This window comes from Arachis stenosperma, chromosome 4 (assembly GCF_014773155.1).
Source record: "Arachis stenosperma cultivar V10309 chromosome 4, arast.V10309.gnm1.PFL2, whole genome shotgun sequence".
Taxonomy (NCBI): Eukaryota; Viridiplantae; Streptophyta; class Magnoliopsida; order Fabales; family Fabaceae; genus Arachis; species Arachis stenosperma.
Genome location: NC_080380.1, coordinates 14,459,107 through 14,520,054, shown reverse-complemented (window position 1 = coordinate 14,520,054; position 60,948 = coordinate 14,459,107). Strand labels below are relative to the sequence as shown.

The following is a 60,948-nucleotide window of genomic DNA, read 5'->3' as shown; positions in this document are numbered from 1 at the left end:
GGTAGGTATTCATTGGATGTGAGGCTCCCGTGCCACACCTCATTGGTCGCTTCCGGAGGATTCGTATCTGTTGACTCTAGTAGAAGTGTAGGTGGACGCAGAGTTCTTAATAGTCAAAATCCTAACCGTGTTGACATGGGACCACTTCAAGAAGATGCTAACCCACTCGAGCAAGAGACTAATGCGTATCTAGTACATGACCCGGATGACGAGGACAATGATGACGAGGATAAAATAGAGGAGTTCATTGAGGATGAGGAATCCCGCAATGATGGTATTATGCTTCGTATTTTGCTTTACATGTTTGATTGGTTATTCATTTTGTGTTCATAACTAGTATCCATGTTGGTTTGACTACCTAATGTCATAATATTTAATTGTTTTTATTATTTTGTATACAGGCCGGGCACAAACTCTGTATGACAAAGGCAAAGGTTACAATCTGAGGATTGATCCACCACGTCGTAGCGCTAATCGCTACAAGCCATCTGTGTTCAAAAAGGCCGCAAAAAAATGCAAGAACTTCGTGAATGATGTAAAGTGGGCAATGAGAAAGTAGTTGTAGTGTAATACTCTTATTTATGCTTTAAAAATGTGGACAATGTTTAGAGTTCTTTGCATGTGTTGGTCACTATGTATGCATGACTTGTACTATTTAGGCTTTAGGGTTATTATGTATTAATAATGATCTGGACTATGGTTTGTTTAGAGTACTTATGTATTAATAATTTGGACTATGGACTATGTTTTAGTAGATGGTTTGTTTAGAGAATTTATGTATTTATGAACTTATTGAAGGTTTTAAATATGTGGACTATGTATTAATTGATGTCATACTATTTAGGGTTTAGGGTTATTATGTATTAATAATGATCTGGACTATGGTTTGTTTAGAGTATTTATGTATTAATAATTTGGACTATGGACTATGTTTTAGTAGATGGTTTGTTTAGAGAATTTATGTATTTATGAACTTATTGAAGGGATTAAATATGTGGACTATGTATTAATTGATGTCATACTATAAAATGCTACAGATGGAGAGTAAGGCTGGGTTGCCGTAGTTTATAACGCTACACAGAACAGGTTACATATATCATACTTGCTTAAATCAAATGGACAACTCATGACAAACCATATATTGCCACATATATAATATCACCTCAGAATAAGAATCTACTAATGATCTCTGTTGGCATTTGCACCACCTTGCTGACGGCATCTGCTACGGCTGTGTCCCTCAGCTACACATAGCGTACATCGCCTAGGCCGACGTAACATTCGCGTGTCCATCTCATTCAAGAAGCGTGTCATTTTTGGGCGACCTTTCGTGACGCGTCTCAGGAACGGATTTGGGATGAACCGAGGTCCATTGTAAGCAGGCCATGTAGTGGGGTTACCTAGTGGCCTAAATCTTGCTCGGTACACCCGCCGAACTTGGTCCATCTTATACACATCATGAACATACACTTGCCAATCCAGTCGCTGGTTGGCACAACATGCAAACACATGTCGACAGGGGATCCGGTCCACCTGAAACTCACCACAGTCACATCGAAGGCCACGTAGGTCCACTGCAAACTCCAGTCCACTTGGCATCTCACGCACCTCAAAGACCTCATTCTGCCAGTCAAAGCAACTAACCTGAATGTTTCCTGATGCAAGTTGGTTTGCATGCAACTTCGAGGTCACGACATCAGAAAACACATGGCCAGCATTAATCCGGGTTTCTGCCTCCGCTCTTTTTCGGGTAAACAACTCGTTCAGCCTGTAGAATATTGCCTTCACAAGGGCAATCACAGGGAGATTGTGTGCCCCCTTCAATACTGAATTGATGCATTCCACTAGATTTGTCGTCATATGAACCCATCGATATCCACCATCAAAAGCCAACGCGTACTGTTCCCTGCGGATTCGGTTTAACCAGTCAGTGTAGGTCTCGCCCCGTTCTCGTAACCGTTGGTAACGCACCTTGTACTCCCGCACCGTCCTCGAATATCCTACAGGATAAAAAGAAATATTTGAAACAATAGAGGTAAACACACGAATTGAATGGAACTCTGATACTAAATTAATTAACTATTCTGAGCGTTACCTATGTTGACGACCAGTTTCTGCAAGTACGGCGCCTTGAATTTTCTCAGAAAATTCGACTCTATATGCCTGATGCAAAACATATGAAAGGCTCTCGGAGGTGACCAAGCCCCGTTACTCCTTTCTACAGCTGCATTTATGGATTCGTGACAGTCGGATATCAGTCCAACACCATCCCGAGTGACAACATGCTGACGAAAGTTACTCAGAAAAAAGTGCCACGCATCTGAAGTCTCTCCCTCCACAATTGCAAACGCAATTGGGACGATATTGTTGTTGCCATCCTGTGACACTGCCACTAGTAGACAACCCTTGTACTTTTCGTACAAGTGAGTCCCATCCACCTGGACAACTGGCTTACAATGTTTGAAAGCTCTAATGCAGGGGTAATAACTCCAAAAGACACGATGCAATACCCGAATATCAGTCACCAAGTCATCGCCTTGATATGCAGGCATAGTCTCAAAATGAACAACAGCTGACGGCTCCTTGTGACACATGGCCTCAAATCATATAGGCAACGCTTCGTACGATGCCTCCCAGCCTCCAAATATTTTTTCAACTGCCTTTTGCTTAGCCAACCATGCTTTCCGATAACTAACAATGTAGTTGAACTTCGATTGTACCTCTGCTATAATCGATTTTACCTTTATAGCGGGGTCAGCCTCAACCAACGGCTTAATTGTTTCTGCAATTGTGGTCGAATCCAGTTTCGAATGATCCTGAGAAATTGTGGCTCTGGTACATGTGTGACTGCCATTATACCTCCTAATAACCCAACAGTACTTCTGGTTGATCATGCTAACCCGGATAAGCCAATCACACCCTGACCCATACTGTGTACACTTCGCATAAAATGTCAACGGCTCAGACTCATACACTCGGTAATCTACGTTTCTTCGTATAGTATACTCTTTTATCGCTTTAATAACAGCTTCCCTGGAACTAAATTCTATCCCAACGGCAAATTCACCATCTACGACAAAAGGAATTTTTGCCACTAGGACAGCCATACAACCAATTTTAAAAACACAAATATTTAAACATTCGAAAATAAAGGTAACACAAATTTTTACTGCATCAATTATAATAAAACCCTACAAACTATTTATATTTAACTAATTTACACCCGAAAATTTATTTGTATTCAACTAATCTACTAACAGATACTAATTTTAATTTAACTCATTTACTAATTATATTTACTTAATTTACTAATAAATTCCTATGTATATTGACTTAATTTTAATTTAACTAAATTTAACCAATTTAACAAATTTTAATTTAACTAACTTACTTATATTGACTTAATAACTTCCAACTTAACCAATTTTAATTAAACTAATTTACTAGTTATATTTACTTAATTTACTAATAAATTCCTATTTATATTGACTTAATTTTAATTTAACTAAATTTAACCAATTTAACAAATTTTAATTTAACTAATTTACTTATATTTACTTAATAAATTCCAATTTAACCAATTTTAATTAAACTAATTTACTAATAAATTCTAATTTATAATTACTTAATTTACTAAATTAACTCATAAATACTAACGGATATTTAACTAATTTACTACTTAACCAATAAATTCTAATTTATATTCAACTAAATCAATAACTCTCTTATAAATTTACTTTCATAAACTTAAATACACAAATAGGTAAACAAAAATAAATACTGATCGAGTATATTTTCAAACCTCAGTTAGCTACTTGGTCCAACTATCAAGATAAATTAATAAAAAATTCTAATCTTTCATATAAATACGGAGAATTACGTACCTGCATTGATATAATCCGGAAACTCCGAAACATGCATGGCTTCCAAATCCAAAACTCGCATGAATGATGGCTCCTCAAATGGCACATCGTTTGCCAGTGCAGTTGCCACATCAGACACATCTGGAGCCATAGCTCCGTCACCTTGAACGTCATCTCCATCTGGACCAACAACTTCGTAGTTGCTTTCGAACTCTTCTTCACTGTCACTGTTGTAATCCTCCCGTAGAATATCCCGGTCGGCCTCAGATTGCTCAAACTCAACATACAACTCGATGAACGAGAGTTGACTCCGATTTTCATACCACATGGAAAACATATCTTGTATGCTCGCTTCGTCCGTTACATATTTGGTTTGAAACTGGACGAATCCACCAAACACTTGTATATGATGTCTGTATAGAATACATGATATCCTTCTTGCCCTCTCAGAATGAATCTTTTCACAGATTACACCTTTGAGCTCTTCAAATGAGATTGTAAAAGGAATCACCAAATCTAACAGATTTTCACAAACAAATGTTACTCCTTCAGATGTTTATAACAAAATCTGACCAAAATAATACACCTTCAATAACACTCTGTCACTCATTTCTCTCAATCACATTAACAATCTCATAAACTTGAGTTTTAGATTTTTCGCTCCTTTACTAAACAGGTAACGAAACAGAGGAACTAAAAACCAGAAGGACCGTTGAAGAAGGAGAAGAAGAAGATGCGAGAGTGGTTGTTCTGTTCCACTTTTCACCAACTTTTATTTAAAGTCCCAACCAAATCGGACCATGCGATTACCTTTACTGAATTCAAAAAAATAATAAAAAAATGCATGTCGGACCCTCCGATTTCATAACACAACACAAAAAACAAAACAACACTTCTAACAACTCGGATGGTATGATTTTCATCATCCAGAATTTCAGCATCTCTTTCCCCTCAAATCGGACCTACCGATTTTCTATGCAAAATAGGACGCTCAAACAACTCGCACCATCCGAGTTGTTGGACCTGACATTAACAAAAAAGCTACCCCACATATCTGTATTGTGCTTTCATGACTCCATATCCAGATAACACACACACAAAGCCTCCATATCAATAAAAATGAGCCATTTTCTACACAGGTTTAGGATTAAAATTACAGTAGAGGATGAAACTGCACATGGTATTTTGTGTTGTTTGATCGTGAAGCTTCTTATCTCATTAAAAGGTCCTGTGCTGAAGTCCAAAAGGATGCGAGTGTAAGTTATTTTTTTCTTAAGTTTATTAGTTTGGTTTCATATCGGTTTTATCAATTGATATTGTCCATGATCTATTGTAATGTTAAATGTTTGACACAGGTTATATGTGGTGATACTTATCTTATTGGGTATCGTGAGTTAAATTGGGAAGAAGGTTATGTTAAAGATTGATACTAAACTTGTTGGGATTGACAAATATTTTGAAATTTTTCGGGTGAAACGAATTTGTAATGATGCTGCTATCATTGCAATGTTTGAGCTCTCCAATTATGATACTGATGATGAAATCAATCCTAAAAAGGTTCTGCTGTTCATGCCTATCGGTTTCTATCTTTGTCCTGTTATTTATTATGTATGATTTGTTGTTTATTACCTATTGTTTCGAATGTTTATGTTTTTTTATATTTTTATGGTGTTTTAAGCAGGAAGAAGAGCTGATAAAACCAGTGATTGTTGGTAAAGACTTTGCTCATGTTAAGAAAGAATCGCCTATTGTGTTTGAAAAGAAGTTACAAACTTATGGCGAGTGCTCAAATACTAAAAATGGAAGCCCATTATTGATAGACTCTATTGGCAAGAAAGAAGATGAAGTTATTGGGTTGGATGATATATGTGCTGATGTTGACACATTGAAGGCTAAATGAATGTTAAAAACCGAGAATGTGCCTGGTTCAAATAATGAATTTTCATCTGAAATCAAAATTTTACTTAATACACCGACTGATGAGAGTGAGGTAATGCTTAATTACATCTTACATAAGTTATGTTGATGTTGGGTATTAGTTTTTTTTTTTATAAAAGAGACAGATTAATTTCTTGTGGTATCTGTTCTTGTATTCTTTTTAATTAGTATTCTGAGCTGATAAAAATATGTTTCTGAGATAGGAGGTGTTGTCTGCTCTTGTTGATAGTTCTCCAGTTATTGCTCAAAAATATAAAATGGAAACTATTTTAAGGGATTGCAAAGCGAAGAAGAATCTGAATCCATAATTTGAGAAGATATTAGCTAAGGAAGGTGTTGCTGCTTTCAATGGTTCCAACAATGATGGTGTTTGACATACCTTGTATGTCAAGTGAGCTGCTAACTTTAGATTTAAGTGTGATATAAAGTATGTAGTGTTATGTAATGGTGGTTGAAATCTTGTGCTGAAAGTTGTTGTCATGTTGACTTGTTTTGAGATATATGTCTGTCTTTTTGAGATGTTTCCAAAGAATAGGATGGTCTATCTAAAATGTGGTGGGTTCTTTTGGTATGGTTGAATCTCCATCCACCTACTTGGCTTATTTTGGTTTGTAACTGAAGATTGGGGTTGTTTCTATCATTAGTTGGTTGTCATAATCTTTTTGCTCTTGTTTGTACTTGACATTGCTATAAATTGGACACATTGTCATGTAATTATACTGTTGATGGAGTCAGTTTTAGGATTTGACCTATGCCACTAGATATGATGTAAGATGTAAGATATCTATATGTAACTACATGAATAAAGTGCAACAGCTTCTTTGGTTAATATTTTTTTATCTTTTATACTCAATATCGTGGTTTAGTTTCAGTATATAGAATATTGTTTGCGATTTTATTTCCTTTGGTTAAATCAGGGATATTGACTTTTTTTTCACATGTATTCTATATTGAGATGATCATCAAGTTAATGATGATGTGATGTACTTAAAAAGGAGGCCGTGAATGCACAGTAAATTCAATTGAATATAGTGATTGGATATGACATGTAGGTGTGAATTTTATCTTTGTGTTACAAATGTAGTTGGTCGTTTGGGGCAATGGGATATAGTGATTGGACATGTTTAGCAAAGATAACAAAGCATCGATATAAGATGATCTTCCAGGATGATACTGAAGTTATCTTATTGCATGGTGTAAACTTTCCACCTATTCCATATGAGTTATACACTATTGAAGACCTTGTTTAGCTTACAGAAGATTCAGTATATTTGATAGGTCGATATTCTCTTCTTTTATGATTATGTATTATATATTATTAGATGTCATGGTCACTATGTTGGTTGAATATTATTACTAAAATTTTTCTTCTTTCTAACATTATGTTTGTCACTTCTTTTATTTGTGTGTTAGATGTTATTAGATTTTTTATCAGTGTTCATGAATCATCTGAGGTTAAAGATGATAATGGAAATATGGTAAAGGTCACGATTATACAACTATACTCAAATGGGTTAGAAAATGTGTTAAAAGTCTCGTTTATTATTTTATTTTATTATTAACCTTTAATTTATTGGTTCTTAGTAGAGTATATTTTTTCTTGATTACAAATTTCAATTTGTTCTATCTTTTTTGCAACTGCTATGTAGTTTGCAATTTATGTTGGAAATTTTTTTATCCCCAATGCGATCGGCTTTAATGGATATTGTTACACAGCCTCCTGTAGTTCTCCTTGAATCTTTTAAGATAAAATCTTCAGCAGGTTTATTAATTTCTACCAGTAGTTTCTAACAAATTGTATTATTGTTGTTATTATTTATGTTAGTTACTCTAATTAGATTTTTACTCACCATACTCAATTTGTATTGATCTATTTATTAATAACAAACTAAGTATTTCTATCTTTCTATTTAACTTAAAATCTAAATATAAAAAAGGAACAATTGCACTACAAAATGTTATCAATTGTATCAAAATCAATATAAATCCTAACAAGGCTGAAGTCGTTAGCTTTATGAGTTGGTTAGTATGTTTATGGAGCATAATTTTTTAAGATTATTATTTGGTCATATTGGCTAAAGTTAATAATAAATGATATTATTTTATTCATTGAAGTACAACATGAATGTGTCTATAGCTTTTTTCACAGGTTTAATATCTGTCGGAGATGACTTTGTTGTAGCTAATATTGATGATGATTTCTTCAACCTATCAAGACTATAACGATTCTTGAGATTAAGAAAAATGATGAAGTCATGGTTGTATTATTAACTCTTAAATTCCTTTTATTAGAAGAATGTCTCTATGTTTTTACTGTATTTGTTATTCTGGATTTTTTTACTACTGAATATACTAATTCAAATATTTGACTTTTTAATTCTAACTCTTTTTTATACTTTTGATGTAAGTGCTATTTTCTATAATTATGTTGATGTTGGAAGGGAGTTTCAACGTTGTTAAAAGTATTAAAGGTATTGGGAATGTTAATGACTGGTGATATTACTCTTGTGTTTGTGGGAATCCTTTGCAATTGTCAAATAATTGTTTAAGTTGTTGTCCGTGTAATTCCAAAGTTAGCAATCCAGTTAAAAAGTAAGTACACAAAAGTGTTATTTGTTTGTTTTTATTCATTTATTTTTAAAATAGAAATTGATTCATGACTCAGTTTTTTTAATTTTTTTATGTCATATGTGCTATAGAGATTCAGAGTTATTCTCAATGTTTAGGATCAAACAAGCAATTGTATGTTTATTTTGTATAATCATGCTACTGTGGTTTTGTTAAAAACAAAACTTTTTGATATTTTGGATAAATTTAAAGCTCAATACCAAATAATATTTATTAATGAAATTTGTGTTCAGTTTTAGAATAAAAAAATAGTGTTCTTTTACGTTTTATACAATATTATATAATATAGTTTGTTTAAAATTATTTTTCATATTTCAGGATTGTTATAGACCTTTGTATCCATCTTCATTTGATGAACTTGTTGGTAAGGAGGTGCTTTTCAAAATTAATAGAAAACTTGTTGGTTATACACCATATGTTGGTAGCATTAAAGTCATTAATTGTTCTGACAATTCTAAAGTTGTGGCTAAGTTCAAAGCTCATGCAATCTTCAGTGTTAGTAACTCAAATCTTATTAATTAATTAATGATTGTACAATTTCTAAATTACTTTTTGATTGTCTCATAAATATGAATTATATCTATTTTAACTTCTATATTAGGTTGTTGATTTATATTTTCTCATATGAAGTCACTTGTATTTTCTCAAATTTATGAAAATGTAATTCAAAATCCTCAAGCACATGATGAGTTTGCACACATTAGAATTAGAATGTCAATTGATGCTCAACTTATTGAATCCATTGAATTTGATTATGATCATCTAAATGTTTGTTATGATATTCAAAAGCTGGTAACTAATCTTTTTATGTGAGTATTGTTTATTAAAATTTTTATATTTAAATTCTAATAAATGTTAATCTTGCTAATTTATTATATGTTGGAGAATGTAGGATTTTAGTGTATTGATGGTTGGCACAATTACATCTATTTTTTATAATAAATAATGGTGATATTCAATTTGTCTTTGTAGTGGAAAGATAGAAGCAAACCAATCATATCCATTTTGCACATTTTGTTTAACACATTGTTCAGTTGGTCTTCTAAAGTAATGTTCTGTTAATTTTATTTATATATATACTATATATAACACCCTAACTTTTAGCACCTCGTGATCGTTCTAAAAGTCTGAGTGCTACTTACCTCTAAACCTTTTTATTATATACTATCTTTGTTTAATATTGAGCCTTCGCGAATACGAACCGAAACTTTAATTAAGAAAACGAAAAGAGACTTTATTTTACGCCACTAAATCACAAAAGTATATATATTCACATAGTATTAAATACATAAACTTATTTCAAGATTTCCAAAAACAAATCCTACCCCTCTAAAAACTCTAACTAACAAGGCGAGGGAAAAACAAATCCTAACAACTCAACTTATAAACATATTCCTCTGTGCTCCCGTAACTTGACAATGAGCCTTTGCACCTGTAGCTGAAAAGGGATGGAGATAGGGGGTAAGAACCGGGAAGTTCTTAGTAGGGTCGGGGTTAGAAGTTAAGTTCATTTTGCCATTATTAACTAACCGCAACTAACAACAAAACACTTATAAGCATGAATAATAAAAGAACTCAGAGGTCAATCAGTCACGCAGCACACACACACAATCACAGAGTTACACAGCACATAGATATGCGCAAACAAGCATGATGCATGTCTATTCCTATCGCAGGTAATGAGCTCATTTGTCGGTTTCAACCCGCACCCGACGCAATCCGACCCACAAGTCAGATAAGGCATTCCAGCGGCATAACCTCTACAAGTTTCCACTTCTTGCAGACGCTGATTCTCCAACTGAAGTATGCAGAACATGACCTTTGCAAGTACTTGCAGGCGCTGATTCTCCAGTTGAAGCATGTGCCACTTTCTCCTGGAAGCCGTTCCATACACACGGGCGTCCCCACACAATCATTCAAAAACAAAGCCCACGGCTTAACACTTTCACATCAGCACCATAACTATATACTTTCCGTCACCCTCTCGTGACCTTTCAATCATTCTCATAAGTACACGTGCCGATTTATCTTCTCTTTTTCTTTTAAAACTAAAACCACATCTTTATGCCATTCTCCAAAATCTTTAAAACAATTAATAATCCAACCGACTCCAGCAGCAAAAATATTTCTTTAATAATTCAAAATCAGTTAATATATTTCTTAAAGCTTTTGAAAATTCCATTTCTTATTCCCAAAATAATCAAAGCATCCCAGCTAGTTGTTCATACATAACTGAATCAAAATCTCAAGCAAACAACAAAAATTCAACAATAATTTAACATAAACTCATTCAAATTCATGCAATAATCAGCTAAATCAACATTCACTTATCAAACTCACATTTAATTATTATAAAGTTACCAAACCCTACCTCCATACGAAATCAAACTAACGGAACTTTCGGAAAAGTTTTTTGACCGAACTGCTGAAGAAGAAAACGTTAAGAATCGTCTGTGCCTTCTAAAACTCCAATTGACCGAACTCAAAGGAAAGAGGAGTTATGTCACCGTCAACTTTCACCGATCAAAAGTGACGCCAACGTGTAGAGATGAAGGATACGAACACTTTTATCGGATTAGATTTTTTGTTGGAGTTACGGATTAAAAGAAAATCAAGCTCGAAGGCTCGGAGGTGCCATGGAATCACGGCTTCTTACTTACGACATTCTCTCTTTCTTTCTTTTGTTTTGGTTTCGGTGGAATGAAGAAACCAAATGAAGCAAAATGATAATTAGTGGTGATGAATGAATTTAAAAGGAGAATACGTGTCATTGCTCATATGTAAGCAAAAGGAAACATGTGTAATGTTTGTATATATATATGTGTCATGCATAATAGCCACCCTTGGCTTCCTTTATCTTTCCTATGGTTTCCTTAATGGCTTCAGCCTTAAGTGAAACCGAATAATAATAATAATAATAATAATAATAATAATAATAATAATAATAATAATAATAATAATATTATAAATTATAATATTATTATTATTATTATTATTATTATTATTATTATTATTATTATTATTTCTTTTATATATATATATATATTTGAAATATCTTATTATAATAATAAAAATAATTTAAAATTTTTAATTGATTTTAACTCAAATAATCATAAAATTTAATTTAATCTTTTTAAAAAAATAATATTCTTTAAATAAAGTAATATATCATTATTTATTTTTTTTAAAATTCGGGGTATTATATTCCACCCACCTTATAAAAATTTTCGTCCTCGAAAATTGATATAAGATAGAAGAGATTCATACTATCTTTCCTTTTAAACTTGTCAAAGAAAACAGAAAGATTTAATATGTTCAGTTTTAAAACATAAGGAAAATAATTTCGCATAAAAAATGATTGAAAATGTGTAGTGTGGTGCAGAAGTTGTATGAGAGGTTTAATGCAAGTTAAACTTAGAATCTGAAGACTTGCAATTTTAACAAAAATATTCAAAATCCAGAAAGAAAATGATTGAATATAACAGATGATGGTTACAAGAATTTGAAAGAATGAGTAGAATCAAAATCAAACATGAGTGCACAAAATAGAAAATCCGTCCGGAAGAGAGTTAAATTGTACCCTAAGGAGAAATCTGAGAAAAGAACTTGGACAGGAACAATGAAAGAAAAGGTAGTAGAATAAGTCGAAGCAAATTCAAGCTGAATTACCAGGTTCACAAAGATTTCAGCGATTCACTTTGATGCATCAAACAAGTTCAAAATTACATCAAAGAATATACGAGTTAAGAAGAGGAGTTTAAATAACACAAGGTAGATATCTAAGAAATTTAAGAAGACATATGCAGTCAGGATCAAATGAGAAAGCATATGAACAAGGAAATAGGGTTGGAGAATAATCAGTTAACTCTCATCAGGAAAGAAATCTCGAACTAGAACCTCAAGGCAAACCATGAAAGAACAGATTCGTAACCGAGTAGAATCAAGAAATTAACTCTTAACGTCCCTAAAATCCACGATTCACGTTACCTAATACTTCTATCTCATCTATGATAATCCATTAGTGTTTCCATATACATGAATCATTAGTATTAAGTTGGCCAGACCTAATACCATGAGAGATGCAACGGTCGACTAACAGCATTAATCAATAGACAATCATGCACCTGAAATTCAAATTCTTGTCACTAGGACAAGTCCTACTGCATGACAGACACTCAGAGTATGCAGTAAAGCATAGTCAGTCCATTCCCAAGGCCCTAATAGGAATGAACTGCTCTGATACCATAATGTAACACCCTAACTTTTAGCACCTCATGATCGTTCTAAAAGTCTGAGTGCTACTTACCTCTAAACCTTTTTATTATATACTATCTTTGTTTAATATTGAGCCTTCGCGAATACGAACCGAAACTTTAATTAAAAAAACGAAAAGAGACTTTATTTTACGCCACTAAATCACGAAAGTATATATATTCACATAGTATTAAATACATAAACTTATTTCAAGATTCCCAAAAACAAATCCTACCCCTCTAAAAACTCTAACTAACAAGGCGATGGGAAAACAAATCCTAACAACTCAACTTATAAACATATTCCTCTGTGCTCCCGTAACTTGACAATGAGCCTTTGCACCTGTAGCTGAAAAGGGGTGGAGATAGGGGGTAAGAACCGGGAAGTTCTTAGTAGGGTCGGGGTTATAAGTTAAGTTCATTTTGCCATTATTAACCAACCGCAACTAACAACAAAACACTTATAAGCATGAATAATAAAAGAACTCAGAGGTTAATCAGTCACGCAGCACACACACACAATCACAGAGTTACACAGCACAGAGATATGCGCAAACAAGCATGATGCATGTCTATTCCTATCGCAGGTAATGAGCTCATTTGTCGGTTTCGACCCGCACCCGACGCAATCCGACCCGCAAGTCAGATAAGGCATTCCAGCGGCATAACCTCTGCAAGTTTCCACTTCTTGCAGGCACTGATTCTCCAGCTGAAGTATGCCGAACATGACCTCTGCAAGTACTTGCAGGCGCTGATTCTCCAGTTGAAGCATGTGCCACTTTCTCTTGGAAGCCGTTCCATACACACGGGCGTCCCCGCACAATCATTCAAAAACAAAGCCCACAGCTTAACACTTTCACATCGGCACCATAACTATTTACTTTCCGTCACCCTCTCGTGACCTTTCAATCATTCTCATAAGTACACGTGCCGATTTATCTTCTCTTTTTCTTTTAAAACTAAAACCACATCTTTATGCCATTCTCCAAAATCTTTAAAACAATTAATAATCCAACCGACTCCAGCAGCAAAAATATTTCTTTAATAATTCAAAATCAGTTAATATATTTCTTAAAGCTTTTGAAAATTCCATTTCTTATTCCCAAAATAATCAAAGCATCCCAACTAGTTGTTCATACATAACTGAATCAAAATCTCAAGCAAACAACAATAATTCAACAATAATTTAACATAAACTCATTCAAATTCACGCAATAATCAGCTAAATCAACATTCACTTATCAAACTCACATTTAATTATTATAAAGTTTTCAAACCCTACCTCCATACGAAATCAAACTAACGGGACTTCTGGAGAAGTTTTTTGACCGAACTGCTAAAGAAGAAAACGTTAAGAATCGTCTGTGCCTCTTAAAACTCCAATTGACCGAACTCAAAGGAAAGAGGAATTATGTCACCGTCAACTTCCACCGATCAAAAGTGACGCCAACGTGTAGAGATGAAGGATACGAACACTTTTATCGGATTAGATTTTTTGTTGGAGTTACGGATTAAAAGAAAATCAAGCTCGAAGGCTCGGAGGTGCCATGGAATCACGGCTTCTTACTTACGACATTCTCTCTTTCTTTCTTTTGTTTTGGTTTCGGTGGAATGAAGAAACCAAATGAAGCAAAATGATAATTAGTGGTGATGAATGAATTTAAAAGGAGGATACGTGTCATTGCTCATATGTAAGCAAAAGGAAACATGTGTAATGTTTGTATATATATATGTGTCATGCATAATAGCCACCCTTGACTTCCTTTATCTTTCCTATGGTTTTCTTAATGGCTTCGGCCTTAAGTGAAACCGAATAATAATAATAATAATAATAATAATAATAATAATAATAATAATAATAATATTATTATTATTATTATTATTATTATTATTATTATTATTATTATTATTATTATTTCTTTTATATATATAGATATATATATATATATTTGAAATATCTTATTATAATAATAAAAATAATTTAAAATTTTTAATTGATTTTAACTCAAATAACCATAAAATTTAATTTAATCTTTTTTAAAAAAATAATATTCTTTAAATAAAATAATATATCATTATTTATTTTTTTTAAAATTTGGGGTATTATACTATAAATTGAATTTTTTTATTGCATTTAAAGATAGATATTGATTGTTTACTGCCGTTTTATTTTTTATCCATGTTAGGTATAAAGTCAAAGTGTTGGTCAGTCACTCAGGAGGTTGTAATTTATTAATTCTTCATGATCAAGATATAAGCTATATTTTGAAAAAGAAGTGCTCAGAATTCTTAAAAGAAGATGCATCTTTCTTTTTGGTGTGTTGTCTATTTTATTATAGTTGTGAATGAATTATTATTAGCAGAATATTATGTTTTTTTTATTGAATTTATTAAATTGCAGATTTTTCTTATTCTTTTTATGTTTAATATAATGATAATTTACAACCAGATTTTATTTATTTGGTAACAGAATGATGGTTATCATTCCAATGGATTCAATTTTTTCTCCAAGTTAATTGGAATAAAATTAGTATTCATGGTGAATTCACAAAGCATAGAGAATGAGATATGTCCATATAATGTTTATATAATTTGTGATGATCCTTTGTTGGTTCAACTATTTGAAGATGCTGAAAAGCATATATCAAAAGATATGGTTAGTTATTTTTTAAAATTTTTTCAGTAGATTGAATATAATATTCTTTGTATATAATAATGGCTTTTTTTTGCCTCTTGAGTTATCTAATATTATTCATTATTGTGATAATTTGATATCCTAACCATGTATTTCATCTTCCACTTTTTTTTTGTCCTCCAATGTAAGTGTCTTGTTTTTGAAATTTTTTTTACTTCAGTTCTTATTATGGCAATGATCTTAAATATACTATATTCCTGTTTTTATAATTTATTTGCAACAAGGATTTGGCAACTCATTATAATAATACGCCAAGAATGATTAGAAAACAACTGGAAGATGTTTTTAATAATTATGTCCAAGTAAAGAATATTGATGATGATAGAGCAACGTTGAAAACAAATGGTATCAATTGAAGTTGATATGTGGCGTTTATGATTGAAAAATATTCCTTCAATTTAATTTGAGTTTATGTAAGTAGATTTAAATGATCTAAGTGGTTTGAAATTTGATGGTATTACTTTTGAAATTTAGACTTTTTTATCTTCCAAGGTTTAAATATGTATAGTATGTGAAGTTAGTTTAACATAAACTAGTGTCATTACTTTTGGAATTAATATTACATCTTGAAACTTAGACTTGTTGATATTCCAAGATTTAAATATGTATAGTATATGAAGTTGTTAGTTTGTCATGAACTAATGTTACTTAATAATGACATGAAATTATCTGTGTATCTATCTAATATAATTTGATTTTTTTGATATGGAAAAAGTCACTTGTAACATGTCTCTGATTATTGGACGTTCATATTAACAAAAATTTAAAATGTTTATGAAACAAAAAACTTCTGATATTATAAATAATGTCGAAGTTTTCGTGCAATTGCACAGATCACGCACTAATATCTATATGAAAATTGATCTGTATAATAAATTGTCCCTTATAAAAAAGATGGTTATTTTTTATTATAAGTGTGTTAACTATTAAATAAACAGAAAACAAAAGTACACATATTTGGATATAAAAAATTGTATTATATAATAATATATTTTTAACAAAATTAATTATTACAATATTTTTAATTTTTAGCAAATAGTCTATTGTTTTCAAGTAATATAAAATAATTTAATTATTATATTTTGTAATTAAAAATAATATCAAATAATAATTAATCTTAATAAATAAAAAATATTTTTATATATTTATTTGCTTTTATTTATTTTAAAGCAATCAATTATACTTGTCATTTTAAAATATTATATATTAAAATTTATTTATTTATATATGTATTAATATGTTCTATATTTATAAAGTCTAATATTCTCTTTTTATAACATTCTATGATTTTTATTTAGTAAAATCTAATAATTTATAAAATATAGCATATCTAATGTGCACAAAATTATTGTGAGATCATTTTAGATGTACATTTATTAAATTATTAGACTAAAAAATTAGATTAATAAAATTGAATTAATGACTAAATAATAACAAAAAATAATAAATTCTGATGGCTCCTAATATTTATGTTTTGATAATTTCAACATTATTAAAGTCTAAAGAACGAACTAAAAGCTAACAAACCAACCTACTGAAAATAGTTTTTATCTCAATAATCTAACAATGAATTCTACTACACCTACACTAATATCAATATAATATTTGCACACATAAAACAACAACAAAAAATGACATGCAAAACATACATTCAAAATTTATCTTTTACGAACTATTTTAAAGAAATAAAAGATAAATAACCTCTATAAAACCAAATCAGATATTAAGGTCTTAAATCAAACTTATAAAATTCTTTTTCATATGTCACTATTTTAGCTACCATGTTAACTATAAAGAATAACAAGTACACATTAGACGCTACCCATAAAAAAGTCTTTAATTAATATTTTTTTTTCACAGAATACTATATTACTATTTTTGCAATGTCCTACAAGGCATTGAAAGTTGAATATCTATTCTTTAGTGGAACAAATTTGTTTGTTAGAGAGAGTAGAATAGTTCTTTTTTTATTGTTATGGACAAATATTTTTAGGTAGTATGCAGAGACACAAATATAAATACAAAATGCAATAAAACATGATATAAGATATGTAAATACACAAATTTTAAATTTTTAAGGTTTAATTTTAAAAATAAAATAAGATAAGACACTAAAAAAAAGACACAAAAATTAATATTTTTGTATTTTGTTTAGTAATAAATTAGAACAAATTATTAATTTATTCTTTTTTTTTCATTCGAAAAATTTAAGAAAAAATATAATAATAAAAATATAATTATAAAAAATTAATAAGAATAATAAAAAAATAAAAAATAAATTGTGTCCCTCGTTAGTGTATCAGTGTTCTCCTTGTCAGGATGGACACAAAATACACTAATTTAGTGTCTCTAGACATAATGTCTCTATTCATATCTCATTTGCCAAACATACTTTTATACACTGAATAGCAGAAGAAAATATATTCTAAATAAATGTCTTACCACACCCACCATCCCCATAAACGAAGTAAAAACTACCAGAATTTGCAATAACAGCATTGAGTATCTCATCAAATACTAACCTTTACTCATGAATCATCTTTTGTTTCGTATATAATGCTTGTTTGGGTGCCGTTATCTTAATTTGTTAGTGTGTTTGGTAAATTTCTAGTAGTAAAAGTAAAAGTACTAGAAAAATAAAAAAAGAACATCTTTTTTGAGAAGCTGCAATTTACATCTTTTTTTAAAAGATATTTTTTCTTTAAAAAAAGATGTTTTTCATGTAATAAATAAATTAAAAAATACTTTTATATTATTATACCCAAACATAATTGATAGATAAAAAGATCTTTTTGCATGAGATATCCAAACATAAAATTATTTTTACTTTTTTATAAGATCTTTTGAAAAAAAGATAACTCAAAAAAAGATCTTTTATTAAAAACTCACTCAAACAAGTCCATAAGTTTGTATGAGTCAACTCATTTGTGTCATATACTAATTCCTCCTCTATTAGTTTATTCTAAAAAAGACGAACATCAGACATCTCAGGATATGACATTAATTGATAGTCTCTTAAAGATCTTGCATTGCAGTTGAGTATCTTCTCAATCTCAATAAGGCAGAAGTTTTTTAATTCGTCATCAGTCATGTTTAGTCCTGACAAAAGCACATGATGATTTTATGAATATTTAATAAGTAATTTCAAAATAAAGTAATAAAAAAATACATTCTTGATATAAAAAAAGACATAGTGAAATACCTTGATTTTTCAATGCTTTTTTTTCTCATATAGTATTCCATCAACTAATAATGTTCAAGTTGCATTCCAAACACGATCTAGTTTGCTAACACTATTAGATATCAGTAGCATCACAAATAATTTTCTCAATTGATGGCCAGATGCAAGTTTAACTACCTCATCAATAGCTGCAATAAATTCTCTATCATCACACAGTTGTCCCATAAAATAGCAAGCATCTTGGAAGTTAGAATATGTAATCCCATTAACTGTCCTAATAGACTCATGTTGTGCAACATCTCTGAATAGTTAACAAAATTCTCATATAGCAGATATTACCTGTACCTGGTGGAACATAATTTAACCTCCCGATAGAATATCCTATTTTGTGTGGATGCCATTCCTTGCTTCTTTATCATAAACAGATTGATTTAAAAACTCATCATACGTCAAAGTTTGACCTGCTTCAAATTCTTTATTGGCCTTCATCCATGCTAAGAATATCGTATATTTCCCTTTCTTTTCTTCTACGATCTCCTTAGGATTGTCATCATTTTTAAAGATGATATTTTGCTCTCCAGGCAAATGAAAGGTTAATCTCGTCACTGAAAGCCACCTCTAATAAATATCATAAGCCAAAATTCTCTACACAGTCTTATATACAGACAAATATCCACAATCATAAAATTGTTTGATCTCATCAATAACCTGAGCATCTTCTCCATTGGAAGCGTCCTTTAAAACTCTAACTGCTACCCTGTTTGGACCTTTATTCACATATTTGAACAAATATTTGATAACATTTGACTTGTTGCAGTACTCTACATTAACATGCGCTTCATAAGAAATCAGCAGATATGCATTGTATGGAATCATATTCCTATTATCCATATGGATTCTCATTTTCTCGGTAACATCTATGGTGTCTCATCTTCTATATGATGGGTATCCACTATTATCAATAGTTGTGATGCTACTGAATGCTTTGGGATAATATTTGGTACGGTACCCATATTTTATGCAGGAAGATTTTGAGAAAACTCTACCACATGATCCATAAATCATATATGTAGATACAGCTCTAAAGAATTTTGGGTACCGAATAGGATCAGGCAACTCTGACGATATTAACCGGTCAATTTGAGTTGTCATTGTTATCTTGTGGTCTCCATTCAACCATAAAATAATCTGAGCATGTGGCAGACCTCTTTTTTGAAATTCCACCGTATACATTCCTTATAACAAAAAGACAAAAAAAATAATATGTTATAAATGAACTATCTATTTTATATATGTTCTTTGATAAATTAAGGGTGATAATAAAAAATTAATAATATGTTAAAAATAAAAAATATTTTGCCATTTATTTTATAATAATTTAAAGAAAACTTTCTCTAAAAAAAAGTTGGATGATGAGCAATACCTGCATCTAACACTCCAAATGAAATTCCTTGCTTAAGATCCGAGATTATCATCTCAAGCTTAGTTTTGAACACTCTACACGTTATTTTTGGTCGGTCTCCATCCTTTAAGTTTCTTGGATTGTTAACTCTGTCAATCTCTTGCCAACTCGAGTTACATGTCATTGTGATGAAGATGTCTGAATATCTATATTTCTTACAAATTGTTATAATATCTTGACAATTATTAAACACGTATCTCATACCACCAATGAAGGACGCGGGTAGGATGATACGTTTACCTGCTTTGAAAGCATGAATCTCACCCCTAACAACTGCGTCTTGAATCCCTTTATATATATCACTTCTCACTTTATCTTGGTTGTTTCGATAGTAGGTCAGTCTTTGTGCTTCAATTATGAAAAAACAATCAACCAAGAGCTCCTGAAATAGCTTTTTACCATTAAGAATGGTTGCATACACGACCCTTCTAATTGAATAATTATTAATTATTGTCGTTATTAACTTAGGAATAAATTTGAATTATTTCAAGTTAACTCATACAATAATTCAATAATTAAGTTGATCTCAGTAACTTATTAACTTAGCAATAAATTTGAATTAAAATAAATTAAAATTAATTTTTTAAAAAATTTTAATTTATGAGTAAATAATTTAAAATTAAAAACTAACAACTTAAGCAAATAATAATAATTTATAATTTAAAAGAGTAATATGCAAATAACTTAAAATTTAAAAAGTAACAACCTAAACAAATAACTTAAAATTTAAAAAATAACCACCTAAGCAAAACAACTTAACATTTAAAAAATAGCAACCTAAGCAAATAATATTTTATAATTTATAAATAAAATTTAAAAATTCAAAAAGAGTAATATGCAAATAAATTAAAATTAAAAAATAACAACCTAAGCAAATAACTTAAAATTTAAAAAATAACAACCTAAACAAATAATAATTTATAATTTTTAAAAATTTATAATGACAACACCTGAGCAAATAATTAGTTCAACAATATTAAAAACTAAATACATAACAATTAAGAAAGCGTAATTTAAAATTTAAAAAGTAACAACCTAAACAAATAATAATTTATAATTTATAATTTATAATTTATAAATAAAATTTTAAAAATTTTTAGTGACGACATCTAAACAAATAAATTCCCAAACTCAACGTATGAGCGCCACATCAGCATAAGAGCTCCTCATTTATATTATTATAATGATAAAAAATTTAAATTTTTAAAATTTAAAAATTAACAATTAGGTTAAAATTTTAAACACAATTTAAAAAAATTAATAATTAGTTAATTAATCATTTTAAATTCATGAAAATCAAACGACGTAAAAAATATTTTTTTTTGTAAATTATGCCTATTATTTATATTTTTAATATTAACATACCATTTGATACGTTACCTGTATCCTCGGTCGCCCGGCATACTCGGCACGCAAACATTTCGAGGCCGACGTTACACCAACCGCCCGATGAGATCGGCACATGCGCAGATAAGCTCGGCCTCAACCATTTGAAGAAATAGAAAACATGCTCAACAAACTCAAATGGCTAAAATAGAATATCATAACCAACCTATAAACTAGGACTTATCCACTAAACGGGTAAAAACAACTTCTATAAAACCGAGTCAATATCCTCGGTTACGATCAGGTTCTATCACTCTCAATCTTCTGCTTTTTACTTTAAACTCATTTACTGAGAATCATTACTGACTTGAGCGTCGGAGTATCTTGTGCAGGTATTCCGCCGCGGTGTTTGATCTTGGCCGACGTAAAGCTCTTCCCCTTCATCGGAGGTTTGCTCGGAAGTGCTTAAGCTCGGCCTCCCTAGTGTTCGGACGAATCACTTGGCGCCCACCGTGGGGCCGGAGTACATCTAACCCCACTTTTTCCTTCGTTTAGTCTTCTATCCTATTTTGCAGGATTCCCGGTCCTCGAACATGGTTGACAAGGAAAGTCCACAACTCTCACAGGATGACCTCCTGGCTCGAATCACCGAGCTTCAGGCGGAAGTACGAAGAATAGCTGAGCTGTCCACACAGAACAATGGAGAAAGCTCCAAAAGCTCGGCTCAAGGTGCTGTAGACCCTTTAAACATTGTCCCGCCAAAGGAGAAGCTCACCCTCGACAACCCCTTCTCCGAAGAGATCACAAACTACCAGATGCCAAAAAACTTTACTCTGCCCACCGCACTGGAGCTGTACAAGGGTTCGGCGACCCCCGAGCCCACGTAAAGAAGTTCCAGTCAATGATGTTTTTCAACGGCCCTAAGAATGAGCCTGTTCTCTGCCGAGCATTCCCCACCTACCTCGACAGTGCTGCATTACTCTGGTTTTCTAAACTTCCTGAAGGTTCAATTTCTTCCTTTGAAGATCTTGCCAGATCATTCATTGATTATTTTGCCGCATCAAGAATCTACGTACATGGTTCAGACTACCTCGGCACCATTAAGCAATGTCAGCACGAAAGCCTGAAGGACTACATGACCAGATTCGCTGACGCCACTATGGAGATCCAAGACTTGGACCCAGCCGTTCACCTGCACGCTCTCAAGGCCGGCCTCAGGCCTGGCAAATTCCGGGAGACCATCGCCATAACAAAGCCAAAGACGCTAGAGGAATTCCGAGAAAGGGCGGCAGGACAAATGGAGATCGAAGAACTCCGAGAAGCCCAAAAATCAGACAAACAACCACATTTGAGAGATGAAGAAAGAAATTTCAGATCGCCAGGCAACAGGGACACTAAGAAACCTTCCAAGCCCGTGTCAAAATACAACACATACACCAGATTCAATACCAGAAGAGAAAACATCATCAGAGAAATCCTCAACGCCAAAATCATAAAGCCACCAGCCTGAGCAGGGAACTACCAGGATCAAAGGTTCGTGGACAAGACAAAGCATTGTGCTTTCCACCAAAAGTTCGGCCACACTACGGATGACTGCATCGTTGCGAAGGACCTCTTGGAAAGGCTAGCACGCCAAGGGCTCCTGGACAAATATATCGAGACCCGGAAGGGCAGAGGAGGAAACTCGGACAGGGTAGAGCATAAGCAAGCAATGGCCGACGACAAAAAAGAGAGGCGGACTCCTGATCCGCCAAGAGGAGTCATCAACCACATATCAGGGGGATTCGCAGGCGGAGGAGAAACAAGCTCGGCCAGGAAGCGAAGCTATAGAGCAATGCTAGCAATCGAAGGAACCATACAACCAAAGAAGGACAAAGAACCAGACATCACAATATCCTTCAACCAAGCAGACTTCAAATCGGCAAGCCCTAACCTCGATGACCCCGTGGTAATTTCAATCCAGGTCGGAGAGCTGTTGGTAAGAAAAATATTATTGGATCCAGGTAGTAGTGCTGATGTTTTATTTTACTCTACCTTCACAAAAATGAAATTATCAGAAAAATTGATACAACCCTCATCCGGAGAGCTAATTGGGTTCTCCGGGGAGAGAGTCCCCATCATGGGACACATATGGCTAAAGACCACAATGGGAGAAATTCCTATGTCAAAGTCAATTGATATTCAATACCTAATAGTAAACTGTTACAGCCCTTACAACATTATACTTGGGAGACCTGCCCTGAATATATTCAGGGCAGTGGTGTCCACATTACATCTGTGTGTCAAGTTTCCAGTGCAGGAAAATAGGATCGCTACGGTGTACGTCGACCATCAAGAAGCTCGGCAGTGTTACAACGCTGGCCTAAAACCAGTCCAAACAAAACAGGAAGCTCGGCCCCAGATTCAAGCAATCCACACGTCTGCCAACACAGCGACACTAGCCGACCTTGACCCAAGAAAAGACCTCGGCGAAAGACCTCGGCCAATGGACAATCTTCAACAAGTAACACTAACAGCAGACAACAAACAATGCACATATGTTGGAGAAGCATTAGAAGGGGCAGACCGAGCAAGACTCATTCACATACTGCGTAAGAACGCCGACCTTTTCGCGTGGACACCAGATGACATGCCCGGAATAAACCCAGAAGTCATCTGCCACAAGCTAGCAATCGATAAAACAATCCGACCAGTTGCACAGAAGAAAAGGAACCTCGGAGAGGAGAAAAAACAAGCAGCACTAGAAGAAACCCAGAAGCTCCTCAATGCAGGTTTTATCAGAGAAATTCGCTTCACCACATGGTTGTCCAACGTGGTAATGGTAAGGAAGAGCTCAGGTAAATGGCGCATGTGCGTCGACTTTACAAACTTAAATAAAGCTTGTCCTAAAGATGCATATCCACTGCCTTGTATTGATAAATTAGTTGATAACGCCTCTGGTTTCAAAGCTTTGAGTTTTATGGATGCATACTCTGGCTATAACCAGATTCTAATGCACCCAGAAGACCAAAGCAAAATAGCTTTTATAACAGAACATGGAAATTTTTGTTACAAGGTAATGCCCTTTGGCCTAAAGAATGCAGGTGCGACATATCAAAGGCTGATGGACAAAGTATTCCAGCATCAGATAGGCCGCAATATGGAGGTCTATGTAGATGACATGGTAGCCAAAACATCCATGCAGGGGTCACACTGTGACGACCTATTAGAAATCTTCAAATAACTCCGAGCATATAACATGAGACTCAATCCAGACAAATGTGCGTTCGGAGTACAAGGAGGGAAGTTCCTTGGATTCATGTTAACATCTCGAGGCATCGAGGCCAACCCAGAAAAATGCAAGGCCGTACTGAACATGACAAGCCCCTAAACGGTAAAGGAAGTCCAGCAACTTGCAGGACGACTAGCCGCCCTATCACGTTTTCTATCGACAGTGGCAAACCGATCTTACCACTTTTTCCAGACATTCTCTAAAGGCAAGAGGTTCAACTGGACAGACGAATGTGAGAATGCTTTCACCAAACTTAAACAACACCTCACATCACCACCAATCCTCCAAAGGCCAGAGACAGGTAAGCCGCTGTATTTATATCTATCAATATCTAACCATGCTATAAGCTCAATTTTAGTAACAGAAACAGGAAGAAAGCAAAACCCAATATACTTCATCAGTAGGGTGCTACAACCAACAGAAACACGGTACCCGAAGATAGAACAACTAGCACTAGCACTAATCACCACAACAAGAAGACTGCGGCACTATTTTCAGAGCCACACAATCATAGTACGAACGGACCAACCGCTAAGGCAGATATTAACCAGACCTGAGCTCGCCGGCAGATTAATAAAATGGTCGGTCGAACTCTCCGAGTTCGACATTCAGTACGAATCAAGGAAAACACTGAAGTCACAGGTGCTAGCCGACTTTGTATCGGAGATGACTAATGACACACAAAATACAGAGGTCAGTTGGAGCATACATGTGGATGGAGCGTCAAACAAAGAAGGCAGTGGAGCAGGGATACTACTTAAGGAAGGACACAAAGTGGTGGCCGAGCAGTCACTGTAATTCTGCTTCAACGCAAGCAACAATCAGGCGGAATATGAAGCCTTACTCGCTGGACTCAAGCTCGCCCTACAACTACAAATACCCCGAATAACAGCTTACTGCGACTCTTCATTAGTGGTACATCAAATAAAGGGCAAATTCCAGGTAAAAGATCCTTTGTTAGAGAAATATTGGCTCATAACAAAGGATCTAATTTCAAAATTTAAAGAATTTGATATTATTCATGTAAACCGAGAACAAAACACCAGGGCCGATGTATTATCTAAGTTAGCCACAACTCGGCAAACCGAAAACACATCGGCACTGACCCAGCTAACACTTGACAAACCGAGTTTTAAGTAGGGTACAATTCTGAGTATTACACAGGTCCCAGATTGGCGAACACATTTTTTCGATTACATCAACACAGGCACTATGCCAAATGACGAACCGAACTTGCCACTCTTCCGAAGAAGAGCAAGCTTCTATATAGTGCTCGGAAACACCCTATACAGGCGAGGACATTCACAACCACTACTTAAGTGCATCAGCAAAGAGGAAGCCGAGGAAGTTATGGCTGAATTGCATGAAAGAGTCTGTGGCAACCATATCGGCGGTCGAGCATTAGCAGCAAAGATCTTGCGAACAGGATACTATTGGCCGACGATAAAACGGGACTGCATCACAAAAGTTAAAGCATGTGATAATTGTCAAAAGCACGCCACCCTCTCAGAGACCCCAGCCGAGGAGCTACATACCATAGAGGTAAGCTGGCCATTCAACAGGTGGGGATTGGACATCCTCGGACCTTTTCCGAAAGCGCCAGGCCAGGTAAAGTTCCTCTTAGTATCAATTGACTATTTCTCTAAGTGGATAGAAGCACAACCACTAGCGCATATAACAGCAGAAAAAGTGCGATCTTTTCTATGGAAAAATATCATATGCAGATACGGTATCCCAAGAGAAATAATCTCGAATAACGGGAGACAATTTACAGATCATAAGCTCGCCACTTTTTTGACAAATTTTAACATCAAACATCACTTCAGCTCAGTAGAGCACCCGCAGACTAACGAACAAGTTGAATCAACTAACAGAATTATCTTGCAGGGATTAAAGAAAAAGCTCGGCGAAGCTAAAGGAGAGTGGGCCGACCTCATTCCAGAAATTCTATGGAGTTACACACCAGCATTCAATCTGCCACAGGGGAAACTCCCTTCAAATTGGTATATGGCGCAGAAGCGCTAATTCCAGTAGAGGTCAGCGTCCCAACGTTAAGGACCGAGCTCTATAATCAACCAAACAATCAACAAGCTCGGACAGCCGAATTGGACCTTCTAGAAGAAGACAGAGACATTTCCGCCATAAAGCAGTGAGCCAGAAAACGGTACTTAGAGCGAAGACACAACAAAAAAGTAGTTCACAGGTCTTTCAACAATGGAGACCTCATACTCAAACGAACAGAAGATGCTCGGAAACCACCAGCACATGGCAAATTAGCGGTAAATTGGGAAGGTCCTTTCCGAGTTCTTCAAAATCTCGGAAAGGGGGCTTACAAACTAGAAACCCTCAGAGGAGAACAGCTACTAGGAACATGGAATATCTCCTCTCTAAGGAAGTATCAGTCATGACATAGTCTGTAGAATAGCGAATGATGGTACTCTTTTTCCCCTCCGAAGATTTTTTCCCAAAACACATGGGTTTTACTCGGGAAGGGTTTTAACGAGGCCGGACGCAACAAATCATTGTACCCATACAACTTACTGTGCAATCGAAACAGTTCTCATCCTGACAGTTAGCATACATTTCAGTTAATAAACATTCCAAATAATCCGAGCATTATCCTCGGAACCCTAACATCACGAACCGAGCTTATTCCTCGAAAAACCTTCACCATAAAAACAAGTCAAAGTTTTTCCAACAAACAAACCAATCCGAGCTTCATACTCGGAATTCAAAATGCGCATACCGACCATATTACTCGAAAGAATACAAACAAAATACAACAAACATCATGTTTTCCAAACAGGTCCCAAGGGATCATTCTACCACAACCCTTCCATTAGAGCTACTGCTCTCTTTATCAACAATCAAGAAACAATTGCGATTGTCATCAACATACACACACGCAATTTTTACCGCACCACAACATATAAACCTCGCAACTTTGCAAAAATATCATAAAATTAAAGCAGCCATTGTCAAATCTGAGTCATATGCTCGGAAACCAAACCATCACTACAAAAGATAATACTCGAAATCTTTTCAACAAAGCCAAAACATTCACAAGTCTAAAGCCCATACACAAAAAATAAAGCATAAGCTAAAAACCTAGTTTGCCTTATCACCTATGCTAGATCCCTCACTCTCAGCAGCACCTTCATCTTCAACAAGTTCACCATTAACAACAACCTTCATGACATTAAGCTTTGAAGGATCAGCTTCCGGATACACCACCTTGACTTGAGAAACAGCACGGTCAAACCCTTGGGCGAAGGCCTCATAAACTCCACCTTCCAATTCCTTGATCCGAGCAGAGAGTTGCACAACCTCGGACTCCACAACCTTCAATTTTTCAGAAGACTCTTTCTCTTTCTTCTCCATGGAAGCAGAGAGCTCAGCAATCCTTTGATCCTTCTCCTGAATGATCCTAGACAATTCTTCCACTCGAGAAGCTTCTTTCTCCTCCCGGTCCAGGGCAAGCTCCTGAGCCCGGCCAATAGCAACGATGCGAGCACCAATCACCTACAAGTAGAAAAATAAATGAATAAACGCAAACCAGAATTTACAAAGAACATCAAAATAACCTATACCTGCAGAAAACGACTGACACCTGCTCGGCCAACATCATCAATCTTCTTCATATCATCTGGGAAACAGCAAAGCTCGTCAGCCATGACACCAAAAGGGTAGAGCTTTGCCTACAAAGATCGACCGTGCTCGTTCTCGTCATATCCATGAAGTTTCTTTTGCGATTCATAAGCAGACTCAACCATTTGTAATATTAGCGATGACTCCCCCTTACCATCCAGCACCTCGGCAAGGCTACCTTTGCCATGCCCTCTCTTTCGTTTCGGCCTCGGCCCAGGACCATACTGGGTTACCACAGCAGCAGCCCCTTTTCCAACATTTGAAGACACCTCTCTTTCACTTTTCTTGCGTTGGTTGAAGAAAGATTTCAGGCCCGCAGTTGTAATCACAGGAGCTTTCTCGGCTGCAGAACAAAGACAAGCAAATAAAAACCAGAAAGAGCACCTTATAAAAGAAAGAAAGAAGCATGGCAAATTAAGTTACCTATGTGATCATATATAGCCTGTCTATTAGTATCCCATTTCAACATCTCAGCAATCGATAACAACCCCTTCGGACCCAATGATTTAAATAAGAAGCTCATCATAATATCATCATCTGGATGCCTATCATCTACGTCTAATACCTGATAAGGTTTGGGACACCAAGACAAGGGAAATTTTTCGACCAAATGCTCATTCAAATAGAAGGGAAACTCCTCGGGTACACTCCTCACCTTAACAAACATCGACTTAAAATCCTTAAACGAAGATTTATAAAGACCAAAGATAGCCCGACGCGGATAACTGCTAAGATTTACTCACAACCCACGTCCCACCCCCTTAGCCTGAAACAACGAGAAGAAAAGCCTTAGAGAAGGGGGGTAATCTAGTAACTCCATCAATACCTCGAAAGCCCGTACAAAACCCCAAGAATTCGGGTGCAGCTGGGTAGGGGTGCAGTTCAACCAGTATAAGACCCCACATTCAAACTCGGTAAAAGGCAGTTTGACCCCCAATTCAGTAAACAAACAACTATACATATAAAAGAAAGACCAATCCCTCAACCGGTCACAGACTCGGTCCTCTTTACCACAGGGCAACAACTCTATCCTAATGTTACTACCCTTCCTAACCCACAAATCCGACCCCAATAACTTTACTGACTCCTCATCATCAAACTGAGACGCATATTCCCTCACCCTGGCATCAACCCACCCACACGGATCAACCACATCACAACTCTCCATTGCAGACAAAGAAAGAAAAAATAAAGCACAAAAAGGTAGAAGAAAACGTGAATTCAGCACTGACCTTTGCTAGACATTCTCAGACAGGAAACCAAACCAAAACTCTTTTTTTCCAGAAAACAGCAGCAAATAGGAACTACAAAAAGCAAAGGTAATAAAGGAGTAAGCCTAGTAACCTAAACGGTTACACAAACCCTCGCATTAAATCCTCGTCGTCAAAAAAGAGAGGCATTTAATGACCACGAAATCCAACGGATAGGGGTGCCTGGGGATGCGGGGCACGTTTCACGTCAATCATGTCAAATGGCGCGAAGAACGAAGCAACTATTAAACACACAAAAAACCGTTTCGTAATCCAAACAGAACCAAGCCGAGCTTGGGGGCTACAAGGACCATATGCGACAAACAAATTCGGCAATCGAAGATCCAGTACTCTTGGTCCGAAAGCTCGCCTTAGTCCTGTCCACACCAAGGCAAGCTTGGGGGCTATGATACGTTACCTGTATCCTCGGTCGCCCGGCATACTCGGCACGCAAACATTTCGAGGCCGACGTTACACCAACCGCCCGATGAGATCGGCACGTGCGCAGATAAGCTCGGCCTCAACCATTTGAAGAAATAGGAAACGTGCTCAACAAACTCAAATGGCTAAAACAGAATATCATAACCAACCTACAAACTAGGACTTATCCACTAAACGGGTAAAAACAACTTCTATAAAACCGAGTCAATATCCTCGGTTACGATCAGGTTCTATCACTCCCAATCTTCTGCTTTTTACTTTAAACTCATTTACTGAGAATCATTACTGACTTGAGCGTCGGAGTATCTTGTGTAGGTATTTCCGCCGCGGTGTTTGATCTTGGCCGACGTAAAGCTCTTCCCCTTCATCGGAGGTTTGCTCGGAAGTGCTTAAGCTCGGCCTCCCTAGTGTTCGGACGAATCACCATTAAAACTTAAAAATTAATTACCAATAAAATAGTATCAAATTATATACATATTTTATATTTTTAAAATTTAAAAATTAACAATTAAGTTAAAATAAAAACTAACGACTAATAAAATAGTATCAAACTATATATATTTTATATTTTTAAAATTTAAAAATTAACAATTAAGTTAAGATTTCAAACACAATTTAAAAAAATTAATAATTAATTAATCATTTTAAATTCATAAAAATCAAACATAAAGAATACTTTTTTTTTATAAATTATGTTTATTATTTATATTTTAATATTAACATGCCAATGATAACATTTTACATAAAAAGATAAAAAAAAGATATATTCACCCATAATAAAATTTTTTCAACAAATTAAAATTCTTCAAGTAAAAAAAAAAGATTTAATATTACAAAAATTCATAACAAAATAAGTTGAAATAAATTCAAATACATAAATTTACAAAAGTCAATATCAAAATTTCTAGATTTATAAAAATAAATATATATGATTACCCATCATCGATCTCTAATTCAATAATATTGTACTTAGTAAATTTGCCATCTTTTTCCAAGAATCCTCTCACTTCTAGTTCGAGTAAGATATCCAATAATATTTACAATGAATTAAAATAAAAAAGTTTGTTCTCATTAAGTTTGTTAAAAAAAAAAATGCAACCGAAATTATCAATAAAATAAATAAATTTATCAATGAATTATACTTTTTCTAAAATAATAAATTTATCAACCAAATAGATGTAATCGAATCCATGAGCATTGAAGGTGTCAAAACTAACAAAAGTAAATCTATATCATGAGATATTTGACGAATCTGGAAGTATGTACATATTGGTATGTTGGTTTAAATTAACCACGTACTCATGATGTGTAGTCTTGAGTTACCCATATTGAATCTAATACTAAAATATCTTATTTGATAAGATATTCTTCTCTTAACAAATTCACGAATTGAGATATAAGAGCCTTCTTAACTGAAGCGTGTATTTTCTTCCTTAGAATTGATAAACAAAAATTAAAGAACAATTAAATGAAGATGAACAAAAAAAATTAAAATATGAATAATATAAATTTAATATTATTTAAGAAATTGGTAGAAAACTCACGTATTTATCGAGCGAAACCATCTCAATTAACTATGGTAATGGAGAATTTTCGTAGCTTTATAGTATCCATAACCTTATCTCTCGTATACATACACATAAATTATTAACTGTAGGATTGATTTCTATAATTTTGTGAATACCAGTCATTAAAATAAGTAGAAAAATTTTAGATTTTGGATATATGTTAAAAAAGGATTGATGTATTTTAAATTGTTGTGCTGTACATGTCTCATAACTTTGAATACCAGTTATTGATGTACTTTGAATTAGTTTTATAATGGACAAATATAAAACTAATTTTATTTAAAAAGTATAAACAAATTTAAAAGATAACTACTTAAGTAAAAGAATCTAAAATTTAAAAAATAACAACTTAAGTAAAACAACTTAATAAACAAATAAATTAAAATTAAAAAGTAACAACTTAAGTAAATAATAATTTATAATTTATAAATATAATTCTAAAAATTTTTATAGATAACACCTAAACAAATAAATTCTCAAACTCAATGTATGAGAACCACATCAACGATTTTTTTTTAAATTATTTAATAATATTAAAAATCAAATACCTAACAATCTAAGAAAATATATTTAAAATTTTAAAAATAACAACTTAAATAAATAATAAGTTATAACTTATAAATAAAATTTTAAAATTAATCAACGGATTTTATTTATATTCATTATCATATAATAATTTATAATTGACAAATATAAAACTAACGCAAGAAACTTGTTAGATTACTAATGATTTATTTATTAAACTAAATTTAAATTAATTTTTTTTTAAATTTTAATTTATGAATAAATAATTTAAAATTAAAAAGTAACCACTTAAGTAAATAATAATTTATAATTTAAAAGAGTAATCTATAAATAATTTAAAATTAAAAAATAATAACCTAAGCAAATAATTTAAAATTTAAAAAATAATTAATTAAATAAAATAATTTAAAATTTAAAAAATAACAACCAAAACAAAATAATTTAAGCAAATAACTTAAAATTAAAGAATAACAATATAAGCAAATAATAATTTATAATTTATAAATATAATTTTAAAAAATTCTAGTGACGATACCTAAACAAATAAATTTCTAAACTCAATGTATATGCGTATATATGAGCTCCCTATTTATATTACTATAAAAATAAAAATTACTATAAAAATATTATAAAAATAAAGATAAAAATAAAAATAAAAATAAAGATAAAAATAAAAATGTAAAACTTTTTATAATATTAAAACTAAACTCTTAATTTATAGACGCGGCAAGAAACTCTAATTCCACAAAAGATGTTTATATCTTTTTTAAATTTATTAGTTTATACTTTATATATATACACCCCCGGAGCGGGTAAGAAGTAAGGAGTGGACGGATACACCAGGTTGAGTGATTACCCGCCCCAACCGGATAGGGCGGATCGGGTATGAGTACTGCTGCCAATCCTACTTCTCAGCAAAACCTAAACCCTTTCACAGATTCTCTCCGCCTCTCCTTTCACCGCCGTCCGCCACCCTCCTCCCCCTTCTCACTGTTTCCCCCTCTCACTTTCAAGGTTACCGCAGCACCGTCGTCGCGCTCCTGACCCACCCGAGAAGACCGTGGTCGTTGCGTGCCCGACCCAACCCGAGGAGAATCGTCGCGTCCTAGGCAGCACCGTCGCGTCAGTGGTAGAACCGTCGCCGTCTTCGTCGCGTCAGAGGAGAATCATCTTCGTTTTGGTGACGGTGTAGTTTTGCATTGACTCCATCACTCCAACGTGTAAAAGAAGGTGGACATTTTTTAAATCTTTTTCTGGGGAAATTTTAGATTTTTAATATTGGATTAATGATGTAGAACTACGTGTTTCCTTGCACCTTATTGGTGGAAAAATGGGACCCACATTTGCTATGCTTCTCTGGACCAATCACATGCGCTAAAAATTTTATTTTGCGTTGTGTAACACAGCCAAGGATTTTTGTTTTCCTATATTTTTATGCTTAGGAAAAGAAGCAAGGTTTTGGGGTTTTTTCGGTTAGTTCAGTTATTCTGTCAAGTTCCGTGGAAAATTCCCACCTTTTTAAGATTTGAATTTCCTGTACAGGTGGGGGTTTTAGAACAGCGCGTGTTGAGGAAGATGAAGACATTGTTTTGGTTTGTGTTTGTTTCAGTGGTGGCTTCAGCATGGTTGCCACTATCAGATTGTTTCAAAAAACCCGCAGGGCTTGCTAGGAAAGAGGACATTCCGTACATAACGTGCCAAGTTTGTGAGATTCTCGCTAAGCAGTTGCACCAGCAGGTGAAGAACAAGCAAGCTGAGATTGCTCCCAAAAAGGTTTTCTTTTTTGTTTTTCTATGTCTTTCAATTGATTCATTGTGTTTCTGTCAGTGTGTTTTATTGGTAAGATTGTTCTGTTCTTGTTTGGACTTATTATAATTTTGTGTGTGTTTTTGGGATGCTAGATCTCGGAGTATGAGATCATTGAGATAACAGAGAACGTTTGTAATCTTAAGAAGGTAGAAGCGGATTGGATATTGCGCATTGATATTGTGGAGAAAGAAGATAGGCTTGAGGTAAGAATGGTGGTTCAATTTTTGCATTTATTTGATGATTGTGTGTGGTTCATGCAATCTTTTTTGGGTTTTGGATTGAATAACAATAAAGCAAGAGTTTTGGTGGTTACATTGCTTTTGTTTTAATACCTGCACATTGATTCTGCAACTTCCTTTTATTGTTTATCAGTTAGTTGAGCATGACTCTGAAGGACAGTGCAATTCTGAGTGCAAGACAATCGAGCGAGCATGTCAGGAGGTATGGAACTTTGTGTGATTTTCGCTCGGTGCATTTGTTTGTTGCCAATGAATTGCACACCTTATTTTCTTTTGGTTCTGAAATGGCAAAGTTTATGATGAATTATTTTCAAATTTTCAGGTTATAGGGTATTCGGATACAGATGTTGCTGAATATCTATATAGTTCCAAGCCTGATGCTGATTCATTGTACAAATATCTCTGTAGAGACCTTACTAAAGCATGCAGCACCAAACCACCCCCTGTCCCTAAGGTAGTGGCAATCTGAAATTGAGGCTTTGAGTTTTATATTTATTGTTTACTTATTGCTTTCGAAATCCAACTATGCGCTTTTGTTTCGATTAATGTAGTTATGTGCTTATAGAGCGATGCCAACTATGTTGCTAGTTCAATCTAGCTTATGGGATTACTGGTTATAGAACATTAGAACAGCTGGAGTATTTCTTATAGCTGATAGTCTGCCCTAGATTAAAGTGTAAAGTGTAACCCTTGATGAGAAATAAAGATTTTTTTTTTCATGTCCATGGTTTATTTTCATGCAATTCTCAGTTCACTTTTTTATCAACAACACTTTACCCACACCTTACACCTTAGGTTCCAAATTCCATAATCCCAACCAAATGAAATATCCATTCTTTGAAGTAAATAGTTTGGGAACTATGATTCTCTTTCATGCAATGATATTGTCATATTGTGTGATGTGTAATATGCTCTTGCCATTATTGTTTGATGTTTTGTAAAGCTACTTCATCTCTAATCAGAGTATCCTTTCTGTTCTGTAGGACAGAATCCCTGGTGAAGCTTTTGTTGCTAAGTCTGATAAGGAGGCTGAAATGGAAAAGCTACTAAAATCTATGGAGGTATTTCCCTTGTTCATGTTATATATCTTTTGACGATTTATTGTATATCGCTAAATCTTAGGAGGAGGGTTATCTTTGTCCTTTATTTAGCTCGATGCATTCTGTTAGTTCTTTAGCAGTATAGCCTTATGTCCTCACTGTATCTAATTCTGCATCAGGGCATGCCAGGAGCACCTGGCATGAAAATGTACTCAAGGGATGATTTAATGAACATGAAAAACCTTGGTGATGAAGATGCCGAAGATGAAGATGAAGATGAGGATGATGGCGATGCTGCTTTTCCTGGAAAATTGGTACTTTCTCTTTTTCCATATTGCTTGAAAAATGGCATGTACCTTTATTTTATTCATGGCAACATACAGTTGATTAAAATGTCGTACAATTGCTGACCAATCGAGAAATCTGCATATTGTAGGGAAAAGTTCTGAGAGAAAAGGAAAAGGGGAGAAGTGACTGGAAACAAACGATCAGAAAAGGAATCACAGATACGACTGTGACGCTGAAGAAACATGCAGACCGAGTTTCCAATCGCTTAAGACAGTGGTGGAGGGCAAAGAAAACAAGTTCAAAGAAGGGAACAAAAGGAGCCAAGTCTGAACTTTAGCAAGTCACAAAAGCTTACAGCCTTACACTGCATTTCTCTAGATTGTTGAAGAACTGCAGGCATTTCAACACCAGTTTGTTACATGTACAATGAGCCTGTGATAGCCAAGAGGAAGGATCATAGAGAAGCAATCAAAATGAGAACTTTAAGTGACCACTTGTCAATTGGAATGTTTCATTTTACAGTCAAGAATTTTGCTCTATTCATGTATCTTAATGAGTAAGTTTTGATGTTGAGGGTGGGTGTATAGTGAGGGCTATGAACTTATGATGTTCTCCAAAGGTTTGTTTTCCTTTTTATCCCCCTTACTCCTTATTTTTAGAATTCTTTTTCTTTAAAAAAATTAGTTTATAGTGTCTTCTATATTGAATTCCCTTATAATTGTGTTGAAACATGGTTGATTAGGATCTATGATGCACGGATACGGTACGATACCAACATGTGGACACATGAATTTAAAATTTAAAAATCTTATAAGACACGACGTATATATAAAATATAAAGTATTTTTTAGATAAATTGTAATGATATTTTGCTGTTTTACTAATATTAAAATATAAATTATTTTTTTAATTATTTTTAATATCTTTTTTAATTACATAAAATATTTAAAATATTTTTGGTTTTAATAATTAATAATATATTTTATATCTAAATTTATTTTAAGAATACATATTAAAATTAAAGTTAAATATGTTAATATGTGATGATATTTAGGTGTGTCCAAGCGTGTTTGGAAAATATTTTTTTATTTTTTACTAAGACATGGTTGAACACAAAAGAATGTATGTCATAGATTAGGATGAAAAGTAGAAGTTAAAACAAGTATAGGAATGTAAATTGCTTAAAGTGTAAAGAACAAATCATAATAGTCATTTGAGAACAAGACTAACTTCAATGTAATGATATTGATATTGGCACTCCTATTTTTAATAATGTTATATCATACACCATGCTTGTTTAGGTGCTATTAATTTGATACAAAAAAAAATTTTAATAAAAAAAATCTTTTTTATATTTTTAATGTATTTAATAAATTTCTAATAATAAAAATAAAAATATTTTTTTAAAAAAATTATAATTTATATCTTTTTTAAAAAGATTTTTTTTAAAAAAATATTTTTTACATAATAAATAAATAGATACTTTTATATTGTTATACCCAAATATAACTAATAAACAAAAAAAATTGCATGAAATATTTAAGCATAAAATTACTTTTACTTTTCTAAAAGATCTTTTAAAAAATATATTTTAAAAATTCTTTTTTCTTAAAAATTTACGCAAACAAGCTCGTAATTTTTTTATCTATATTTGCATGAATTTGCAAAAAAATAAAGATATTATTAGAATAAAGATGACATTATCTATTTCTCTAATTTTATATAAGCAAAATTAGATCATCATAATCATCTCTATTCAGAATTTGTGTGTTAAATTTCATAACATGTTTTACTTGCTTATAGGGTGTGGATACTGGATACCGGCACTATGCTGCCCATTTCTTAATGTAGAGAATAGTTTGAATAAGCAAAAATTCTTCTTAAATTTAAATTTGTTTGCTACTAATGTACCAAAAATAAATATTACAAGTACTCCCAATTAATAACAAGGTACAAGAATTACATCAAGGTTTATTTTGGTCATAAGAAGGTTGAAGGAGTATTAGAATGAGAATGACATTAGCAATCATGCAAATTTTGTATACTCGCTAACAAAAGCAAATCTATTCACTGAAAATTGATAACAATTAAGAAATAGTTGCTTATGGGGTTAGTTATGTGAATAAAATAATATTTTAAATATCATTACGTCCAAAAAAGCCCGAACAGCAACTATGAATTTATAAGCGAATTCGAGCAAAATGTGAAAATACAGTTACAGTTCCTCAAACAGCAGCCTCTACATTAAAATATGAAAGCGGCAATAATTGCTGTATCTTTTTTTATTCTGTAATTTTTTTTTTGGTTTACCCAAACGGTATCCCTCAATCCGACAGGTTAATGATTAATCCGTCGCGGATGCTCCATTTAAGGGTCTGCCGCTGGCCAATGGGTTAGTGTATGCACAAGGCGGGGTCCGAACTCCCGACACTTGTTTAAGCGGACGAGTGAGCTAACCAATCCAAATTCAATTTATTTTTTTATTCTGTACTTTGTTTCCCTCAAATTGTGTGAATTTGTAATTCAATTTCAGTCTTGCTTAATTTGCTTTCAAATTATTGATAGTGTTTGTTTGTGCAACAGAATCTTATTCTCATCATAAATTAGAAGTTGTACGTTGAATGTAGGCGTGAATATAAAAGTATTATGCTATTTCATTTTCTAGAAGTTCTACTATCATTTGCTCTGTAACTACAACTTATGTTTATCAAAGAATTATGCTATTTCATTTTCTATAAGTTTAATGAAGGGTGTAGTCATGAACAAGGGGTAACATAATTAGGAGAATAGAAAGAAAAAGGGGTAACAAACTCGATAAATTTAAAATAAATGTAATGGAAGAATTGGCACTGACTAAGCTAACTCCAAGCTATCCCAAAACCGATGCTCCTCGAGAATCAAGATGCAAGGAATTAACTAATTAATCAATGAGATTTTCACTTTTATAAGAGGTGGATTGCGTTGCATATATTTAACTAGCGATATATTAGTTAATTAATGACTTTTTTGAATAACATGAACAATAAATTTTAAAATTGGTCTAATTCAAGTAAAATACACTATATCTCTAAATTATTTATTTAAATTTTAATATTAAAATAATCATCCGCATACTTAATAAATTAAACATGTAATATATCCATTATTCATATCGTTTAATATTTTTATTGTCTACCTATATTTTTCTATTTAACTATTATGACGATATGCATTGGAGTTAGTTTCAAATTGTGACATACAATGAAGTGGTTTCAATCGAACATTTTTTGCTTATATAAAGTACATTGGAGTGTTAATTTATCTATAGATTTTATATTTTTATTTTAATTTATATATGAATATATAAATTTTAAAGTGTTATTTAATTATTAGTAGAGGTTAGATGAATATTTACAGAAATAAATTAGGGTACAATATTTTATTATTCGCTAGTAATAATAATGGGACATGTAGCATTTAAGTTAAAAAAAAGAGCGAAATTGAATAGAGCAAAAATTTGCCTCCACTTGTCCCAATGTATTTTTATTTTTATTCTTATTATGTCAGTTAAATATAATTAATGTCATAATGTATAATAAAATACAATAAAAAATATTAGATTTTTGGGTCCAAATAAAAACACAAATAATTCTATAAATGTATTATTCATATTATCCTATTAATACAAAAAAAATATTATATTTTTTTGGACAAAATAAAAACGGAAAAAATCCTATTATCTGATTATATGAGTCAAATAAACTAAATATAATAAAGTAATAATATCTCAACAATAATATTTAAAAAATAAAAAAAATCAATTAAAATAATTTAAATTTATTTTATTTAATATTTATTAATTATAGTTATAATTAATAAATATTAAATAAGATCAATTTAGATTTTCTTTCTTCTTAACATTACCAACATCTCAGATTAATATCAAATTAATGTGAGATAAATAAAAAGAAAAAGAAAATCATCAAATCTTCTATCTTCTATATATATAATTAATATGTAATCAAATGCAATAAAAATGTTGATTTTTTGGTCGAAATAAAAATGTAATTAATGCAAACCATGCAATTGTGTTATATAAACATTCCAACTGGAGACAATGAAAACATAAAGTAGTAGGAAAAAATAGTCAAATTTAGATTTTTTTTTCTTTCTAATATTACTGAAATTTGTTCTTTTAACTCTATTTTTACTGGATTTTTTATTTAAATAAATATTTTAATTATTAAAATAAATAATTATAAAAATTATTACCGAAATTTGTCCCCAACTTTATCTCATTCATAGTATAAACGAGATAAACTTGCACATATTTCGTTTATATTATAAACAAGATAAGGCATATACGCGTGACATGTGTATATCTTGTTTACACTGTAAACGAGATAAGGTTGGGGGACACCTATATATAGATGTCGTTTATAGCGAGGTTCTGGACCCTAGTTCGAACCTTTCGACCATTTTCTCCTCTCTTTTACTCCTTTCTGACCATATTATCAAGTAATACGAAGATGGCGCGCGCAAATAATGGCGCGCACAGATGCACGTGATCAGGACATCAACAGGATGAATGCGACATGGCACTACGTTGGGACAGCTAATTTTGCGATTAGTTCTATTATCTTGAGTTTTATGTACTCCCATATATGTATAGCCATGGTTATAGTACTTGCCACGAACTATAATACAATTTGTATCATTAGGAATATGTCACTGATAGAAATTAGTAATTCTAAGAATGTGGTTATCATTTTTTGTTAATTAAGTTGTTAACTATATAATTATTAATTTAGAGTTTAAATATTGGGGTAGATATTTTTCAATCATTGAGTCTAGTTTATTGATCACACGTTTCTTAATTTATTAATTTAGTTATTAACGATCGAAGTTTGATAACTAGATTATTAAGTAAAGTCAAAGTTTGATAGTTAGATTATTAATTACTTTATTGAATGTTTTAATTTTACGTAATGCAATGAGGCTGGGTGTATTAGTTGAGAAAGTACATATTAGCCAAGACAGTTTGATATGTTGATGGACCCATACAAATTAATAATTATGAAATATTTTTTTTGTTAGAGGCCTCGCCTACTCCTACCTTGACGAGTGTCACACATGATTCCTCCACCCGACGCCATTGTCCCGTATTTGAGGGAGGCTGGATTCGGCGACACGATGCCTCTCAGGATATTTACTTTCGACAACTTCCTGATTACGTCATCCGTGGAGCGATGGCGTCCGGAGATCCATACGTTCTATCTGCCATGGAAACCCAGTTGGGGGTGCTTCCGTGACTTCTTCAGGTGGTACGACACGGAGACGTGGGAGTTGGTGGAGCGGCTGCTCGGTGCTAGGCCTCCGATGGTTCCACAACAAGGGTTTAGAGGAAGGAGTCGTTCTCACTGAAACTTGTATGGCTGCAGAACTGTGTCTGCCATATGCCACCAATGGACGACCTAGAGATACTTCGATAGTATGCGAGGTGTAACATCTTGTTACTGATTGGAGGCTACCTGATGACGGACAAGTAGCACAACTTGGTCCATCTGCGTTGGTTGCCACTACTTCAGAACTTTGGGCGGTACCGTGCGTTGTCTTGGGGCTCGACAGTGCTTGCCTGGACATATCATTCACTATGCTCTGCAGCACACCGAGGCATCACAGACATCGCCGGCTGCAATTCGCTGTTGATGTCCTAGATGTACTAGAGATTTCTTCAGTGGAGTCCACCTGACCGAGGGATTTTCATGTATTCTATGGCTGCAAGGTAACAATTGTTTATGTCTTGCTTATGTTTTGTATTTGTAACTTGTTATGACATTTTGTAACATGAACTCGAACAAAACCACCACCACCAACATCACCAACCTTGACGGAGAGCTCCATCAGTTATTCCACCATGATTCTCTTATGGATGTCAAACATGAGTTGCACATGCTCGTCGCCTAGAAGTCGAAATAGTCGAAACCAAAAGACTCCATTACCCAATATTAGTGTTTTGTGCATATAATTTAATATTTCCCTTGGACTCAAAGAAGCACAAGTTTTACTTTTTGTCTGTCCTATCATGTTTTGAAACTTATGGCTAACCATTCCTGACTTTAGTATAACATTTCAGACTTATTTTGTTTTTGTGTTTATTATGTTTAACTATAATATTCTGTATTGCAAGACTTAATCTTTTGAAATCACTTTTGTGTGGTATCATAAGTTAGCCCTTCAATTTTTTAATTTAAAAAACTTTGACTCCATAAATCCATCCAGAAATGGTCATTGTTTGACTATGAGTCTGATTGATTTTTCTTGACTATGTTTTCAGGTTAACTTCTTAAGCCAAATCCGTCTAACAAATAAAGAAGATGGACGAAAAGTGGCAAAACATCTAATAGATGTTTATTTTGCACTGTTTAAGGTACCAGTTTTACCAAGGAAACAAGTGTTATTGGTTTGAATCCTACTAGGGAGCCGATGGAGTATTTATATAATATGTACAATGAGTTATTTATTTGGCCTAATATGAGTTAAAAAATGAGCATCCATGATAAAATACTACTAATTTCTCAAACATAATACACCTATACTCTCCAGAATAACCATCCGGGTACCAAGAATAATAAATATCTGATATCTTACTGAATCGAACATCCCTATACCCTTATTGTACACATTGTATAGATACTATATTGGCTCCTTATACTTCCTCATTATTGGTTTTCATAGGGACCTTCCCTCGACACACCAAAAAACAAAAAAAGAAAAATTTGACAATATACATTTTCCCTACAATTTACGAAAAAGGTAAAATTGAATAAGAAAGATATTCACATCAGAAATCTTCAGGTATTAATCTCAAGTGCAAGCAGCAATCAAAAGCTTGATAAAAACATGTTATTCATTATAAATCAACTTGCATGGACTAGAATCTTCATGGGTTAAAGAATTGAAGAAGTAAAGTTTGAGTTGAAAACAATAATCATCTATTTACTAGAAGATGTTGGAAGGTTGAAGATTTTTGAAGAACATTCAAGAGAATAGTACAACTACAACATTCTACAACATTGAAAAAATTCAAAATCAAATTGAATTGAAATTGGAAGTCTAGCAAATTAGAAGATTATGAAAACTACATGAACACAAGTTGAAAGAAGATTCATGAAGCCAACTTATAAAATAGTAGTCATTACAAATTTGATTTGTGATTCATAAATTATTATTTTAGTAGGAAGTATTGCCTATATAAAGGCACATATGCCTTGTGTATTGTATGTGTTCCATAAATGAAATGAATATGTTTTGAAATATTAGAAATTCTCTCCTTAGTATTATAAGCGTTAGTGAGTTTGAGAGATAAAAAATATGATAGCGTCATTTATATGAGTGAGTGATTCTAGGGCCAATATAGTGTGGGTATTTTACTTTCAAAATAGCAAGGCAAATCCAAAAGAGCAAAAATAAAAAAGTACACCTGAATCACATGCTGAATTAGACTCCCGGCTTCTTTCAGCTCTCCTAAGTGTAAGCATGTTACTGTAATTTTCAAGAACCGACATTGATTAATGATTGTGAAATTCTTTTTTTATATTGTTTTTACTTGCTCAAAATCTTTCAAATTTATGCTTGATTTTCTTGCAGGGAGTGAATAGGGCATTTCCTTATGTGTCTTCACTGAAGTTGATGACATTGTTGATGTTCAAACCCCAATTCTTTTCCAGTTGTTAAGGCAATTAAACATGCTTTTCTTGTTTTATTTATTACACCTATGTAATTCTTAACTTGTCTGTATTTCTAAGTTTTAACTAGCTTGATTTCAGGCAGAAATGTTCGTCGGACTTGTTCTAAGAGCAATGAAAAGAGATGTAAATTCAAAGCGTGTGGCTACATTTTCTAAACGTCTATTGCAGATAATCAATGAACTGCCTTTTTGTCTATTTCTCTTAATTAGAGTAACATGAATCAAGTCTCTGATTTTTTCTTTTATTTCCATTTCTATTTTTATTTATTTATTTTTTTCGTTTCAGGTTGCATTTCTGTGCATGCCTTTTTCTTCTGTCTGAACTCCTTAAAGCCAGACCACCTCTATGGTAAGGCTAGTTGTTTTTTGGTGTATGCCATTTTTATTTATTACATTTAAATTGGATGTAGTTGCTAGTGAAAAAATTTTCAGTGACTTGTATCAAATGCTTCAAGATTAGACATTCCTCCATCATGTGTGTTTGATGTTGATAATTACAGCAATTGAATTATCCGAAATCCAATCAACATTCTAATTTGAAGACAGTATCAACTTTGTTTGTGATCTTTAAAAAAACTGATTTTATAACTTGCTTTTTCTATGTTGTAAAAGCTGAAAACTATTTTTTCTTACGGCTTCCTCAAAATATTTTGTCTTTTAGGAACATGGTGTTGCAGAATGAATCTATTAATGATGAACTTGAACACTTTGAAGATGTTATAGAAGAAACTGATAATGAACCTACCACCATACCCAAAAAACAAGCTGATAATATTACGGTGACTACCTAAGTTGATTCCCTATCTCCTATAGTTTCTCTCCGATAAAACTTCTGAACTTTGTTTTGCAGATGGACATTAACAACCACTTGATTGGCAAATAAATTCTTTCACTCACCGAAGAAGATGTTTCCCCAGAAGATCTCGTCTTCCACAAATTCTATACAAACAAAATGAGTTCTAAACCAAAGAAGAAGAAAAAGAAGTCAGACGATGACGAGGAGGTTGAAGGCGGGGATGAGAGCGATAATGAAGAGATCGAGAATCTCTTGGATACTGCTGAACCGGACAATTATGATTATGATTAAGAGGAAGACGATGACTTGATTGGTGATGCCGATATAGATGAAGATATACCGTCGGATATGTTAGGAGGAGAGGCTGAGGATGCCATTGATGTTGATGACGATAACAACGACGACAAAAGAAAACTCAAACAAAAACGAAAATGCAAGAGTGAAAAGGCATCTCCATTTGCAAGTTACGAAGAGTATGAGCATCTAATGAAAGATGATGGTGATGAGAGTCACAGGACACAGGAAAAACCTGCCCGAAAGAAACACGAGTCCAAAAAGAGTAAAAAAAATACCAAAATAAACTTATTGTATTGTTCTGATTTTACATTGATGCTTGGTAGCGTCGTTAGCACACATGAACCACAATACCAGTTTTCCATGTCATATCAAAACTTTTTGTATCGTTAACTCTAAAATGAATTGATTTTATACTTAGAAAATTTCATTAAAATTTTCATCACGTGGAAACCAGTACATAAATAGCGTCACTGCTAACTAAGCAAACCATAAGAACAAACCTAGAAGAACCCTAGAGAAGAGAAAGGAGCAACAACAATCAATAAATAAAATATTCCAACTCCAAGCTTCTACATCTACCACCTATTGTTCAAACAATGACAATTTCAACTGTTTCAGATTTCGGTGGTGGAGAGTGTTTCTCAAAAGTAACCGTAAGAACTCCGTTCTCACATTTGGCTGTAATGGCGGAGGGGTTAGCATTCTCAGGCAGCCGAAACTTTCTTTGCAATTTGTGTGGTGCTCTCCTCTCCAGCCTCAGGTACTTGCAACCTTCATCATCACCGTCTTCACGTTTCCTTTTCCCGTTGCTCCTAATAACAAGTACGTTCTCATCTTTTACTGTTACCTGTATAGTTCTGTTTGGTAAAATTTTTATTTTTCCACTAATTTTTTAAGGAAAATTATAGGTTACCAAGAGAAAGTCTGCCAACTATTACCAACACAAATTAAAAAAAATAAAAATAAATTTATATGACTTAATTAGGTTTAATGTGGGGTCCATGAAATTTTTTTTGAAAAAGTGAGAAAATGGTAACCATGCATCAGGTGAGTAGAAACTTGATAGAGAAACCCAATACCCCAACCCTTTCACACAACCCTATTCCTAATTCTCATCGCCGAACATATCTCATACTATTGTCCAAAATTTTCAGTCTCTTTCCCCAACCTCTTCCCCTTCAACGCCATTCATTCCCTCCTACACGTGGTCACGCCGATCGTTGACCCAAGCAGCACGCTTCGAGGTCACAACTGCGCCACGAAAACGCATTGACTCAACAACTCACGTCATTTTTGGAGACCCATCTCTGCACCGCCGGTTCTCCACACCTCATCTTTCTTCGCTACAGTGCACGGAGGAGTTGAAGACCCATCCTAGCGCGGAGAAATAAGTAGCAAGCGCGGCCCGTGTTCTGCTCGTGGAGCCCAAGCCATCGCCGCTTACAACCTCGTAACCTAGTCGCCATGCCATACAGGGTTAGTGGTTATAAACATTTCTTATGAACATGGATTCTTACTGGTATGAGATAGATAAATACACGATGATTCTTCTATTTGTGTTTTTATAGGGAAAAAATTGAATATATCCTTTGTGTCTTTTTATTATTAGTCAATGTATAATTTGTCTTGTTGTAGAAGATTTCGAGATGTGTCAACGTATAATTTGTTTTTGGATATGTCCAGTACTGATTCCTGTAGAGTAGGAGCCATGTCCTGTGATGATGAGTAAAAAATTAGAAGTACTCCCAGTAACTGAATATTACTTTGGATGTGTCTTAAAAAATATTGTGGTTTGTTGCTTGATCTTTAAATTGAATATGCATAGTTGATTGTTGTTGAGTAAACCAAAAAAATTAGTTAGATTGTTTTAATTTGTTTGTAATGGATTGTATTTTGGTTTATGAAAAATATAGATTTAAGAAAAATATATTCAGTTACTGCTTAGAGTACTTGTTAACGAAGCCTAATTGAAAAAATAAATGGTTACAACATCGATAATTGAATCTTGTGAAATAATTTTTGTGCTTAATTTTTTTTTTAATTTACACTTAGGTTTGTATAGAGTTGTAAAAGGTTTTGAAATGAGTCAACGTATAATTTATTTTTGGATATGTCCCGTGCTAATTCTGTAGAGTAGGAGTCATGTCTTGTGATGATGAGTAAAAAATTAGAAGTACTCACTGAATATTACCTTGGATGTATCTTAAAAAAATATGGTTTGTTGCTTGATTTTTAAATTTAATATACATAGTTGATTGTTGTTGAGTAAATAAAAAATAATTAGTTGAATTATTTTAATTTGTTTGTAATGGGTTATGTTTTGGTTTATGAAAAGTATAGGTTTAAGACAAGTATATTCAATTACTACTTAGAGTATTTGCTAACGAAGCCTAATTAAAAAAATAAATGGTTACAACATGGATGATTGAATCATGTGAAGTAATTCCTATGCTTAATTTTTTTTTAAAATTTACACTTAGATTTATATCGAGATATTTAAATAATTGATTGCTTTATGGGCCAATGAGCGACCATTGTAAAGGAGTAAAATCAATTTAAAATTATTGTGTCTTGTGATCGAATTTAGTTTATATGGAATGTTCCAAAAAGATTTTTCCGTACTCAGATTGATTATATTACTATACATATAGGTTAATTAAATGGCTTAGGAAAAAAATTGGTTTATGACCTGTGTGTTCAATTACTGCTTAGAGTACCATTTTAAGAAACCTAAAAAATAAATATTAACAACATTGATCATAAAATCTTGTTAATCAATTGATGTGGTCAAAATCGGAGTCATAAATACATTGAATTTTATGATGAGTTTTTTTATATAATTGTTTGGTTTATGATCCAAGGAGTGACAAATGCAATGATGCATTTGTAATTTTAAATTGGTGTGTCTTGTGATCAAATTTAGCTTTTAAGGAATGTTCCGAAAAGGTTTTACCTACTCAAAATTGATTCTATTACCATACTTATATATATATATATAGTTGGATTCTAGTTGTCCTCATTTAGCTGGTTTTGAATAATTTGATTGTCGTGGAAGTAAACCTTCATATAATTAGAAAAGCGTGCACGCATATATGATAGTTATGTCTTTAGTATTTTTTTATTCTTTGATTAACATAATTTGATAGTTAAATTACTCCTTGGCTTGTTATTGTTGAACGTGTGTTTATGTAGGTATAGAAAATACAAAACATGAAGCTTGATCCTTGTTCTAATTATTTGAACGTGTGTCTATTTGAATTCACCTACAAAATTTCAAAGTTGTAACAAATGTGACACCCTCACGTGGTGTTTTGTGATTAGTCTATTTACTAGTGTTCCTTTATATAATATACAAATGAACTAGCATTTTTTGTTACACATTTATATCCATTTGACAGTGACTTTCACATGCAGGACACCATTAAGTTATATAGGTTGGAAATAATGCTTGACATCATCCTAATGTCACAAAAATTCAGCCATTAGAGATGCTTTGAATGCCCTTGACAGTCATGCTCGGCCTCCTGTGCGCTGCAACCAACCCAGAAACAAACGTAAGGAGATTAGGACACCATTCACAGCACCTAACACCAAGAGCATGCTTCAGAGAGCTACAGGAAAGCCGAAGAAAAAGGCCATCAAAAGGAGCTAAACATGGGAAGATAAAGTCTAAAAGCTTCATGTTACTTCCTTGTTTACCTAGGGCGGGGATATCCACACATTATGTGTTATATACTATTGAGACTATTTATTTTTCTTATTGTACACAAAGTGATTGTGTCTTTTGACGAACTTTATTGGTTAATTCAACGATAATGCATGTGATGTGAATGTGAATCTTGTCTTTTACACGCTGATTTGTAGTAATTTTGTGCACAGGCTCCACCTTATGCATTTTGAAGTATTTTTATTGCTAGTGACTAATCTTGTTGAGGTTCCAGTAAGTTGACCCTGTATGTCTCTACATATGTTATTCATGTGTTGTTAGTCTTGTATTGTTCGCAGGTGTCTGAAAATGGAACTATTTTCTGATTGAAATGTCTTCATATGGATGTGTCTTCTGCATTTTGTGTATATGTTTTGTGTATATATTAGTCGTGTAATGTTGGTAGGTGTGTTTTCTCACGGATGTGGCTTATGATGGATGTGTCTTTTGCCGATGTGACATTAGAGATTTGTTTAACTAAGGATGTGTCTTCCTCCTATGACTTCTTTGGAGGCATCCTCATGTGGATGTGTCTTCTGCATTATGTGTCTATGTTAGTCGTGTAATGTTGGCATGTGTGTCTTTTCATAGATGTGTCTTATGATGGAAGTGTCTTTTGCCAATGTTTCTTTCGGATTTTGTTAACCTACGGATATGTCTTCCGAGGAAAGTGTCTTCTTCCAATGACTTCTTTGGAGGCATCCTATGTTGGATGCGTCTTTAGCTGGAGGTGTCTTATGCGAATGTGTCTTTCGTGTTTTTATGTAATCGCAGATGTGTCTTTCGAAAGTTGTGTCTAATTTCATGAAATCGATAACCGAGGACATATCACCAACAAAGATAACCATCAATCCTTCGACACTCAACAAAACTCTTCCAACAACCACTTATCCTTTGATAACACCAAATAATAAACAACTAAAACTAAACTCATATAATACAACACTATCCATTTTCGTATCTATGAGACAAAAATTCATCAAAGTTGCTAACATAAATTCAAACTAGTGAACAAAAAGAATAATAAACCACATCAAATGTAGAAAAAAAGAATCATTCTAGCATAATTGAAAGAAAAAATATCCAAACCAATTTTAATTAAACAAATGAAAGCACAATCCTTCCAACAAAGCTTATTACTGTTAATAACTCAAAGATTAAAAAAAATTGCAAATAGACATAATCAAATATACTACAAATACACAAATTACAATGTCCACATGTTGTGTGTCATCTTCACTCAGGGATGAGACATTAACGTCGGTGGAATTAGGATGATCAATCACATCACATGTAGTGTCGTACGATGTTTCTTCACAAATTGATTGATCTATCGACGTAATTTGGTCCACTCGCCTCCAACGAAAACACATACACCTTACTCTGACGGATTTTAAAAACTATTTGTCAATGAAAGTGGCTGTTCACGTTACCAGTGATCTTTGAGGGCTGTTCACCTTGATCCTATGGTGTTGGAAGGCTATGGCTATGGCTCAATGTGCATCCACGTCAACGATAACACCTATGGTGGAATGCAACATAGTTGTGTATGATGGTTTTATCTCTCACGGGAAGCGCAGGGTCAAAAATGTAATACTCAGAATTAGAAACCTACACAAGCACCTAATTTAAATCTCAAATACCCACTAACCTTGTAGTGTCGCGGTGGTGCCCAAGGGAAGACACGCTTCTACTCGGGCTCGTCCGCTAGTGAACGAGTGGCGCTTGGTGGCAGGAGCGAATCCAGAAAGCCACGGGATTTCTAGCGAGCCCACAAAGCCCTACGAATTCAGCCGCGGCTTGTGGAGAGTCCGCGCTGGGTTACTGCGTCTTGTACATGGCTAAACAGTCAGATGCGTCTTCGAGGCACTTCCGATGAGCACATGCAACAGACCAAGCGGCTTCACGGCAACTATCGGACCGTACTCTCGACGTTGTGGTCTGGTGGTCCGCCGGCGTTGACTTTTCCTTTACGGCAAAGACGGCAACAAAGGATTCTATTTGGCGTTGGATGCGAATAAGGGGGTTGAGAGAGATGGTCCACCGTCAGTCAATTTAATTTGGGGTATGGTAATTTAGGTTAACGTGGTAAATTAAGTTTAAACCATGGTTAACTTAGATGTGGCTTTGGTGAGTGGATGGGCTTGATGTCCAACCCAACTAAAGTTGGCAGATATTGGCAGATAGAAAGTTGGTAACGTAGCATGATTGTTTTTTTTAAATTATAAAATCTGTATTTAATAAACTAAATTAAAAATAATTTTTATTTAGAACAAACAACAATAAATACATTTGATAAAATAATTTTTTTAAATTAAAATATTATAATAAATATAAATATTAATTATTATATAAAATTATATAAAAAATTTAAAAGTACTTTTAATTTTTAAAAGTTGCAAAAACAGTCGCATCAACTTTTTAATTTATCCAAACCTGACTAACATTTCATTATTAACGCCTCTTAAGAAATTAATGACATATATTAGCTGTAGTGGCTGAAAGAAGTACTTGAATTTCAGATTTGGAGAGACCCGGAACATCCATGAAGAACACATACTCTTTGGGATTGTCCAAAATATCCACTGGAATGTTTGAAACTACCCTGCCCTCTCGAGTGTAGTCATGGCTATGATGAGAAGAAGGGAACAAGAATTTTTCCACTGTCTCTGGTAAATTGAATAGATTGAACGAGTCAATAATACTCGCCATCTTTACAAATTATCACTCCGAACAGGAATTTTTATGTGGGTTCTTCTTGCACTCTCAGAAAGTTCGAAAGTTTTTGGACGGGTTTATTGTTTTATATAATGAGATTATGAGAAAGTGGAAAGGAGTAAGGAAAGTTCGAGAGTGGTAAACCAAACACTCTGGAACTGGAAGGATCGTTTGGATATCTCGATACACGTGGAGCTCGATTGCGCTTCGTATTTTTTTTAGGAATGTTAGGGGACTAGCAGAAATTGTGATGTATAGCCATTAATTAGCCATCATTAACATTTTTAATGGTGTGAGATGACATCTAATGGTATAGGATTACTCATTTTCCTTTTGATGGTTAAGTGTTGGCCAGATTTCAATAAAAGTGTTGACCCCCTAAACTTTCTCTTTTTATTATACGTGTCTTAATCTTAAAAAGAATTTGCCTTCGCTATCCCTTTCGGATGATCATGTATTCATGTCACCCGTTTTAATATTAGAGTAAAGGATAATTAGGTCCTGATTTTTTTTTTGTGGACATTTTAGTCTGTAAGAATTGAAAAATATATTTATATCCTTGACCTTTTTAAAATGTGGGCAAATTTAACTCTTCATTAAAGTGACTCCATTGAATTCGACCGAAAAGTTTGACGTAGTTCCCGTGGCACTGACCTGGTACGGAGCATACTTGGCATGTTACTTTTCAAAACAGGACATATTAGCTTTCTTAGACCAAAACATGTAGTTTTTCAAAACATGACATATTAGTCCTCCCATACCAAAACGACGCCATTTCACCTAGACTCCGAATCTTTCAAATTTTTGAGCCCTAATCCTTCGAATGCACATAAATAATGGAGTGTGTGAAGAGGGTCACTGTCCTCAGCCACCTCCAACTCCTTCCTCAGCCTCTAACCAGTTCTTCAACCTAAGGCTCCTACGAGACGCCGCCAAGATCCACGCCCTGACCTCCATTGCCGCAGCTACCAACCGGACCCATGCCAGGCCCCGTTCTCCTAGATCCAATCTGGGTTTCAGCAGCTCAATCATCTCAGGTCTAGCTTAAGGAAGTGGCGAGTACTTCACACGCCTCGGGGTTGGAACTCCATCCAGGTACGTGTACATGGTGCTTGAGACCAGAAGCTACGTTGTTTGGCAACCCTCTCTACCACCACCTTGACTCTCCAGATGCAACCGGAACAAGATCTGCTAGTATTAGGTCTTCTACGACGACGGTTCCTTCACATTCGGCGATTTCTCCGCCGAAACCCTCACGTTTTGAAGAAAAAGGGTTGTGCGCGTGGCACCAGGTGTGGTCACGACAACGAGGGTTTATTCGTCGGTGCCGCTAGCCTTTTGGGGCTGGGTCGTGGAAGGTTATCATTCCGGGCTCAAACTAGACGTTATTTCAACCAGAAATTCTGATTGCTCCTTCAGGAGTGTGAAGTTTCAACTATAATTCCATGTTCCATTTCAAAGTTTCATATTTTTGGTATAGCTTCTACAACTGTTGATTAAGTTCAACTTAGCTTCTTTTTTTACTTTGTTTTAAGATGGTTAAACATTTGGTTCAAATTTCTTGAAATAGCTCTGGTAGCTTTTGATGTTTGTTTCCATGAATTGGTGAAGGTTGATATTGGTCAAATTCTGCTTTGAGTGGTTGAACTGTATTAGTCTTTGGCATTTGATAATTTGTTGAGGAAGAAATTGTATTAGTCTTCTCAAATCAGATTCTTCTTTTGTGGGTTTGTTAGAAATTGTTAACAGAGATTAGTAACTGTGTTGTGATTGACTGATTGGTTATAGTTTTGTTGGTGTATAAAAGATCTATTGTATCAAATTGTATTCACCTTTTATTGTTCTCTCAATATATAACCTTCTCTGGTTTTGTCTCAATTCTCAAAATTCTATGATGGCCACCATGGTTCTCACCTTTTATTGCCTCAATTCTCAAAATTCTGTGCTAAAGTCTGGTTGGTTTGATATCGCATTTGACCTTATGAAAACACAACTTTATATTTTTATGAAGAGTTTTTGATAGCTCATGATATGATCTGGAAGAATGTCATAAGAAAAAATGATATACAGAAGGTTCTAATTGAGGGGGTGCAAATCCAACAGTTATTTACATAAAGGGAATCAGGTACAAAGAATACAATGCACAATGCCAGCATAAAAATAACGGCATCTTTTTGGTGTGGGAGGATTAATATGTCCTGTTTTGAAAAGCTACACGTTTTGGTCTGAGAAGACTAATATATCCTATTTTGAAAAGTTACATGCCACGTGTGCTACCGTAACGGCCAAGTCAGCACCACGAGAGCCACGTCAAACTTTTTTGTCAGGTCTAACGGAGTCACTTTAACAAAGGGGTAAATTTGTCCGCGTTTTGGAAGGGTCAGGGACATGAATGTATTTTCCAATTCTTAGAGATTAAAATGTCTGCAGAAGAAAAGGTCAGAGACCTATTTATCCTTTACTCTTAATATTAAGATCAACATTCTATAAAGAAAAATTAATGTTATTTTGACAATCTACTTGTACAAAATTTCGATAACCTTCTTACGGGTCCATTCCTTGCAAGTTTGAATAAGCCGAAGCCATGATACGGGTGTACTTTTGTTTTTTAATGTTCAAATTAGTCTTTACCTACAGCGGAGACCTAGACCAAGTGGCAATCATATTGCCTCTTAATGAAGCTGCACCAAGTTCGAACCCAGCTGAGACTGGGAAGAGGTTTGAGTAAAACCTCAAAGTGTGGGTGTGTGAGTAGTGTAATGACAAAAAAAAAATTAGTCTTTGCATATACTTTCTCTTTTAAAAATATCAATAATTAGTTGTTTTGGTAACTTTCTAGTAACTTGTCATCGTTAAATGTGGCGTTATGACATGAATAATTATTAGTGACATGTTAGGCGAAAAATTAACGAAGAGCAAGGTAGAAAAAATCGAGATTTTACGTGAAATCGAAAAAGTAAATAAAAAACGTAAAACGTAAAATCTTAACAAGATTTAAATTGTAAAATCGTCAGACTTAGTACAAATTTTGTAAAATCGATAAACTCATTTAAAATCATAATATCGGAAGATTTTAAGAGTTAAATCGAGATTCTAACTACTATGACGAAGAGGCTAATTTAACTTATGTTGTTATCTTATAGGGATCAAATTGTGTAGTTAAATTTTAGAGAAATCAAATTAACGCATGCTTAATTTTTTGAAGTTATTTTTAGTATTAACTTTGTTTTTTTTTTCTCTTTTTATATATTTTCAATAGAGTCCTGCTAGGGAGCCAATGGAATATTTGTACAATGTGTACAATGGGCTATATGAGTTACAAAATGAACATCCCCCATAATATCTAGAATAACCATCCGAGTACTAGGGATAATAAACATCTCATGTCATAAAACCACTCATCCCAAAAATTTAAAGCTGATTTTGGGGTTCACCAAGGATCAATCTCTTGACCTTTCAGATTTAGAGCTCTGATACCATGTCATGATACCACTCATCCCAGGACGGGTATAGGTAACACTAATGGTTATATCTCTAATACTCTCTAAACCTCCATTGTACACATTGTACAATTATTCCATTGGCTTCCTATACTTCCTCTTTTCAATATGGTCTTTGCAAATCTACATCTACTAAATTTGCATAATATTATATAAACTCTTCAAAGTAATGTTATAAGTTGAATATCTAGCTTACAAGTTACAAGCATAATTCAATAAGGCCAATTATAGTATACAGATGTTTTTTGTACAGATTTTTTTGGTTGAATACCAGAATGACATGCGTCACAATGTTGGTCTTGAGGGAGCAGCTTGCAGAACTCACTGAACACATTGCAGAACTTGGTGCAGGGTGTCTAACAACAAAAGCCGAGTCGCATGAGGAGATTTTTTTTTTCTTTTTGATCAGTTGGATTTGACAATTCCCAATTCTAGATATTATCCATACACCACACACCTATACAACACACTCACACACATTACATGGATTTTTTTTTCGGTGGGACTTGAACCCAGATGTGGTTATTTGGGAGGCATATGATATGTCACTTAACCAAGCTTCTAAGTACTGAGTCTTCTATTCCTTATACTTTCAATCAGATATATAAATTGAAGATTCACTTTTATTAATATAGTTCTGACCGAAATAGTCATTTACTTATTATGGATAGTCACAATGATAATCCTTGGTCAACAAATTTTCAATAACAGTGTTTGCATTTTTTTTTTGTCCCCTAAAATTAGTAATCAAATCTTCAATTCAATAAATCAAAGATATCTATTTGTCCAGTGACACCAATTAGGCATATATCTATTGTGTAATGGATTTACCAACTTTAAATTCAAACTAGTTTTGATCAATTTACATCGAGCATAAAAACCAAAACCTATTCTATAAATGCACACTGATTACGCATATGTTATTTTCCAAACACAAAACAAATTGACTTTCCTTGCGACTGGTGATTGAGGCGTGGGTCTAGAGCAGGACGAACAGACGAATATCTCTGGCGCGACTGATAGTGACAGTAAGAAGTCCAATAGTAGCAATTGCGATGGAGGAAGCTAGAGTTTCCTTCCAGGAGATGCTCGTTCTTCTCTAAGCAACTGGACATGGTAAGAGGAGGAGAGAGAACTAAAGACTCAAGAGCAACTCATTGTTGCATTCAGCAACAAGAAGACAAGAAATTAACTCAGAATATTTTTTAAATTCTTTTTTTCGATACTGCTACTGCAGGAGCACATTTGAGGCATGGAAGGTTAAGAAAGTTTTCTCTAACATATCATTATCAGATATCTTTTTTCCACATAATTTCATTCGTGAGGTGATTTGAAACATTGCAGAATTATATTCATTTATGGATTTAAAATCATGTAGACGCAAGTGCGTCCATTCATATCGGTCTTGAGGAAGTATCACCGTTTTTTGATGATTATACATTTCTTCAAGGTCTTTCCAAAGATCTACAGAATCTTTTAATGTGAGATATTCATTTTTCAATCATTCGTCATGATGACGACGAAGAAAAATTATGGCTTTGGCTTTATCCTTTTGAGATGCATTATTTTCAGCCTTAATGGTATCTCCAAGATCCATTGAATCAAGATGGATTTCAGCATCTAATATCCATGATAAATAATTGTTTCCAGATATATCAAGAGTATTGAATTCAAGATGAGAGAGATTCGACATAATGAAAATTGGTTACCTGAGTCTTCCTAAAAATTTGATCAGAGTTTCTAATAACGTGTTGTAAAATAAATATAAAATAAATAAGAAAGAGGTAATATAAAATAAGAAATATAATTAGATAAATCTAGTAATAATATTCACCACGATTTTAATATAATAAAAATGATTAATATATTACTAATATTATATGTTGTAGTATATATATATATATATATATATATATATAAGAGAGAGAAGTATTTGATAAAATTACAACGTAAAAAAAGAGAGAATTAATTTCTTATTATTGTGTATTACTTCATATTTGGTTCTCTATTTACAGGCATACATGGACATCATTTTCAAATTTCATTAAAGTTTAGTTTGACTTGAAAAATTCAAGCGTCCATGTAATCAATGATCATCCACATCAGCTCTTATCACAATAAAATCAATGTCAATTAATAATATAGAAGTGATTCAGAAGGAGATTTTATGAAATAATCTCGTAAAACTATGGGAGCAATTGAGCAAAGATAAGGAAAAAGAAAAAAATAATAATACAAGTATGTATCTTAATTTAATCTCAAAGTATAATAAAATTTATATTTTATCTCTACTACAATAATAATAAAATTATATTATAATAGAAAGACAAATGCATACAAATTCAAATCCAATTCCCAGTCCAAAAGAACATAAGTTTTAAGTATCACGAGCCAAAAACTCAAGATATCGAAAACTAATTGTTAGCTTTTTTTTTAATAGCTTGTCTTTTCTCATATAGCTTTTAATAATAAATCACTCACCAAAAATACCTTTTTGATTACAGAAAATTAGGAAGACAAAAACTAAAACTAAGACATGACTCAATGAAAAGAATTAAGAACAAGTCAGTCTAAAATCAAAACCAAAAGAACTTGAAATTTCTGCTTTGTTCTTCTTGTCCTTGCCTGAAGCTCGAATTGCTTCTTATAAAATGAAACAGCTGCTGCCTTGATTGCATAGCCGTTGGAATCAATAAATATTTATCAATAATTGTTGCTACATATATTTCCTTAAAGAAAACGAATCTGATATACTTTGTTTTTGGTCAGGATAAATCTGATATTTATATGCAAAAAAAAAGGGAAGGGTCCAAAACTTTAGTTTAAGTGGTTCTTTTAGGCAGCGGATCCAGCCCAAGAAAATGGTAGCGGATACCGTAAGTTCCAAAAATCCTTGGGTTCCGTTTGAAAAGGGGCAACGTGTCTTATTTCTTCGAGGTCTTCTCTGCTAAGAAACAAAAATAATAATAATAATAATAATAATAATAATAATAATAATAATAATAATAATAAATTAATAATAATAATAATAATAATAATAATAATAATAATAATAAAACAAACCTGCTCTGTGTATTTGCATCTTGCTTCATGGTTATTCTGTCAAGCAAACAAATTCTTGATTGGGAGAACTGGAATAATCATAAAAATTAATATCTTTTAAATACTTGTTAACAAGTCTCATTGATTAAATATTTTCTTTTAGTAGTCTCTGCTAAGTAGATTATATAAATGCATTAAAAATTCTAAGAATTTGTAATTTTATTTTTATTCTTTTAACAACAGTATTCTTTTTTTTCTAAAAATATAGTAGTGATATTTTATTTAATAGAAAAATAAATATAATGTCCAAAAGTTTAAAAAAAAAAATTTCAAATATTCACGAACTGGTAAAATTGTAAGAAAATAACATAGAAAAATAAATAGGAAAAGAAATCATAGGATATCATGCATAAAGCAAAATAGATAGTTCCTACTTCAACTTAAGTGATGTTGCTAGTACTTTTTCCAAAAGCTCCTCGACATGCTCAAAGACCCGCCGACACATCTCCTATAATCAAAACTAGTCGAGCTATATGAGAGCTTATTCTCTGAAGTCTAGTTTGTAACATCGAATCCCTCTACCAATCAAAGAACAAGGAACATCTAGGGTCTGGAATGAGGTAAGCTAAAAGACTCTTCTTTCACATTAAATTAGTGCCTTCATAAAAAAATAGACAGTACATGAGTGATTCTGGTGCTGACTTGTAGATTGGAGAAGTTGCCGGAATGGATGAGAACCACTGGTGGATATGAAGTAGAACAGGAAGCTTACCATAGAGAATTTTTCACGCAAAGAGCAAAATCTTGTGAGGGATTTTTAGCTTCCATAAATGACTTCAAACTGGCCTATGTTGCATGAAGTTCGGACAAAATTCAATAGAAGTATAGTAAAATTGGTAAGTAATCCTATACTCTGATGCAACATCGTATTTTTTGCTCTGTTCGTCACCCACTGAATTGTGTCTTCACTTTTTTCTAGGGTTATGGAGAGGATTCGCTGAGCAATTTTTGGAAGAAAAATATTTGAGATTAATTCTTGGTTCTATTGTTTATTTGACAAAAACAAGTCTTTCACACATAACAGATAGTAACTATCTGATAGTAGTGCCGCAGATAGTGAAACAGTGAAAGGGTAAGGAGGAGCGAGTAATGGTTCACTAAAGATTCGGATATCACCAAAACTTACTTTCCAACTAATACTTTTCTCTACAACTCGCCTCTCTTCAAGAATACTTTGCCAACTCCAAGAAGGTAAGGTTCCTACTTCTGTTGTAAAAATAGAATTAAATCTGAAGTATTTACCTTTAAGCATTTTAGAAAGAAGAGAGTTAGGTTGAGTCACGATTTTCTAGTATTATTTATCCAAAAGAGCCAGGTTTTGAGTCCTGAGATCTTTGAAACCAAGCTCACCTTCTTTTTTAGGCCTAGTCATCTTATCCCAGCTAATCCACACCATTCGCCTTTTTAGAACTTTGCTGCCCCCACCAAAACTAAGTTAGAATACTATGAATTTCATTTAGAAAGCTGTTTGGAATTTTAAAATATGACAAGGTATAGATTTGTATGGCTTCACCAACTGCTTGGAGTAATACCTGTCTTCCTCCATTAAATAACAAGCACATTTTCCATCCTTGTGTCCTTTTGAGAACCTTATCTTTGATTGAGTTGAAGGTGGCTTTTTTAGAGTGGTTGACAATGGAAGGTAAATCCAAATATTTACTTGTGTACCTATGTAAGAAATATTCAGATGAGCTGCTAGGGAGGTTCTAATCGGCACTGGAGTGTTATTACTAAGAAACATGGCTGATTTATTAAGATTAACTCTTTGCCCACTGAAACTCTCATAAGATTCCAATAATTCTAGAATAGATGCACAACTATTTTCCGAGGCTTTATCAAATAGAATAGAATCATCAGCGAATAGCAAATGATTTATGGTTGGACATCTTCTATTTATCTGAATTTTTCGAATGAGCCTGTTTTGCTTTGCTTTCATGATTTGTGTAGCAAGAAGGAAAGTCCTTCTGCACATAATAAGAAAACAAAAAGGGATAGAGGGTCACATTGACTGATGCCTATATTTGGTTTAAGGAAGTGCATACATTCGTGTACTATAAGAATGTTATTAGAAATAAGTCTACCTTTCAAAAATGCACTTTGAGTAGGGCTAATTATCTTGTTCATACACTTTTAGAATTTGTGGACTAGTATCTTTGAAATAATTTGGTAGACAATAGAAGACAAACTGATGGGCCTTATCTGAGTCATATCGCTAGCAACTGGGACCTTTGACACTAGACAGATATTGGTGTGGTTAAAACTTTTTAAAATTCTACCTCCAGCAAAGAAACTCCTTACAGCCCGGAACATGTCTTCTCCTACTATATTTCAGTAGAATTGAAAGAATTTAGACGTCATATCGTACTCTTCTGGTGCATTATGAGGGTGGATACTAAAAGTAGCTCTTTTTACCTCTTCCATAGAAACATGTCTTCTAAGCCTACAGTTCATGTTAACTGTAACCTTAGGTTCAAAGTTTGTAAAGAAAGGCACAAGACTCGCCCGATTGGAAGACATGAAAATACTCTTAAAGTAGTCTTCAACCACTTTAGCAATATTATCATTGGTTGTTGCCATATTACCAAGATCCCTCTACATATACCATATCTTATTTCTTCTGGTTTTAGATTTAAATCTCCGATGGAAGAAGTTTGTATTTTGGTCTCTTTCCTTTAGCCATTTAATTCTAGATTTGTCTTTCCAATAGTGTTCCTCATATAAATATGCTTTTTTAAGTCGCTGTTCAAGCTCAAGTAATTCAGTGTCTCCCATGATGTCTGATGCTCATTTTTATTCTAGGAGAGCAGTAACTTCTACAATCTCCTTTTTTTGAATTAGTAGAGCTATTTTTTTGCCAGAGAACCAATTGGTGTCTAACCAATTTGACCTTCTGAAATAATTTGAACACGCTAAACCTTCTATATTTGAGTTTCAACCTCGCTGATGAAGTTATGAATTTGTTCTTCACCACTCCAGTGGGATTGAAACCTGAATCTCCTCTTTGATTTCTACAATTGGTAGTTATTGTCCAAAAGAAGGGGACATGATTAGAACTTGTCTCTGATAGTCTAAAGACCGTAAGTTGAGAGTATAATTGGGACCAAGAGTCATCAACAAGCACTCTGTCAAACCTTTCATGGATTAGTTCACCTTCCCTGTGTTTGTTACTCCAAGTAAATGATCTACCCACCATTCCCAAATCAATCAATGAGTTATCTCCAATAAAGTAACTAAAGACAATAATAGAATAATGAGATTTAAGATTACCACCAAGTTTCTCACCTTGATCAATAATAGAATTGAAATCACTAACAATAATCGATTTACCTTGGAGTTGGGAGAGCACTAAAGAGATATTTTAGAACTGGGATAGCCAAATATTCTCATTGCAATTTAAATAAATGCCTACAAAGTTCCATTCAAAATTAAAAGGGACATCTTTTATCAAGTCAGCAATATAGAACTCAGAACAACTGATAATCTGAATAACAAAATCATTATTATATGTCAACCAAGTCCACCCGCACTACCAGAAGGATCAACAATTTGCCAATTAGAGTAGTCACAAGTCCTGAATTTTTTTTCACCTGTCGAGATTGGCTTTTGTTTTGCAAAAAAAAAAAATAACTCGGGAGAGTGGGATTGAACAATCCCTTTAAGGTTGTGAACTGTCAG

At 33.5% G+C, this 60,948-nt stretch overlaps 4 protein-coding genes and 1 pseudogene across 6 annotated transcripts; 3 read left to right on the top strand and 2 right to left on the bottom strand.

Annotated features, from left to right (window-relative positions):
- Nucleotides 1-1,179: 1,179 nt before the first annotated feature.
- On the bottom strand, nt 1,180-2,594 carry LOC130974667 (uncharacterized). Its single transcript, XM_057899526.1, has 2 exons — nt 2,096-2,594; nt 1,180-2,000 (listed from the first exon to the last, which is right to left on the bottom strand). The coding sequence occupies exons 1-2, from the start codon at nt 2,592-2,594 to the stop codon at nt 1,180-1,182; spliced, it is 1,320 nt and encodes a 439-aa protein (XP_057755509.1).
- Nucleotides 2,595-22,250: 19,656 nt separating this feature from the next.
- LOC130974666 (uncharacterized) lies at nt 22,251-22,856 on the top strand. The gene has a single exon (XM_057899525.1). The coding sequence runs from the start codon at nt 22,251-22,253 to the stop codon at nt 22,854-22,856; it is 606 nt and encodes a 201-aa protein (XP_057755508.1).
- A 10,004-nt stretch (nt 22,857-32,860) lies between these two features.
- On the top strand, nt 32,861-36,136 carry LOC130973155 (uncharacterized). 3 transcript variants are annotated; one of them, XM_057897576.1, is made up of 8 exons: nt 32,861-33,279; nt 33,592-33,822; nt 33,951-34,061; nt 34,231-34,299; nt 34,420-34,551; nt 35,081-35,158; nt 35,317-35,451; nt 35,574-36,136. In XM_057897576.1, the coding sequence occupies exons 2-8, from the start codon at nt 33,625-33,627 to the stop codon at nt 35,760-35,762; spliced, it is 912 nt and encodes a 303-aa protein (XP_057753559.1). In that variant the 5' UTR covers nt 32,861-33,279; nt 33,592-33,624; the 3' UTR covers nt 35,763-36,136. The 3 variants fall into 3 exon arrangements, with proteins under 3 accessions (XP_057753559.1, XP_057753558.1, XP_057753560.1); XM_057897577.1 differs by lacking the exon at nt 32,861-33,279 and adding an exon at nt 33,463-33,521; XM_057897575.1 differs by lacking the exon at nt 32,861-33,279 and having other exon boundaries at nt 33,459-33,822.
- A 4,401-nt stretch (nt 36,137-40,537) lies between these two features.
- On the top strand, nt 40,538-44,637 carry LOC130974665 (protein SLOW WALKER 2-like; annotated as a pseudogene).
- Nucleotides 44,638-44,836: 199 nt separating this feature from the next.
- Nucleotides 44,837-50,665, bottom strand: LOC130974664 (17.4 kDa class III heat shock protein-like). Its single transcript, XM_057899524.1, has 2 exons — nt 50,465-50,665; nt 44,837-45,094 (listed from the first exon to the last, which is right to left on the bottom strand). Exons 1-2 carry the CDS (start codon nt 50,663-50,665, stop codon nt 44,837-44,839), a joined length of 459 nt encoding a protein of 152 aa, XP_057755507.1.
- Between the last annotated feature and the right edge of the window lie 10,283 nt (nt 50,666-60,948).

Bases quoted from the DNA above. Each gene is read 5' to 3' on its own strand.
- LOC130974667 (XM_057899526.1), bottom strand. From the start codon at position 2,594: ATGTGTCACAAGGAGCCGTCAGCTGTTGTTCATTTTGAGACTATGCCT. The intron at 2,001-2,095 runs GTAACGCTCAGA...TTTATCCTGTAG, and splicing joins GAAACTGGTCGTCAACATAG to GATATTCGAGGACGGTGCGG.
- LOC130974666 (XM_057899525.1), top strand. From the start codon at position 22,251: ATGTTTTTCAACGGCCCTAAGAATGAGCCTGTTCTCTGCCGAGCATTC.
- LOC130973155 (XM_057897575.1), top strand. From the start codon at position 33,484: ATGCTTAGGAAAAGAAGCAAGGTTTTGGGGTTTTTTCGGTTAGTTCAG. The intron at 34,300-34,419 runs GTATGGAACTTT...TCAAATTTTCAG, and splicing joins TCGAGCGAGCATGTCAGGAG to GTTATAGGGTATTCGGATAC. The intron at 35,159-35,316 runs GTATTTCCCTTG...ATTCTGCATCAG, and splicing joins AGCTACTAAAATCTATGGAG to GGCATGCCAGGAGCACCTGG.
- LOC130974664 (XM_057899524.1), bottom strand. From the start codon at position 50,665: ATGGCGAGTATTATTGACTCGTTCAATCTATTCAATTTACCAGAGACA. The intron at 45,095-50,464 runs GTACTTCTTTCA...AGAACTATACAG, and splicing joins TCTCCAAATCTGAAATTCAA to GTAACAGTAAAAGATGAGAA.